General features: G+C 38.9%; 3 protein-coding genes across 4 annotated transcripts; 1 reads left to right on the top strand and 2 right to left on the bottom strand.

The window, feature by feature from the left end:
• Window positions 1–655: 655 nt before the first annotated feature.
• kcnt1a (potassium sodium-activated channel subfamily T member 1a) lies at window positions 656–28,367 on the bottom strand. 2 transcript variants are annotated; one of them, XM_079365295.1, is made up of 31 exons: window positions 28,089–28,367; window positions 26,000–26,164; window positions 18,003–18,082; window positions 17,537–17,660; window positions 16,396–16,443; window positions 15,981–16,029; window positions 15,737–15,796; window positions 15,362–15,436; window positions 14,885–14,968; window positions 14,333–14,427; window positions 13,777–13,957; window positions 13,527–13,691; window positions 13,205–13,341; window positions 10,169–10,232; window positions 9,890–9,998; window positions 9,177–9,285; window positions 8,181–8,330; window positions 6,833–7,062; window positions 6,507–6,723; window positions 5,683–5,788; window positions 5,373–5,545; window positions 3,710–3,781; window positions 3,407–3,541; window positions 3,096–3,207; window positions 2,840–2,941; window positions 2,506–2,589; window positions 2,280–2,408; window positions 1,622–1,910; window positions 1,470–1,532; window positions 1,276–1,360; window positions 656–1,017 (listed from the first exon to the last, which is right to left on the bottom strand). In XM_079365295.1, the coding sequence occupies exons 1-31, from the start codon at window positions 28,256–28,258 to the stop codon at window positions 900–902; spliced, it is 3,780 nt and encodes a 1,259-aa protein (XP_079221421.1). In that variant the 5' UTR covers window positions 28,259–28,367; the 3' UTR covers window positions 656–899. The 2 variants fall into 2 exon arrangements, with proteins under 2 accessions (XP_079221421.1, XP_079221420.1); XM_079365294.1 differs by having other exon boundaries at window positions 1,622–1,916.
• Window positions 28,368–32,432: 4,065 nt separating this feature from the next.
• psmd5 (proteasome 26S subunit, non-ATPase 5) lies at window positions 32,433–39,869 on the bottom strand. Its single transcript, XM_079364057.1, has 10 exons — window positions 39,661–39,869; window positions 38,857–39,001; window positions 38,658–38,771; window positions 38,433–38,561; window positions 35,615–35,724; window positions 35,355–35,497; window positions 35,007–35,198; window positions 34,672–34,781; window positions 34,420–34,560; window positions 32,433–34,287 (listed from the first exon to the last, which is right to left on the bottom strand). The coding sequence occupies exons 1-10, from the start codon at window positions 39,831–39,833 to the stop codon at window positions 34,030–34,032; spliced, it is 1,515 nt and encodes a 504-aa protein (XP_079220183.1). The 5' UTR covers window positions 39,834–39,869; the 3' UTR covers window positions 32,433–34,029.
• A 1,438-nt stretch (window positions 39,870–41,307) lies between these two features.
• b3galt9 (beta-1,3-galactosyltransferase 9) lies at window positions 41,308–42,815 on the top strand. The gene is made up of 2 exons (XM_079364979.1): window positions 41,308–41,324; window positions 41,427–42,815. Exons 1-2 carry the CDS (start codon window positions 41,319–41,321, stop codon window positions 42,507–42,509), a joined length of 1,089 nt encoding a protein of 362 aa, XP_079221105.1. The 5' UTR covers window positions 41,308–41,318; the 3' UTR covers window positions 42,510–42,815.
• The last annotated feature ends 13,197 nt before the right edge of the window (window positions 42,816–56,012 follow it).

Below are 56,012 nucleotides of genomic sequence, written 5' to 3' on the forward strand. Positions count from 1 at the left end.
ATACCCATCTCGACCAAATTACGGCATTTGTTAATAAAAAAGCAACTTTTTTGCTGAGCAGCTGCTTAACGTAAAACAATATTTTCTGACTTCTAATTTTGTAAATTATTATTAGTCCTTTACATCATACAATTGAGTAAAAGGCTTAACCTTTTTACAAGATTGACCCAGGCTATTGTGCAAAATGTAAAATGCAGAAAACATACAAGTAACAATCACACACTGATTAAATCTCTGCACTACTAGATACCTATTTCTATGATTCAGCTACAAAAAAACATTTTTGAAAGCTTTAAATTAAAGTCTTTTTACCCATATTTTATGCAAGTTACACATAGTGTTTAAAGGTTATGTAAAAAGGGAAGTATATCACCAAGAAGAATGTAAGCTTTGTATATTTGATTCCTGTTAAAAGTCAAGAAAAGGTGTTGAAATCCACGGCCAACAACTTCTGCGTCCTTAAATACCTGATCACGATTTTCATCTTGCACACTTCCAGAGGAATCCACCACTAAAATGAGCTAAACAAAACTTATAACCACTGAGAAATGGGTGAGCCTTAAATGACATTCACTACCTCAGGATGGCCCTGTGATCACATTTCTCATCTGTTCAGTGAATCAGATTACTTACTAAGGTAAAATTATTTCCCGTCTGAAAAAGCTTTCACAGACATATCGACTTTTCTTACTTACAACCTGAAGCAAGAAAAGGCCAATGATGATGCCAAAGGTCATCCACTAAACAGTAGGCACTCATAAATACAGCTGTAGACTGCAGTGCTGCAGTGAACACTGGAGCACAAATTGTCCTCTCTCAGACTGGACCTGTGTGGACACAATCAGCCCCCCTCCCCCCTGTGATTATAAAGGAGTATAGCAGTGAAGGTCAGGACAGTTTCAGAGCTGAGTGTCCTCTTTGGTGTCTACGCTGGACTCGTGCCTTTCTTTCAGACTGCTGTGGTGGACCGGAGGCACCTCGGGGACATGAGCCAGAGGGTCTGAACGTATCAGGTATCTGAGGAGAAAAGAGAAGGAGAAGATTAACGTGTGATTAAATCATGGGAACTCAGCATTCAGTCATTTTCCTGAACGGATCCCGACTCACTAACTTTTCACTGCAACATGTGCTGTCCTTTAACTGCAAACGTGTATAAATCTTATTTATTAGCAATCGCACACAGGAGACAGTCATGATGATTTACTGTAGGTTCATTGTTGGTTAAATTGCTGTGCTAAAATGCAACACTACAATCATTGAAGTAGTAGTACTTACACAATGTCATTTAGCTCTAGTCTGGTATCAGGAGAAGGGTTAATGAGGACGTAGGATAGAGTGTTCTGGTGGTCACTCTGCTCATCTGGAACAAAATCATCTTAATTAGCTCACACACATCTGCATAAACATCTCCCACATCTGCATGAACATGACATTTCTACTGACCACAGAAATGCAACTTGAGCACTTACCTTGCAGGTATCCCAGATTGACTCTATTCATGACATCACTGGCTGTCAGATTATTTAGGTCTTCTAAAAACAGAAACATTTCAAACTCCTTCGCAGTTAAAGATAGGCTGTAGACATTTGGCTTTCTTCATGAAAGAAAAGTCTATTCTTACCATATCCAGAAGTAGGGAGGCCCAGATGTCTCATACGGTTTCGGACCAGCTCAGAGAGCTCCTCCCTCTCAGAGCGTCGATACAGATTGAGACGCTGCTGAGCGATTCTCTGAGCGTGGTCCCTGCTCGAGTCCCGACTCACTCCCTGCCACCTCACACTTTTCTTACTCAGACGCCGCGCCCATTGCATGCTCTTCTTCCTCAGCAAGGGGTGATCCGATTGTTCATTGCTGCGAGACTCATCCCCCTTGTCCTTGGTGTCCTCGCAGTCATCTACGCTGACTGAAACCTGTGACTAGGTTGGAGAGAGAAGAAGTTACCTATTTGGTTCAGAAAGTATAGAAAAATAGAAGCAGCATGTTACAGGTGAGGTATTTTCTCCCTGAAGAAGGAGGTTGTAAAGTGATATTTCTGCTTTTCTTAATGTGAATAACCAAATGTTAGCGTCCCAGTTTGCTTAACTAAAACAAAGAACAATTTGCAACAACTACTTCTGCCTAACTAAAGAAACTACTGCTGTGCCGAAAGATACATGCAGCTACCATGACTGCCTACAGCAAATATTTATTACTCCATTCTGCATCAAACATGACCTTATTATTCTAATTTTCTGTGATAACGAATAAGAGATAAAATTACACTCGGTGCAAGATCTCACCTCTGAAGTTGAGAAAATGTGCGATTCTGTGCGATAGATTCCGATAGGAATTTCTGCACTCGAGGAGCAGAGTTTCTGGAAAAGTCTGCCATAAGTGCCAATCCACAGATCCTCCTCGGTTACTTTCATCTGCAACAACATATTCAAAGTCATCCCATTACTAGGATTAACTGGAGCACGCTGCTGTGACTGATCATATATTGATATTATTTCTTCCATCACTCACAGCACAGAGGAATCCTGATCCGGGAGTGGTGTCCAACCCCAGCAGCAGCCGTGCAATAAGGATCATGTAGTCCTTAACAAAAGACTGACCATGGAATCACAGGAAAAATATTTGCGATCACTTTGTTTCATTATACAAAAAATATATTTGACATAAAGAAACCGGGGTGACTGTTCTGTCGATGAACACAAGAGGGCACTTTTGCTTCGTCGAATGAATCCCACTTTGTTCCTTCAGGTGATTCTGTTTCTCTTTAGCTGTATGACAAATTCATTTTCCTTACCTGGTATTGAAAAGAGTCATCTGAGGTTTTAAGCTGTAGGTGTGTACCAACCTGATACAGCAGGGTGTCCAGCATGCTAATGCTGAAAACTCTGCCTGCTGCGAAAGGTAGGCGAAACATAAAGGCCAAGTTGGAGCCTTTATCTCGTTCCTTCTGTGGGGGAAGAGGCAGGTTAACAGCTTTTAAAGGTCTGTCACTTTTTTCCCCTGACAGGATAGAAAACAGATTGAAATGGCAAACTTTGTAACTAAATCTAAAAGTAATTTCCTCAATTCACTTGACTGTAAACCCTCTTGTTATGTCTTACCTTCTCCAGCTTTGAGAGGGCCAGTGAATAGCAGTCCTTTGCTCTGAACTGCATGAACCTCATGTTGGATGGATGAGTAAGCTCTGTGATGATACTGAGACTGGGAAACAACCTGGAGTGAGAAAAGCATTACATTAAACAGGGTGATTATGGAAGAGAAAGTACATCAAGAATAGTCAGGCATGAAATTCAACTTTTCACGTCTTCTTACAAAACTGCTTTAATGCCTCTAATGCACAACATAATTACAGCATGCATAAAGGGATGTTAAAACAAAAAACTGATTCATTTATGGTTATCATAATTCATACCTGAACATTGTCTGCACATTCACAATAGTTTTGGCATCAGCCATGTAGTCCTCCTCAGCACTCATTGTACTCTCTTTATCCACAACAACCAAATTATCAGCGTAGATAATGCCACACTGCAGCAGGCTGTCCAGACTGAAACACACAACACCAAATGAACCGAACAAAAGACACCAGCTCCCCTGGAACACCCCGAACATCCACTTCAATCTGAAGAGCAGTACAAACCTCTTCTGGTATATTTTAAAGTGAGAATAAATGTCACATTTATTAAGATTTTGATGAAGAGAATGCTGGTCTTACTTGTCGATGGCACCCGCCATGTAGTAGACCATAGGAAAACAGCAGATGGCCTCCAGAAAGTGATTATCTGGCCTACAGGAGACATAAAATATAAAGAGAAAATGTACATTTTGTTTTTTTTACACCAACAAAACACATTTGTATTATGGCAAGAGTAGGGATGAAATTATTTTCTTAAGTCATGGAGAGACTTAGAAAAAGAGTTCAAAGTTGTCAGATATAGCGTAGCGGTTATGATGCGTGCCCCATGTACAGAGGCTATAGGCCGTGTGTTTGAATCCTGCTTTGGCCCTTTGCTGCATGTCATCCCCTACTTTAAATAAACTTTTCGACAGCTCAGTAGATGAGTCAAAGTAATATCCACCTTGTGCCGTCAAACATTTCCCTTTTCCAACGTTTCTTTGTCGTTAATTTAACGAGTAACAAGTTCCTTTTTCGGTGGTTAAATTAACGTTGCAACATTCAAACTACGAGAAGGTCCTTACTTTATTTGAGCATAAAAACAGGTTTGAATTCACACAGCAAGTAAAGTACTCTCAGCTTTTCAAAGCTACGGTTGTGTTGATGTCAGTCTTCCTTTGGACAAGCAGCAGCTCTAGGTTTCTGCCTGTTGAGTGCCTTTACATAATATAACACAGAGACAGTAGAACTTATGTTTTTGAAAGACAGGCGGAGATGGCTTTAATCATAACTCAATGCTATATTAATCAAAAGTGATTTATTGATTGAAAACCATATATCTGATGTTCAGGTTATAAATTCTCTTTATCGACTGTTATGTCAGTTATCAATTAATTTTTCTACCTAAAAGTGTTTACAGTATCAGATACAGAAACTCTATATCTCTTTATTTATTTGAACGTATGCTCAAACATCATTGGTGATGTACAGTAAATGTAAATGTAATACTAAGCTTGATGTGTTTAAAGAATGAAGGACGAGTCCATCTGGTGCTGAGCACATTCAGAGAGATTCAGTTGCTTTATTACTGCTGTCCTCCACCCTCCCTGACAGAAAATTACTTTATGCATCTGCCCAGTCCTGCTGACTAGAGAGACCCAAGGCTGTCGTAAGTGCTTGAATTGCGTATCCAAGTGAGTGGGTGTTTGTATTTGTGCGTGTACAAGAGCGATAGGAAGGTAGAGAGAGCGAGAGAGAGAGAGAGAGAGAGAGAGAGAGAGAGAGAGAGAGAGAGAGGGCAGTAGAGGCGGGAGAGAGAGTTTATTGTTTTGAACAGTTTCTATGGGAGTCCTGTGAGCTCACATGTGGGGGCTGAAAAGGGACACATCAGGGTTGTCAATGAAAGCTTGCTCGGTTTTTTAGCGAAGAAATCATTTTCTTTATCTTTTTCCTCCCCTTGTAGCAATATATATCTTTCAGGTTCAAGGCAAACTAGGTTGCTATGGTAACCGTCTGGAGCTACCGAGTGAAGCTCTTTTTATTTTCTTTGTCGCTCAAAACACACCGTCACCGTGAGCAGTAACCTAACATCAGGACCGACAATGGATTTCCACCTCCGCAGCCTTGTCCTAAGTGCTCGGCTGACGTGAGCATTTAGCGTACTTTATGTTTCGCAGTGTGAAGTAGTGAAAGACTGAAGGGTGAAGGAATGAGAAAGGAACTACGTGTGTGTTTGTGTGTGTGCGTGTTACAGTGAACTCACGGGTTATCCAACAGCAAAACAATGGGGTTGAGTTCCTTCCGAGGTCTGTAATAAGCTCTGAGAGGCACAATGAAGTTATAGAGACCGTTCCCTGCAGTCTCAGCTGACACAATAATGAGCTTGTTCTTAAAACCATAAGCTTTAGCATCTTCAAAGCTGTTGTGCCGGCATCCCTGCAAAGTAATAAAAAAGCAGCAGACAGGTATTTAAGGTTTGTTTTTAAGGAAGTGAAGGACAGAGACAGGAGAGAAGGACTGATGGAAGCAGTAAGTATTTGAGTGACTAAGTTGGAGGAACGGCAACTGCCCACCTGGTCCAGGCGTAGGCAGCAAAACGGGGCTTTTTCAGCCAACAGATGGCACAGGGTGGGCGAGCTCCCAATGTACGGAGAGTTAAGGGGATAACCTTTCACATACCTGCCAAGAAAATTTAAAAAGCATGAGTGACACATCTCATGGAAGCATACTGTGGTCCAAAGATTTGTCAGGTTTATTTTTGTGATTTCTTTTTGTCAGTTGAAAACCAGTTGATAACAATTCGATAATAATTTTAAAAAATATGCAGACGCTGTGATAAATGTTTCCTCAGAAATTTGCCACTTATGCTGAATGAGCTGAAAGAAAAAAAGAATCTATTTCGACGTTATGCAAAACAAAACGACCACTTTCTACGTATTTGCCATGGTCAGCAATTCAAGCAAACATTCTGTCTTCTGAGGTAAAACTAGTCATATTTCCACTGAAATACACTTAAAAACTATAAAAGTTTAAGACCCCCTTCACTGTCCATACTTTTAAAAAGTTTCATTTCAACAGTAAATCTTATTGCATCAACTAATTATTTATTTTACTCTGAACTGAGGTTAGGTCAAACTTAAAGTAATAACAAAAAAGAAGGTAGAAAAGTTACTTCATAACTTTGTTGAATGAAACACAATGCCTAGCTCTACTTTAAAGATAGTCAGTAGCATTGTCCATTACATACTGTCACCACAATGTTTTACCACAACAGCTAGTAGTAGCAATACAGTAGCAGCTCCATAATTATCTTTTATTTTATTGCTTTAGATTCTATCTATGCCTCCACGTGTGTTGTGTACTTATTTATCTTTTAATCGAGAAACAGTGAGCCTACTCTGTGGATGAGTGTCCTTTCTCATCCGTGAACACCGAGTCATCTTCTGATTGGTCACTCAGGAGGTCACATGGAAGGATTAAGGAGGAGTCAGCTATCTCCTGCACTGGAGCGATACTCGGCCGTCGCCCTCCTGTCCCATTTACTGTGGGAGGGACTAGTTTACCAACTGAGGGGTCGGGCGGACTCGTATTCTGAAGATCAATGGCCACAGTGCCTGAAAATCAAGTTGAACTGAGTTTCAGATCACACATGAGGGAAAAAAAAAAAAAAGTCTACAAGTTTCACAATAAGATGAATTTTGTGATCTTGTTGTCCTCTCTTACCCATGCTAGCAAGGATGCTGTGTACAGGAAGCTGTGATGGTCCCGCAAAGAGCCCCCCCACTGTCTGGCCCTTCCTCTCCTCCTGGTTAAAGATGAAGGCGGAGTTCTCCTCCTTGGTGATGTTGATGTAATAGCAGGTGTCAGAGGCAGCCATGATGTGGCGAGGACCAGGATTCAGCAGAATGCACTTATTCTCTTCCCTCTTAATACCGATCAGACACACGCCGTACCTGCACCACAAACAAGTGCTGTTACAATTTAATGAAGGAGTTTTTATCCTACAACAGTAAATCTGTTTAAGCCCAGGATCAAATAGATAAGAAGATAAGGTTTAAAGACATGATAGGAATAATTAAGCAGTATATAGCCCTGTGTGGAGAGCCAAAAGTGCCATCATTTGACTCTCTATAATGCAGTGCTTCTCAAAGTATGAGGCGACATAACAGAGGATGCTGTCCCCACGCCTCTTAAAATCAAAACAATATCACATCTTCACTGCATGACCATGCGTCACAGATATAAATTACATTTTGGATTATGTTTAAATTATTTAGTGCATCAACAAACAGCTAGGCTCAACGATGTCGACTCAGCAGAGGCGGCTTGTTTAAAGCGACAGCTTTAGAAAATATACGTGGCTAGAAAGTAATTAAGACTCTCCAGTCAACCTGTTTATAAAAGTATTCAAATGAATGCAGACATCCTTGTGTGAACGATGAATGATATTAATAATGACAAAAATGGTCCATCATAAATATAAAAGAGTAGGAAAGACACAAATTGATGCACAAAAATAAATAAAAAAGCAGAGAGAGACTATTTCACTTATTAATGGCTTTCCTCCTCCAAAGGGGGACGTGACATAAAAAGATTTACTTAAAAACAAGTAAATCACCTTTTAAATCACCTTTTCCTGAAAGTAGTAAGTCCTTCCTTCTATTTTGCATTGACAGTGAGCTCAAAGGTTCAGTTACAAAGTACTGATTGAACAAAACAGAATGTCTGACATGACAAGCAGAATTTAGCCAGCATCTAAAAAGTATAAGATATTACTCCTTACTTCACACTTTTGGCTCTCTATACTAGGACAGTAAATCTCTTGCAGGCACATCTAAAGCTTTTGTATGCCCTCCAAGATAAAAAAAAAAAAAAAAAAAGAAAGGAAAGAACACCATAAAGGAAAAATGACACAAATTAGGGTTTTTGTGTTTGTTCTCTTTTTTCCAGACAAAAAGTTGAAAAAAAAAAACACCAGTGTGAAAATATGAAACAACTCCTGTAAAAGTTTTATTATATTTTTAACTTGTCAGCATCTGAAAGAGATGCTTTAGCTTACATGTCAACTCACTTCTTGTGAGCATGAAAGGAGGCGTATGTGAAGCTTTTGCCATTATACTCTCCAAAGAACTTGCTGTCACACACTCGGATGTGGTAGACCTCGTTGCCAGAGCAACATCCATACTGCCTCTGCCACTGCTCCGGAGACTGCTGTCCTTCTCTGCATTCATACAGGGAAAACACAAACATTTGACGCATTAGTTAACAAATGCTCGTTTCCATGCTGTCATGCTATTTGTGCTTATTATAAGAATTGATAAAGCATTCAATAGGCAACAAGAGATGTAACAACCCAGAGGCAGACGTTCATATACAGTAGGTGATCTCGGTAACATATAAAATATATATCATATTCACACTCTCCATACTGTAGCCAGTTAAAAAATATATACAGTGTATATACATTTTAATTATTATGGAGCTTCCTTTGAGGTAATTCTGTAGATTCTTCTTTTGCACCCAAAAATGCCCCCACTCACAATACAAACAAATCCCATCATAAACAAACCCCCTTAACAAAGTCGGAAAAACATAACAAACATTCATTCAAATGATTGTGGCCACAACGTTTGTATTCTTAAAGCTAAAATACAGACAGTTCCCTTTTGTAAAGAGCCGTCAGGAACACAGTCAGGGCATAATCCATTGATTTTCCCTTAATGTGGTTTCCCTGAGCTGTTGACTTGAGCTTTTAAAAGTGATCCGATCACATGCTGAGAGAACTCATTTCTCACCACTGAGCTATACACACTGTTTGACAGAGGGCACCTGCTAAACAAATCAAATCCATTTTGTTAGTTCTTTCTCTTCACTTCCTGCAGTTTCCCACAAAAACTAAAACTGTTGTCCTTGAGCTGGCGTGTTCACCTCCCTGTGACAGTTTCATAAAAAAGTTTGAATGCATAGAAGCGTTAATAAAATATGTGATGAAGTTTGAACTTTCAAAACACACCAAAGAGAAATCAATAAGCCTAAGGAGGCGCCATAGTTTTCAAAGAAGACTGACCGACCGCGGGAGGTGTGTACAAGAAGAGTGACCAGGGTGGAGGTGGCAGGACACACACAGTTGAGAGCCAACATGGCGTACTTGAACTCCTCCTCACACACAACGTGATCTGTAGAGGAGAGAATGAGCTGATCAAAACGCTGTTGAGCCTCTATATGATCAGTTCTTTATTCTGAAGGAAAACTAGTTCTGGGAGTCGATTAGCAGAGTTTAAGATCATTAAATTTAAATGTTATGTTATTATAGACTGGCTCGGTCTAGAACTCAAAGATACACTTAAAAACACCTCTATATTTAAAATCTAATATAAAGGAGCATCTTAGTTTAGCAGTGTGGTGTTAAGTGCCTTGGCTTCAATGTCTCTTTGAGACAGGTGCCTGCTTAAGGTGTCCCATCTTGTTTATCATCAAATTGCTAACTTTTTTCCCCCTGGCCTAAAAAACAGATTTAGCTAATATTTGACTGGAAAACCTAAACAAGAAGCGGAAAGATGCTGTGGGACCTTTTATAGCTACGGACATTTAAAGAGCTGAAGATGATAACATTTAGGATATATTTTCAGAATTGATTTCTCACATATAGGTAGTCATGATATCCAGCACTTATCTACATTAGATATTAGCTGCTTCACTAGACAGATATCAGAGGTGGAGCCAATGTTTTCATCTAAATCTCAGTGAGAAAATAGCCTTTTGAAAAACTGTTAGTCTCACCTGCAAATTTAACGTGGAACTTGTTCTCTGGTTTGAGGATCTGAACATAAAGTGGGCAATTGGGCGCGAAGTCCTTCACTGCCCAGGCTCTTAGGATGGTCTGATGGTCCTGAGGGGAAACAATGAAAAGTAAAGCATTTATTCACTATTTAATCTCATTTAATTACTTACTTATTGTCTGTATGAGTGACAGCATTAATGACTTCAGTTTTTTGTAAATAACAGAAGGACAACTTATAATCTCTGAAGAGTTATGTTCATTAACTGCTTCTTTCTTACCGCAGCCATGCGATCCACTTCATTACGACTGCTTAGAATGAAACAAGCTTCTGCGTCGTCCATTCTGCAGCAGTGAAACAAGTCAATAGATAGAATAGATAATATAATACAAACATCATTTGAAACAAAAGGACATTTTCAGAAGAAAAACAACTCAAACTGGTGTGCTGGTAGTGCAGTGGTAAGCGCTTGGGTCCCATGTATGTTTAGACCTCCAAGCGGGTGGTCTACAATAGGTTTGAATCCAACCTGTAACCCTTTACCACTTTCTCTCTCTCCTTGATTTCCGACTCTATCCAGTGTCTTATCTCCACAATAAAGGCATAAAAAGCCTGCCTGAAACACTTTTTTTTTTTACCATGTAAAAAAAAGCCAATCAATTGCACATAAAAAGGAGAATGTCATTTCATTGAATCTTTCCTTACACATTGCATGCATACAGACAATCACACATAGATAAACTTGGAAATGCTCTGCACTGTACGTATATGTGCTGTGAGTGTGGAAATGTTTTCGCATATGATTAACACAGCCCAGGAGGATGCAGGATGCAAAACAAGCGTGGGAGGACTTGATAAGGTACCAGATGCAGGATGCTAGCTCGACACACACCAACTCTAATTGCTCCATCACAAACTCACTGTGATGTATACAGTGAAGTGAACAAACTCGTTTCATGACAGTTATACTTTGATAATTCAGATTACGTTTACATTTGTTAAAACTGCTGGACAGGACTTGTCTGTGTTTTTGACATGCTTTTTTAAAATGTTGTAAGTCATTGTAAATAAAAAGGAGATGGATCATCTTAAGGCAGAATTTGTACTAAAATGCATTTTTCAATCTTTATATTTTGAGACCTAACACTTTTTAATATAATGTCAAATTAAAGCCAGACAGACTCTTATCCTATGTTTATAATGGATACTGTAAAGTTTCTGATGAGATTGATAGGGTTAACAGACTTGACAGAAAAAAACAAACGAAAAAAAATGTGTGTATGTGTGTACTTGTATTGTGTACCAATACAAGTAAAAGTTAGCTCATATACTGTAAATCCTGTTTAGCTTTCCTGCTTTGTCTTATCTCTGTGCTTTGAAACATGCATATTATGAAGGCTGCATTAATAAACTTGACAAACAGATTGACAGCAAGTTTGTCAGACCTATCATCACGGTTACATTTTTCCTCTTCGTCTCAGTGATAACACTGAGAATGAAACGGCTCGGAGGAAAGGGGTCCATTTACCAGTTGAGTTTCAAAAGAAGTGGTGGCTTGAATGATTAATAACAGAGGTATGTCACCATGAGGAAACACAATCACTCTGACAAGCCTCTTTATTGAGGGAGGAATGAGAGAATATCTGATGACATTAGGGAAAAGAAGGACAATAGAGATTCATATCCTACTGATTGTTTAAAGCAATTATTTATTCATGTAAAATATCAAATGTAAGAATCCATTATAGTCGATTTGATATGAGACAAAGCTCTGCAGCTTGTTGAGAAAGGGACATGTTACAAACTGAGATTGACGAATTCAAATTCATGAAGAACCTCTTAATATAACATCACACCCACCACCACATAAATCATCCAAATACTGGCGTAGCCAATCACGAGGATCTATGCTAATCATTTTCTAAGTAGTCCCACTGGTAATCAAAATATATCAAAATGAGCTGATTTTGTTTTACCTTTAAGTGCAGCAATTATAGCAATTACCGAAATCAGTGTATTTTAACAGCCGGATTTTGGGGATGAAAAGAGCTCATCAGCAACAAATCTGAAAGTTGGGGTATATTATAGTCTTTTTCAAGAAAGTTAAATCAGTCTCAGAGCTCCTCAAACAAATCCACTTTGATCTTGTGTTGTAGCATGCCTATAAACCCCTCTATTTCAGCTCTGCCAGTCTGTATCTGTGTCTGTAGCTTTAAATGTAATGTTCGATCACAGCCCAAGAAAAGCCCAAGTCACATCCCATTCCAGAGAGGGCTCAGACGGCAGAACAAAGTGGAGAGGGCAAAAGATTTTGCAACACAGCCCAAGTCAATCATTGGATTTCGGGGTGGCATATCAGAATCTGCACCTGACACCCAGCCCACTTAACATGAGCCTACCCATTGCATAACAGGACGAGTCAGACAAATACTTTTGGACTTTGAAGAATTTTAGCCAGATGTTTCCAAACATCCAACCTTGACGACGTAACGCTTTGTTTAGCCTACCATTATATTACTTCCTGAGAATTAAAGACTGATGGCTCACCTACTGTAGTGCAACAGAAGGCATAGATGTGCGCTCTCCTCTTAATTGACAGTATTGACGTCAGAGCACTCCCTTTATATTTTATGAACGATGTCTCCACATGCTGCGAACGACTCAATCAGGACATCTGTCCAGCTAGTTTATGATAAAGAAGCACATCGAGGAGACAAACCTTTCATTATCTTTCTAAAAAAAAACAAAAAAAACAACTTGAATTTCCCTCGGGATCAATAAAGTATCGATCTATCTATCTATCTAGATAGATAGATAGATAGATAGATAGATAGATAGATAGATAGATAGATAGATAGATAGATACTTTATTGATCCCGAGGGAAATTCAAGCAACTATCTATCTATCTATCGATCTATCTATCTATCTATCTATCTATCTATCTATCTATCTATCTATCTATCTATCTATCTATCTATCTATCTATCTATCTATCTATCTATCTATCTATCTATCTATCTATCTTATGCAAATACGTCTTTTAATGATGCTGATTATTTGAGTTCTCACAGTACAAAGGCCCTTTAGTCTGTGGAGCAGTTCTTAAAATTCACTCATAGATCAAACAAATGTAGGAAAACATCAGGTCTCATGATCAAACAGAGTTTTATTCTTCATCATCTCAGTCTGTCATGACCTGCTCGGTCACTCTCTACTGCCTGGTGATGGTATTTTTATTATAGCACCAACATTGGTCCAATCAGTGATCAGATATCAGAGGACAGTTATGAATATGTCATCATGTAAATCACTTACTTTGCTCTCAGCAGGTCCTGATCTTTGAGAACAGACCCTTGCAGATAGATGACCCTTTGAGACCACAGAGGGATCTGCAGCACTCTCCGCACCTGAAGATCCATTTCACTCGGGCACAGGATCACCACATAGTAATCCTTTAAGAATAAACACAGACAACTTTAGTAACTATGCACAAATAGCCCTAAAAAGAGTGGTTCATGGTACAAAAACTGGCAACAAATGTTCTTATGCGTCATCCTTTCCACATCCTTTCAAACACAAATGCTAGAATATTTTTGTGCTTTTGGGTAACAAATGCTTCCTTTGTGTTGCTTGATACCTGCAGTCTTGGATGGGCATAGAATTCATTGAGAAAATCCATGAGCAGGTCTATCTTTAGCGTGCTGACACACAGCACTACATGCTTCTCTGTCTGCGCTCTGTGGCGGCTGTAATTCCCTCCAGACTTCTGTCTCTCCATCCACAGGTAGATCAGCTCCTCAAACTGACAAACACAACAAGCTGAATGTGAATCAAACCCACGGAGGAACATTTACCAGCAACCCAAGATTACCGAAATAGCTTCCTACTTGCAGCGGAAGCACCACCAGAGCCACACAGATCATGATGACCACCAGCAGCTGGGATGGCCATATGCGGGGGGTGACGTCTCCGAAGCCTACGGTGGAGAAGGTGACGATGCAGAAGTAGAAGGAGTTGAAGAGGGAGAGGTTTTTACCTGCTCGCTCCAGGTGCTGGATTCCACATGTCCTGTTAAGAAAAGATAAGAGGGGACAGACATCGAAAGTGTACCGGTTGCACAGAAGAAGTTGTCCTTGTGCTCTGGCTTACCCACATCTCAAAGGTATATTAAGTTAAGGCCAAGACAAATCAATGTAAAACTGAAAATGCAAAAATCCCCCCATAACGAATGAAACACTTGTTATATTCACTCATATGCTTTTCTTCATGACTTTATGCTGCAACCCTTGAATTTCCCCTCCAGGGTTTAATAAAGGACTGTCTTATCTTATCTAAGGATAACAGAGAGAGACATCAATCATGGAATGCATTCATTTTAATATATGTGTCATTAATGTTGAAGGTAACCAAAATAGTGAACAAATCACTGATGGAGTGCCTCACCCAGTGAAGACCAGACAGAGCAGGGTGCAGATGAGAATGAGGACCTGGTTGAACATGGCCGAGTTTGTCCTCTGGATCGCTCTGTGGACGTCATTCTACCCAACAACAAAGAAAAAACAAAAAACGTTTTAACATTTAAACTGAGACTAAAACCACTCACATGATAACTTTATCTATGCGCTGCAAATGATATGGCATTATGGATTTTCCCTTGGATGGGTTCTGTCACAGCAGCACAGCTTGAACGGCATGAAATATAAAACAGCATGATAAACGTCAAGAGGATTTGCCCTGAATGGAAACCCTGCAGGGTGCACACACTCACAGCAGAAGCAAAGTAGGAAAAAAGAAGTGTTGTTGCAGCAGCGATGCAAATGACTGTGAGCATTAAGGTCTGTGTAAATCAGGGAAATGTGGTGGCTGTGACACAAACTAGTTGTCGGCTGACCAACCATAGTGGGACTCACAGCGCCTAGTCTGAACAAAGTCATTAAAATGTTGATTAAAAAAAGGTCATTAACAGAAACAATTAAGCTAATATGTTTGACTCACGATCATGTTCTCCAGAGCACACTTGGCTAACCAGCAGTTGAGAAACACAGGAATGAAAATGTTCCTTATTGAGGGCCAGAAGATCTATGAAAAAAGTTCAACATTGAAGTTAACCTTCCATGTCAACGTTTACATCAGAAACTGCACACACAAAATACTTTTAAAGAAATAACAAACTCACAGACAATTCCATCTTGTCTCTGGTCTTTATCTCTCTATAGACATGTATAAGGGACTATGTAAATAACGTATATAATTTCCTATCCTGTATTTTTGTGAGTTGTTGACGAAACCAAACGTTTAGTTTTTTCCTTCATTGTAATTGATTATGTCAAACATCAATAAAAAAAAATCTTCACAAAAAATAAATAATAAACCAGTACATAATATTCAACAACTCCTATGTTTTTGTTGGGTCCCAGTAGGAAATAGTTGGGATAGTGATTATTTCAGTTTTGTCATGTAGAAATGTTTTACCGTTATGATGAAGGGAACAGTGTTGATCATCTCCAGCAGAAAAGATACCTGGAACATCTGCTCCCAAATGTTTCCCTGAAATTAAAAACACTTTTTTAACAGTTCTACCTGTAAGCACACAAAAGACAGTGACTCAGTGCAGACATACACTTCTTAATTGTAGTCTGTCACTTCTATTGAGCACTTAATCCTTCACCTCCACCAGATCCTGTAATTACCGTCTCTCCTAATGTAGCCGTGACAAATGACTTTGGCTAATTATGCCACTTATGAACTGTCAATCTCACAGACTGCGAGTGGCCGATTGTACCTGACTGTTTCACACTAATCACACGGACGTGTTTGAAGTCTGCATATTTTTTTCTTGTGTCTTACCTTGTAGCTTAGATACATCAGTAGCATTGTCTCCAGGAAACTAATAATGGCCACAATCACCTGTGCAAACAAAACAAGAACTCATAAACTCAAAGTCATAAATTCAGAGTTTTATTATTCCTTTACTTGGCCAACCATTTCAGGTTCAGGACATCATTACTTGTTCACCTCAGACACACTTAAGTTTATAAAAGTTATAAAAGATCATTTTGTTTTTCTCTATTCATAATCAGCAGTGACTCACTTGAATGGCCCAGACAGGAAGCTTTCTATCCACCCAGAAGATCAACCCCCTGTTAGACAGAGCACATAACAGCAACTATTTTAGTAACAGCAAAAATACACGTATTTGCTCTCTTAACCCTCTACATCTGGGAAGAGATGCAATATGGACTGTTTTTAAACCCCCAACGACACATAATAAGACTTACATAAGGCCTGTTAGGTCCTACAGCTTTAAATGGGTTGACTTGAGTAAAAGGAAAGAGCTGTGACATGCTGTCCATTTAAACAAATAAAAACACTGAACCTGTGCAAGGTTATATTTATGACGTAAGAATTTCAACAAAGAGCTCAACTAGCACAAAGACAAATAAGACTGAATGATAGTGTTCATTTTGGCCCCCCTCTCAACTTAAATCCCATTTTCAGGTTCTTACCAGTTTATTTCTCTGTCCTGCACTGATCCGTTCCACTGGCTGTCAAAACTGCAAAAACAGTGACGATGATTAAGTGGAAACAAAATGTTTAATCAATAAGCTGTGAATGTATTTGTTCTGTGAAATGACACAAGAAAATCAGATTTGAACCCGAGCTGCATGCTTGGAGGACTACAGCGTCAGTACATGAGGCACACACACTAACCAATACTCTACTGACACCCCTCTGATGCACTTGATTGTTTCTATTAGATTTTGTATTTATTATATTGATTCTATGGACAACAATACTCAGAGAGTACCAAACAATACAATGACACTGAAAACAATTACTTTGTATAACCTTACAAATAAACTCTTCAGGACTTCTTATTAAAATAATAATATGAAAACAATATATACCAGTAGTATTGATAAACCTTAACCATGAGGATCTATATTTTTATTTCTATAATTGTAATTGAACTGTTAAAAATTGAATAAATATTATAAGCCGTATTAATAAATGCTGCATCCTTATTCATCTTAATGCTCGACAACCTGAATTTAAGTGGAAGGCCAAGTGTTGGCCGATTTAAAGATGTTTAGTTTATTGATGGAAGTGTTCTTTTTCAGAGCAAAAATAATGGTCACATAAGTATATGTGGTGATGTCACATGTAGTGCAAAATACACTTGACCATGCTCAGGTGGATGACACTCCCACAGCTAGGTGTTTGTTCTGCCCTCTGACCCTAACCCTTACCCTTTGTTCTGCCTTTTCACCGTGAACAATTTGGCATGGAGCAAAAAAAAAAAAAAAAGCCTGAACCACCAGAGCCCTTAAAGAGAGGCGTGGTTAGACACAGCTGACTTGCATTTAAAGCTAAAGACACAGATACAACCCATTCTGTGCAGGACTGCAAATACAGGATCAGAGTGGATTTAGAATAGGACACTTCACAGACATGTTTTGTGGACCTCTGGGAATGATTTAAACTTGTCATAAAAGAGTAAATGTTGGCAATGCATTGCCATTGTTTGTGTCCTGTCATGTTCTACCTTTAATCTTTTAATGTTTTTCTGGGGTATCAAGTGTTCTATGTGTGTTGACATCAAGCATCTTGATGTGACTTGACATTTCTCTCAAACTGTGAACAAACCATTTGCCATTGAGAGGGTTCTGCTGTCCTGCAATGTGGACGGGGTTGTCAGTCACCACCCTGATGATGTACAGCAGACAGGTGAGCAGCTTCAGGGAGAAGTTGAACACACGGATCCTAAGACCTAAAACCCAAAGAGCAACTCATTTTCGAAACAAATACAACAAACAGGATATTAGCTGCAAAGAAAATGTGAGATTTTTGACTCACAAGAAACATTACTGCCTTAAAACACTTTCATCTGTGTGGACTTTTAGGAAGGGTTAATGTTTCCATTAACCTACAGAAGCTGAGTAAGCAACAAATGTGGTTGTCCTGTGCTGTTGCTTAGTTTTCCAAAGATTCTTGGGATCTAATAATGCCTGAATAATGAGGGATACTGTCATTGTCTTTTCCTTTTAATCAACCATTTTAAATATAAAAAAGGGACAATTTTGTAATGAATCAAAAAATGATTTGAACTTACTTGATCTTTGGTTTTTGATGAAGAAAAGCTTCAGACGCTCCTTGAAGGTGTTTTCATTCACATAAAACTCAACCTGCACCCTAACAGGAAAAAAAAGCAATTAGAAATCAGAAAAATCAGATGGTGTTTTTTTTTTCTTTACTAAAATACCACAGTGTGATAACGGTTGTTAGTTTTGTTAATGATCTGCACAACAAAGGTTTAGTAATATAGACATATAGACAGGGTAACCAGAAACTGAATCCACTGTAACAACATGAAGGGAAATTTACATAATTAACATCAAGAGGGAAAGAATGATATAAAAATAATGTGGAAACTAAATTGATATTTAGTAATGGTGAACAAAAAAAGTTAATTGAAAAAGAAATGTCATCTTTCAAACAACTTGAAAAACATACCAAAAGTCTCACAGAGACTGAATACTATACACACCATATAATCAATGTTCTCTTTGAGATATCTTATTTGTTGATGTTGGTGTTTATCCCAATCTCTATCTTCTCCCTCTGTCTCGCTTTAGCCAAACAAAGTTTCAGCACGTGGATGTTCACCATGAGTCTGTTTCTGTTTGAGGTTTCTGCCACTTAGAGGACGTTTATCTATGCACTGCAACTTTACATGTTGCTTAGTGCGGTGCTCATAATACATGAATGTTGGGCCGCTATAAATAATCATATAAAGACTGAGGTCTGAACCTGCTCTTTGGTAAAATGTCTTGAGTTGTGTTATGACCCTGAGTCACATGTATGATTAATGATTTGTGAAATGTACAGCCCTGTCTCCTCCTCAGTCTGTGTGTCAGTGAGTGCTTCTGTCAGTGGGCGTGTCTGTGTGTCTTAGGTGATGCAGAGGCTGCTGCTGAATGTAGAGAGGGTTTAACGACGAGCCGGGTTTAAAAGCTGCTGCATCCTGCTCTCCCCTTCTCTTGCCACTACCAACCCAGCCAGCCACTCGACAACTTCTTTTGTGTACTTGAAGGAAACTGAGTCACTGTGATTCTGAAACGGTAAATAATTGCACAACACAGCGTGATAAGGAGAGTGAAGCCCTATTTTTGCTGAATACTTTTTCTCGTGTTTTTATTTGTAGGAGAATAGGTAGGAGTTGTGTCTTTTATTTCATTTCTTTTTGATAGGTAAGAGACCTTTTTGTTTATTGTTTTAGGGACCTTTGTTCTCTGCAAAATAAAGTGCTGTGTTCAAATTCGAAGTGACCGGGACTGCTGTTGTTCTTGGGCGTGGGAAGAGTGGGGGCACTTATTATTTTGTGTCTTGGTTCCCCTAGACTGGGGAAATAACAGTTATAAGTTGGTGCCATAAAATAAACATTTATTGATTGATTAAGGTTAATTGATTATATGTGATTGTTCATTGATTTAATACACAGTTAATAATAAGTGTAAATAATAATAACTGCATATAATACTGTATTTGTGTTTAATACTGTTTTCCATTATACTTTTTATTATTAAATTACAATTTTGCCAAAGAAAAGTAAACTTTAGTATGCAATTTTTTTTAGAATTTTTACGTTTTTAATGCTTGCTAACATTGACCAAATTTTTCCAAATTTAATTAGCAAACACATGTAAATGATAAATGAACCTGAGCTTGTATAGCGCTTTTCTCTAACTCAAAGCGCTTTTACACCTCAGGTTATGGTATGTTATGATACATTGTGCTCATTTTAAGACAAATTCAGGGAAAGTCAGACTGGAATAAGCAACAACTCCTCCAGCAGGTAGCTTACGTGGCAACACACAAAAAATCTGTAGACTAATAAAATATCATCCATAGAGTGCTGCCTTCAGAAGAGAGTACAAACAGAGAGGAATGAAAAATGAGCACAAAATGATTAGACGAATCTCAGGAAGGTTCAAAGTCGTGCTGTAGATTAATCCAAGGTTTGGGCTTGTGGCTGGAAGGTTCACAGTAGGAAGGAAAAAGCAGTGTGGGATGTGGCGACTCTGTGTTCAACAGCTATTTCAGCTCTGCTGGATCATAAAACAACACGACTGTGAGGAGAAACCCTTCAGAGGAATCCTGTGTGATGAGAGCCGAACAGCTGTTGCATGTGCCTGACAGCAAAGCAGAGATATGTCAAATATGAGGGTCCTACAGATTGTTCTGTCTGTCTCGGTGTCTAAACCCCTCCACACACCCACCCACCCACACACACACACACACACACACACACAGACACAGACACACAGACACAGACACACACACACACACACACACACACTTGTGATGCAGGTAATGAACCATAATCAGCTCCTGTTGAGCACACAATTACCAGCTGAGGTGGTCTGACATTAGTCATTCTGCCACTTTACATAGAGTTTCAGGCAATAAGACACTCAGCTCTAGGAGTAATCGGATCTTTTAAAAACTAATTGTGGCAGAGAAAGTTCTGAAAGTCAAAAAATTATGCAGCTCTGAACCAGCCTGGTTATATCAAATCTTTTTAACCCATGAGTGTTCGTTCACAACAGAAAGAAACCTGTTGATCTTAAAGCACTTCACACAAAGCCAGATTTTGAGTCATGGGTAAAATATTGTTGGAGCTGTATCTACAAAGCATCATTTAAAGTTTTTTCAACATGACAGTAAACCACAAATAATTTGAAGCATGTGGTCTGTTAAAATTTGCATTGTTAAGATAGTCATTTGCTGCAGCCATAATGTGAAACTCTTATCACAGCTAAAATAATGAATTGATTGAGTTGATAAGATAACGCACACAATACTATAAATCAATAAGATTGTTTGAAATTTAGAAGAGAAAAAAATCTGAGAATCCCACATTTGTTTTCTGTTTCTTTGTATCTCACTGTATACATTTTGTTGTGTTTTGTTGTGGGGGGGTTTTTCACTTTGGGATTGTAAAGGGGGAAAAAGCGACTGTATGATCTTGGGTAACTTTACATTTCTCCCCATTCTCTGACAATTCTACAGTGAATGAATTCATTAATGATTAAAAACAGGAATCCTAGCCCTCAGGACTTAGCCTTTATCTATAAAATTTAATTAAAATTATCTTTAGATTTTTAAATATATGTTGCAAAAAAATACGTAATTTCAATGCGTCAACTTGGACATCGTGATACATTGAACCAAACAATTAATGTTCGTCACAGCTCTACGTTGTATAACAGCAGAAAATAAATAATAAATAAATATTTGCCTTTAAGGACCGTGTTAATAAATAAACACGCAGGCATTCCTGAAGCCAACGAGTCAGCACATTTTTTGGGCGCGCGGATTAAATGTGTCAGGGCGAGCTCACGATGTCTGCTTCCCCCAGAGTTACCTGCAAATGTAAACTGTTACATAACTGCGATTAAGCTCAGGTGAGACACCGATAACTGTCACTTCTCACAGTAGGGTTTCCTCGTTATCACCGCATGCAGCTATCGCTGTGACATTATAGGACACACAGATGGCCCTACCTCTGCCCTGCGTCAACAACAAAAGGATCGGACCTCCACGTGCTCACGGACGGATTGACCCAGGTGGGAATGACGATCCTCGGATCCATTGACACCTGTGGCTGCGCCTTGCTCTCAGGCTTAATTCCTACAGGCTTCTTGACCAACGCGCGTCCCTGCAGCTCTTGAATGGCACAGCACTAGACTGTTTTTTTACTTCTTTTTTTTTTGAGTTAAAAAAAATTACACTTATTACGATGACATGCTTTAAAAAAAAAAAGCAACAACTTAGAAATGTTTGCCTTAGACATGACTTATTTTGAGAGATGAAGTGATTATTTGAATACATTTAGAAGTGTATTCAATCCCTTTCTCTCTTTCTCTCTCGTGCGCGGGCCTGTTGCCACAGCAACGTTGCTTCGTGTATAACCCCATAACACTACATCTACAGGCAAAGCTGTTAGCGTTCCCCCTGATACAGTGGAGGAGTGGTCAGATGGATCAGATGCAAATAAACACAGACTTTATTTGAGACATCCTCTGCATCACTGTAGAATTAACAGGCTCATAGAAATGCTTGAACGTTATAAAGGCACAATGATCTTAATCTAGGCTACATTGATGTCTATTTTTCAGGACATAAGCTGGACCTCGTGATAGAATACAGTTTCCCCCCTATTTTTGTCCTGAAAAATGAAAACAAACAACAATGTAGGAGGATCTGCACACTCTCTCTCTCTCTCATCCCCCTTCCCACCTTTTTGGTTGTCTCCTAATGTGAAAGTGTCTGAAGTAGTAATGTATACTGTAGATGACCTCCTCCATGAGTCAGAGAAAATACCGGAAGGGGGCACTCCACTTGACCCCCTTCAGCCCACGCTAGCACTGAAATGCCACTCAGTGTGGCTGTTCCAGAAACACAAGGAGGCTGGAGTGACGCAAAATCCCCTGCCTATATGACATGATATTTGATCAGAAATAGCTCATATTACAAAAGCATACATAGCAAACATTAACGACTATTTAGTCTACTAACTTTTGCAGCAAGGAAGAATATATTTTACTTTTCTGGATCAGAAACACTGTCCCTGCTAAAATGGCACAAGCCTAATGGAAATATTATGTGTTTTCTTCATTCCTTTGTTGATCAGTTCTATAAAGTGAGACGCTTATTAGTACATCCTGGCAATATATTGTCATGTTCAACATTACATAGATTTCCAAAGACCTCTTAGCTTTTTCTTTTCTAACCTTTATAGAACCTCAACTTTTGTTCATATACCTCGTTGATGCGTCCCCCCCTTGAAAATGAAATATTACATCTCAAGGGGTGTATGCTAAAAAAAAGAAATAGATAAAAAAGTAGTGGTTGAAAAAAAGGAAGAATAAAAGTATGGCCCATATTTCATTTGCTTGAGTTGTATAATTTTTTTCCTTCATTTTTGTGATTACTCTTGTGGATCTATGTCATGTGATGTCTGAGCTGGTTTGTTCCTTGTTCTGTTTGTCATTTTTAATATAATGTAAAACCTTTATCGCATTTATTGAAGAAAGGTAATAGTTTATAATTATAGCTTTTTATAATAATAATAATTAGTTAGTTCAGAAGTACTTATCTTGTGTTTTGATTAATTCTACATTTAAAGGTCAAATTATACATATTTGCAACAAGTTTAAATAAGTCTTAGAGGTCGCTACAACATGTCTGGCAAGTTTCTTGACAGAAATCCAATCTGATCCTGTATTTGGTCATGCCTATTACCCCCTTAATTTCAGCCCTTGTCAGAACAGGCTGTCTGTAGCAGGGGGTGGGGCTTTCTCGCTGGGTGCCCTTTGTGATGTCATAAAGGGGAAATCTTTTAACGGTCTGATTCAGTACACAATTTATGAAAACTTGAACAGGCTACTGATGGAGAAGATGGACTTTACTCAAAATTGGGGTGATTTTAAATAGACTAGGGACATATACATGTAAAAAACAAAATCATAGGTCTATATTGCATAATATGTGACCTATAAAGTTTTTTAAGTAAAAATCACACATAAAAAAATGAATACACATCTACAAAAGTGTATCAAAAATGAAAACAACCTTTAAAAAATAGTTTGGCTTGAATCATTGGGAAAATTGCAAACATAAGGTTAAAACAAGAACAGATTCTAGAAAGGGCCAAGGAGAATAAGCGACTTCAAGCTTGTGTATTTTCTTTTCTCATGCATGGCCACCTTTGAAAAAGAAACCTTTGCATGATGGATGTGACCAGTGACATTTAGGAGTGGACACAGGCGCTGAGAAAAGGCGTGAATCTAACCTCTTATAATCTAACCTACAACAGCCCTCTCCAACGACAACATTATCTAAGCAACACAGAGAAAGTGCTTTCTTTGCAAGGGAAAAAACAACCGAAAATGGTCATAGGTGTCTAAATAGGAGCTGCTGAACACGTAGTCAGCTTTATCAAGGAGGTTGTTGCAAGCTGGGGAAAGGTCACATTTGAGTGAAAGCATTGGCAGACTGTGTTGTTTTTCAGCGTCAAATAGATATGTCAAGTATTACAAACAGCAGCGCAGTCAAAAAGGTTTTCTGCTGCAGCTGTAATCACATCTAAAATTACATTTGATCATCACTCTCTTGAGGTCCATCTGGCAGAATCCTAGATTATAAAATTGAAGAAATATCAGTAGGAAATGCAGATATGAGGGGATAACTAACCACACTGGATCGTTGGATTCAACCTTTGCTTTAAAACAATTGCAAGTAAACATGTTTTCCTTTTTGAAGATATTTTTTGACTCTTTGTAATGGATTTCAAAAGCAAACATGACTTGAATTTTAAGCCTGCAGTGTTTCGACCTGCAGTATGAAAACAAACGAAGGAGTTCTTAGAGAACAGAAAAACTGCTGTTGGTCTTGTTTGAAGGAGAATAGTGCAAAGAGAAGAAACTGTTGATGGGGAAAGGTATAACAAAGGATCCGATTGTGAATCTCATTTTAATTTCCATCACTGAATTGGGCCAAAATGTGGTTGAGGGAAAACAAGTTTCAGTTGTTCATCAAACAGAACAACCTAGCCTTTTGTGTTACTCCTTCTTAGCGACGACAGTATTTTAATGACTTGTTTTTTCAGCACCATGGACAGTACCTACATTCTTCCATGTGTCCTGCTTCAAGTCATCTGTCAAAGTTAACAAAATCCTAAGAATTAAATCATGGCTAACACTTTTTTATAGCAGAATTCAAACTGTGTTGTTTGGCTTCTTTTGTGAATGCCTTCTAAGACTCCCTGCCAAATCTGAAGAGAACAAACAATGTAAACACTCCATGAAAAATAACAGCAAAGTAACTTTGAAAACAAAATCCTTTCCAGAAAGATCAGTCCAGTGAAATGCTATTAAAGTATTTGTCAGCAATATGTGCAGTTTGGCAGTCAGCATATGTAACAGGTGAAGAATAACAGATAATAAGTTATGCCATTCAACAAAATAATAATGTATGAAAAAGCACACACAATGCCAACAAGTGTCATTAAAAAAGAGAACAGCTATAGTTTAAATAAAACATATTGAATATATAGATCAAACAGACTTTAAAGATGTATCTTTACAGCTGTTATCTCACAACCTTTTCTTTTTCATGTGGCTTTAAATGCAATTCAGTAATTTTGAACTCACTGGTTCTTTATTTAGTTTGGCTCATTATTTGTATTATCTCATATTTCCTTACTTTTATAAATTGATTAAAATGTCTGCTCAATCACAATTATAAGAACCCAATGTGCTTACATATCCTGCTTCTGACCAAAAAAACAACCCAAAATCTAACATCACCATCTAACTTTAAGGAATGCTTAAGTGGTTGTAGTGAAACTTAAATGAATGCAAATTGTTATTCAACTGATGAATTTGATATTTCCAAAGAGGAGTTCTGGTTCTCCTGGAGTCCCTTATTAGGTTGAGAGAGCATGACAACTTGTTAGCAAGCAAACAAAGAAGCAAGCAATAAGTAACTTAAAACTGATGGATAAATGGTTACACAAGTTGGCTAAAATAAGACAAAGATAACAAAACAGCTAAATTAAATAGAAACAAAGACTATGTAATAATTTGTAATTGTTGAAAAGGTTGGCTAAAAGTATACTAAAATTTAGCTAATTTTACTGTTGGAAAACAGTAGTTAGCTAAGTAGCAAACTTATGGATAAATGGTTAAAGCAAGTGTGACTCTGACAGATCTATTATTTACAAGTTAGAAAGATATAATGGATAAAAGTCAAAACAGCTTATTTTAGTCAATTAACAGTAAAATAAGCACACAGTGCTTTGAGGTTTTTGTGGCATAAAGAACCATGACTAACAGTTTAATTAACTTTTTGAATACGATTACGTTTTGTAAAAGAATTAATTATATTCAGACTAACTGGTGTTAAAATCAATTTGACTTTTTATCCACCTTTGTCCCTCGACAAAATGATCTTTCTCTGACCATGTCCAACAGCACTGCTCTTGCTCTACCCGCCTCCTGAGAGTTAACATTTATTTCTTGGTGATAATGCCCTGCTGTCTACCTGTCATCATTCTGGAAGTTCTGGTCCCCGAGCAGCAGGTCTCTGAAGCGAAAGCGGGGCGGCAGAGGAAGAACTTCACTCTCCTGCTGCTCCATCTTGAGGGTCGAGATGTCTAAGATAACCCCACTGCTGCTGTTGTTGGTTGGGAGTGAAGCTTGAGAAGAGCTGAAGGAGGGAGAGGAGAAAAGTAAAGGAACAAAAAGGAAACTAAGAGAGGTGAAGAGGTGACGTGCAAAAAGTGAGGGGGGTTTAAAGAGCAGGCATTGTTTTGAGAAACAAGGAGAGGAAGGGAAACAAGGAATGGATGGGTGGTAGAGTGCAGAAGATGGACTATTACTGGAATGCAGAAAAGTCAAAGTTAGAAAATACAAAAAAGAAAAAAAAACAAGGTCACACACTATCAAAGTATTTTAACATTTTCCAGAAAATTCTTAATACTGAGCTTTGTTGTCTGCCATGTAATCAGTCTTCTTTGCTTGTTCTGTAATATGAGCTGATCAAACAGCATCCTGGAGTTACACAGACAATAGAGAGCATGACAAGCTAGCATGTGTTTATGTACAGCACAATGTAAAACAGCTGTATCACCACTATGCAGTTCAGGGCATATAACTGCAGTACGTTTACATTTGTGTTCCTTCAAAGTAGTAGTAATAAATCCTTCTCTTAAAGAAGCTAAAAACGTTCACCTTTGATATTTTTGCTTCTGATTTTAAGTACCGGTAGTTTAATATTCCTGCACTGAAACATTAAGTTAAGTAATTAATCTAAAAACATATTCATCATCAATAATTCTGAATTCATGAATCTCAGATTAATCTTCATCTGGACATCAAATAAAAATAAAAATAAAAAACAGGAAAGAAAGATCTGGTTGGCTTGAAGTCACAACATTAGGGCTGCAGATGTTGTGCCATCTCGTCCAGTCCTTCCCCCTCCTCTTTTACACACAGCTTGAGTGACATGCAAGGAGAAGTGAAGGACAGCTTGGTGAAACCATTAACCAGTAAAGTGTGTAAAGATACAGTAGTGTCATTTCAAATGGAGACCCCAGAGCGAGAGACATTGGCTGATATATTTGATTCAGACAACACCTTAATATTGTTTTTTTAACATTAACTCCCTGGATAAATCATGCGCCATAAAATATTACTCACTGCAATGAGACGTAACAGCTGTATTTAATGATTCTGAAGTTGATGAGCTTTGGTGTGAAATCTTAGTTAAAGATGGATACGTTCCTTCAGTGTCTTTAAAAATGATTACTTATATATTAATAAAGGGAAAATGAAGCAGTCTTGATGAGCCTTCAGTCTCTGTGTTCTTCAGTCTCAATACGCTGTCACTTTCTTTGCTATGGTCCTCCTTTACACTTGTCAAACTTACTGTATAATAGATGAAGGGAATATTGCTCATGCAGTTTCACAAAATCAATCCATTGAAGCAAACAGCTAAAAGGCAAAGTGCAGCATGAATATCTCCTAAAAAAGTTGTAAGAGGTAGGGTGCATCCCAATACACAGACAGGAAAACTAAACAGGTTTGTGATAGATGGTGTCATCTTCTAAACTTTGAATCTAGGCCTACATAAATTCAGATTTGGAGATGTCAAGATGTTTCTATTGAAAAGTCGCACAGTGTTCCAAAAAGGGCACAAAATCCAAAGTATATAACTCAACTACAACAATATTAGGGTGTTTGTGCAGTTTAAGCAATACAAAACATTCATGTAAAATCATACACAGATGTTAGACTGTAAGCTAAGACACAGGGTGAGCAGCTGAACACCTACAGTGCAGGGGGAGATCAACAAGCAGGATGATGGATGATGTCCCCGAGAAAACGCTTCTTGAAATCATCATTACGCACAACACCAAGAGCAACTTGATTTGACAATGTGCAAAAACTGCTCCCATTTCAAAATTGTATTAAATAAAGCATCATCTACAAGTCATTTTTGATAACAACTTTAAGAAATAGCTATGTGGAATAATGGTTAAATGCCAGAGGACGAACTTATTCCGTCTATATCTCAACAAATGATGCGTAAAGTTTTGTTTTTTACTTGTTTCCCGTCTTCTCTCTCTTACCGTGCCTTGTGGTTCACGTTAGCGGTCCCATCATCGTTCACGAATGTCTGGTTCACGTAACATTCACTGCACATTTTGGCCGGAGATCCGGCACTACCGTCGGACTGGAGAGCTGCAGTAGTTGGCGTTGAGTCCCCCGTGACAAAGTCTTCTTCCTGGGTTAATTGCATTGAAGGGAAATCTGCCAAAAGGGAGTGGACACAGACGGGAGAGAAAGACGCGCTCAGTGTGGAGAAAGCCCCCCTCACCTATTCAGGTGCATCCTGGAGGTGGAAGAGTTTTTTTCTCTCTCTCTCTCTCTCTCTCTCTCTCTCTTTCTCTCTCTCTCTCTCTCTCGCGCCCACGCAGATTAGAAGCTGCGAGCAAAGTGACCGCTATGATCAACTCTTTCAACAGAGCCACTGAAAGATGCTGATTGTGACATTTGCGTTTCAGTTAGTCTGCCAAAGTGGTCAGGTGGAATATTAAAGAAGATGTAAAGGAACAATCTGCAGCACTGAGTATATCAGTGATGAGTTTTCATTCCTGAGCTTGGTGCACAAGCAACTAATGACATAACTGTTGAATTACCACCTAACTCTTTATGTGCAGAGAGAAATCAGCCCCATCTAGCGGAGAATTGGCGTATTAGCAGTTCTATAAGGTGAAACTATAAGTCCTTCATGGGCACTGAGACTTTGGACTTTACTGTTTTCAACCTCTTTATAACAAAGAAACATGATTTATTTGTCTACATTTTTGCAAGCTGTTTCAACCATCTCAATTGATGTGATATTGTGCGTATGTGTTTATCACTAGTTTACACTGCATCACTTAAATGTTACTATTATTGCACGTCTACCAGGTGTAGTAGCTTTTTAGTTTTAGAAGTGGATCCACTACTTTCAGTTTGTGCAGATACTTTATGCCATCTATGCATTCATTTGATTATTAATGGTGTCTCCAGACTCTGATATGCCTGTCACTTGCTCAGTTTGAACTGTGTCTCCTCATCAAGCCACCAGCATTGACTATGTTTCTGACAACTAGGCCAGAAACAAGCCCTACAGTAGCCTCCTGGAGGTCAATTTGTTGGACTCTGGCAGTGCTCCTTCTGTTCTTCCTTGCACAAAGGAGCAGATACCGCTCCTCCTATAAGGTTAATGCCTTTCCACGGCCCTGTCCAGCTCTCCTCGTGTACCTGCTGGTCTCCAAGTATCTCCTCCATACTTTGAGACTGGGCCGGGAGAAGCAGAAAACCTTGTTGAATTTGGATATGCTTTCCTTGAGAATCTGCCTCACGCTTCCAGTGTTGACAAGGAAAAGGAGGGAGTAATTGTTTCTGGCCACAACATGCAAAAGCATTCCCTTTTTGGGGGGTTGCCTCTCCATTGCACCTGTATTCACTAGTTTTGCACCAAAGCAACTGAAACTGATTCACAATCTGTTGTGCTTCCTAAATAGACAAACTGTCATCCCTTAAATTTAATTGTATTGGGGTTACACTGCGATGTTTAAGGGTTACTTTAATTGTTTTTCAGCAGTGTACTGTATGTAGTTATGTAAGAAAATGATGGCACACACTTAATCAACACACTGACATTAAGAGAAAACCATTTAAGAAAAACAAATGGCTTCATGGCTGACAAGTTCTCACAGGACAGCCGGCTGGTACAAAATACAAAGTCTTAATGACGATAGTGTGATTCAACAAGCAAGTCAATTTTTTAAATCTTATAGTTTGCATCCTCTTGTGACTGATGATGTCAGTGTTTCTCAGGTTTGTAAAGGTAAAGTAACAGATTATTTTTTTCTTTAGGGAGATGAAACAAACTAAGAGTCCTCAGACATCAGGATACAGAGGACACTGAGATGAAGAGACCTCTGAGGGGAGAGGTTATACATGTGAAGTTATACCACAGAAGATGAAAGGAACAACCCGAGAGTGTATGATACAAAGCTACACCAATGGAAAAACTAAAAAGAAAAGGCTTAAACATGTCTAACATGGATTTTTGTCTATGTTGTAATTGTACAATCAGGAGAAAAAACACACATACTGCTAAATCATAAAACATTCCAGAAGGAAGAAAAAACGAACGACTGAAGTTGATTAGTTATCGACCACTTGAAGAAATGCCAGAAGAAAAAATGAAAAATAAAATGTTCAGATTTTGACAGTTTTGCCTCTGTTTATTTGATGACGCAAACTGGAGCTAGTACAGAGGAGACGTGGGTGAGGTGACATGATTCACCGGGGAGACGCTGACACGAGGTTGTTGTGGAGTTGAAGCTCATGATGGATGTTCAGGATTGAGTCAGTCGCTCTGACTCAAAGTGGGAAGTCTTTTTTTTTTAATGCTGGAGGAAAATCACATGTGTGAGATTATTCCATCGGGGTTTGAGGTGGAGTTTTGTCTACAGACTATAAAGGATGAAGATAAATGTGTTCTGAACAAGGCTTATGTCTTTAATACATGTAATGGCAGAAATATCTCAATAACCATTTTATGTGTTGCTTAAGATAAAAAAAGCATCACTTTGTCAAATTATTTTGTTTAGGACTAACAACAATACTTGTTGAGGAGATACTTGTACTAATACTTGAAATCATCCAACACATTTAAAAGTCCTGCTTAAAAATGTAACTACTTGTGGTGATCATGTGTTTGATGCCATAGTACAAATCCTTGGGAATTCCCTGCCCAGCTCGTTACGTCTTTGTGACGCTTTTGAGTCTTTTAAAAAGCTGCTAAAACATTTTACAATGGCTACCCAGTAAGTACTCATTTGCTCCTGTTTTTAATATATGTATGTTTGTTTTTTGTTTTATTGATGTGACCTTTGTCTGTGAAAAATACTGTACAATTTTTATTTTTTTTTTAAATTCTTTGCTTGCTTACAAGTGCCAAACAATAGCATCAATATGTTCTGTACCAAAACAGGACATTTTTATCATGCATTAATTTCATGCTTTTCTCTTGTAGTTGTGTGTGTGTGTGTGTGTGTGTGTGTGTGTGTGTGTGTGCGCGCGTGTGTGTGTGTGTGTGTGAACTAACAGAAAGTGGAAATGCTTGTGTAGAATTAAACGTGACAAAAAGAAAAGTATTGCAGTAAATATGACCAGTTTTATTCATGAATATTTTTTAGTTGTTTCTTTTTACAACATTAAATAATTGTGTATGTGCTGCCATATCTGAGTTTAACCTTAGCTGAATGCAAACTATGTCCTGTAGTAAAACACAGTTAATACCACATTGTCATTAATGCAGTATTTGCTTTAATAGTAAATTCCACATATTAAATCTGTAATGTGGCAGAAGTTGTACCTGTATCACAAATTTAAAGTTACAAATGTGTGCACAGCAGCAGCAATGTGACAGAGGACTATAGATCTTTCTATTTAACTCTGTTTAGTTATCAGTATTTTGCAAAGGGACTCAGCTTGTAAAAAGCTCCCATGAGCTTAATTACTATATTCAGTCAGACCTTAATCCTGCACTATGACAGTCCCCATCTGGTGTGTGGGTACCTTTGTACTCCCACACCAAGCTGACCCCTCCACTGCACATCTTTATACAATCTTAATTCTGAAAATGGCAAACAGCAACAACAAAAAAAGACCATATGAATTGGTTCAAAGCTTACAAAAGTAGCTGTGAGGCTTTTTCATCTGGTCAGAGTTTTGGGTTCACTGTCATTTCCAGACTTAACTTTTTAAGTCTGATCTGGCCTTTTCTATTTTTTTCATCTGTGTATACATCAGTTGGACTTAACTATTTCTGTATTCTTTCTATTATTGTTTTATGTCTTGTGTCCTGCCTGTCTGTATACTACTACTGGATGCCTTGAATTTCCCTCGGGATCAATGAAGTATCTATCTATCTATCTAGCTGTCTATCTTATATAATATTCATATTTAATCTGTGATTTTTTGAAATGTTCTGCTTTCACGTTTATTTTTTCTCCATATTTTGATGCTAAAAAAATAAACCGGACTTTGCGTACAACTTCAATTGGATAACGGGAAATTGTATACATTGTGTATTTAGAAAAGACTGTATCAACCCCCCACTCAGTTTGTCATTTAGTGTAAGACAGAAGAGATGTCGCCCTCTAGTGGAGATGATAATCTACAGCTACTGGTAACTTTGTACATTTAAGCATGTATGACAAACGTTTTAAAATCAATAATTAAAATTAATATCAATGACGAGTAACAGTGTCAAATCCAAAGTCTCCGTCAATAAGTTTGCATGTTCTTTTTTTTTTTTTTTTTTTTTTTAGAAAATTCAAGGTTTTGTTTTGGGATTTCTTTTTTGCGACAGCCTTTGTTGCAAAAAAAAGACAAATTAGCAAACAATATTTTTCATTCTACAACCTCTTTAATTACAAAAAAAAAATCTCAATTTTCATTTCTTTAGAAAATAAAAATACTTTTGACACAAACCAATGGAATAAATGTTTGAATATTAAGAGCAGGGATTTGATTCATGAAGTGACATTTTTGGTCCTTATGAGCCCACTTTCATGAAAAAAAAAAAAAAAGATTTCAGAGAACATTTCTACATTTTATTAATTGATGCTTAATATTTAGTAAAAGCCTTTTAACAAGACACATGTAAACATATCAGATGGTGTGATGATGGGAACTTTTTCAATAGTTATATGGCAGTTTTGACAGGACCCTTGATGTGTGTATGTTAAGCACCCATTAACCATGAATGTCATCTCATTACATAAGTGCTGCAAGAACTTGAACTGAGATCCAACTGTATAAGGGTGATTTGATATTAGCTTTCTATGAAGGATGCTTGACTCAGACATTAACATTGAAGCCTCAGATTTCAAAATATTTACTTTTTTTTCTTCAATTCTGGTAAGGCTCTCATCACCTACAGTTCCCACAATGCTTCTTACGGTAAATATGTCTTATTAAAATCGCAGGACTTATAAGACTGAACTCGAGTGCCTTTAATACATCTCTATTGTTACTGCTATCTTTAAATCGTTTGACTTTTTACCCCCCATTTAACACTTTCCTGAAACACTTGTCTTTTCTCTGCCAACTAAAAACTGTCAAGCAAAGTCTTCCATGTTTAAAAAAAGAAAATTCGCTACTGAACACATTCGTTATGACGCTTAATTCCTTTAGGTTGAATTGTGTTCTTTTCATTGTCAAAACTCCTACATTGGTTAGAGGATGTGGAGGCTTGTAATGCTCGATTTACTCATGAAAACTGAGTAAATATATTTATCACGAGTTTAAAATCCTGTCACAAACGTCTGACAATTGTATTCAGTGTGAGAAAAAACACTTAATGGAGGTCTGGAATAAACCCAATGAGGTCTCAGGAAAGTATAAAAGATGAAAAATGTATTTGTGTGTAAATAAACAAGTCCTTAAGCTATCCTTTTATGAACTCCATTTAGATTTACAGCAGAGATCCATTTATTTCTTCTTTTATTCTGATTTTGACCACTGACATTATTTAGCAGCCAAGATAACAAGGATGAGGTTGATAGAGAATCATATTATAAATGATGGATCTCTCTGGATCGAAGGCTGCCACATCTTTATTAAAGTATGACATGACTGAGTAGTAGACAGAGACACGAGTGATGGGTTGGGATTTAAATAGTTTAACAGACAGCGCTAATGTTTTTAAGTGAAACCAAGTGTGTACTGTTATCAACAGTACGAGATGCATCCTTATAAAAACAGAACAAAAACTCTTGTTCACATCACGTTATGTATGTATATGTTAACCCAAATGATTCAGGCCCTTATCTGTTACTTAAACATGAACCAGAAACCAAAGTGTGTGTGTGTGTGTGTGTGTGTGTGTGTGTGTGTGTGTGTGTGTGTGTGTGTGTGTGTGTGTGTGTGTGTGTGTGTGTGTGTGTGTGTGTGTGTGTGTGTGTGTGTGTGTGTGTGTGTGTGTGTGTGTGTGTATTGTCCTCATTCTGCTCCCTCTGTGCTGACCGAGGCCACAGCTGAAATGTAGTACGGCCCTTCTCTCAGATACGTCTTCAGCCGGATGTAATGCTGGCTGCCAAGAACCTCTGCTGCTGTCGACGAACACACGAGCGCCCCCACCAGTTCAAACTTTGCGTCTTTGGCCTCCTTCGTCTTACCCGCTGAACGATCCAACACAAATTCCATGAAGCTTGGAGAGCTGATCATTAATCTCTGACCCCACGGCTGAGTAGCAATGGCCTGGAAACAAGCACACAGATATCCACAAAATAAAAAAACTGAAGATGTAGCTTTTACTGAAGCATTAACCATATCAGATGGTTACAGTACTGCCGTTTCTTTACAGGTTACACAACAATTAGCAGCACTCACAGTGAATATCCGTAAAGCCCCACAATGCAGCTCTGGAAACGGCTGAGTGCTGATGTCGCGAATCATGTCAATGGGCTGGTTGGACAGAAGCTTGAACCAAGACTCTGTCAGTGCCAAAAGGTCTTCGTTCTGCTGCTCTGGCTGCAATAGAACATTCAGAATTTACAGACTAATTATGTGTATTCCCCAGTTGTTGGGATTGAAAGAAAAACATTTCACGTTTTAATTTTTTTCCAACGGTTACATAAATACCTGTAGAGTGAGGAGTTGTGATATGGCGTCCAAGCTGCGCACTCTGAGCTCCGTGGCTCCAGAGCTGGCAAGCTGGCTCATTCGTAACAACACAGATTTAAACTTTTCTCCTTAAGAAAGAAAAATCAGTGACAAAGATGCAAAGTTAGGAGCTTGATTTATAAGACATATACACATTCTTTAAGAGGGCCAGGATGTTTATTTGTCACATAAAGAAACAACACTTTTAGTTAAACTCTAAGTATTAAGAAACATTACCAAATACATTTTTTTTTAAAAACACCAATAAGTAAAAAAGGTTCTTACTGGGGGAGAGCTTGGAAAAATGAGCTCACCTGTTTTTTGAAGGACCTGCTTCCCCTCCACAGTCGATCCGAGTAAACCCAAAGTGTCCAGAGCAACACCGATCATCACAGGATCCGGATCCAGAGCCATCTCAAACACTTTGTTCTGGAAGACCGGGTACGTTTCACAAACCTGCTGAGGGCTGTCCATGATGGCCAGGTTCCCAAAGAACTTCACCAAACCTGCATAATTATCACGCGTGTCAGGGAATGAAAAATGCAGCGCTGAACGACACTCTAGTAAGGATGAACATCTGAAAAGGATGACTCACCTATCCACCTATTGAATTAAAAAAAACATATGTGTATCCTTTGAGCATGTTGTCTCGTGAGACTCACCAGGAAGGTAGAGGGAGGAGAAGGGGTCGGTGTCCGCTCCTCTGATCATATTGGAGATCTTGTCCATTATTCCCTGTTGGGCCAAATATTGGCGGCCATGCTGACTCTTGGCCAGAGTGGTCACCATCTCAATGGCTGTGGCTCTGGAGAAACAACAGAGCAAGCAAAAGAGAACATCATTTCAACGTTGAAACGACTGTAGCACCACAACATAGAATCTCTTAATGTTGTATTGTCCTCTTTCGGGTATGCTGCATCACCTGATCAATACATCGTCTCCTGTCAGCTCTGCAAGCAGCTGAGAGATGAAGCTACTGTTGGCGCAGTATCCGAGGGAAATGGGAGAGACAGACGAGATTTCCACCACCAACTGCAAGAAGCGAAAAAAGAACGAGGATGTATTTGGCTGGTTATGTATTTATGATTTACAGAAACATTGCATACATTTCATGAGATATGCCAAAAAAAAGGAAGAAAAAGCCTTGGAGTGGACACAATAGAGACATTTGAATGTAGCCTTGGACTTTTATTTCCATCCAAGACAACAGGTTAACTTGATCAACCCTGAGAGACGTTGTGCAACTTTCTTTCTCATGACTGTAAGTGTAAGGTAAAACATACCTCATTTAAACAGTTAAAGAGCATATTGCAGGTTAAAAATTTTTTTTAATTAATATTTTATATAGTCTGTTAATGGCTGTAAAATAAGTAGGTTATTTTTTTAATATGTTCTACAACACATAAGTGCTCTAATTTAGAGGAGAAAGTGGCTGTTTTAGCATAGCCGTTTAGAACGTGCTTTTTTTTCAACAACGCGTCATATGACGTAACATGAGGGAGTCCCGTTCTCTGACTCTGCTTTGATGGCTTTATGCGTCCGTGTATGAATGAATGAATGAAGCCTTTATTGCCCCTGGGGGAACTTGTCTTGCACCGAGAGCATCAAACACTTTACAAACAAACATTTAGAAGGCAGCACAAAAGAATTAAAGCACAAAAAAACAGGCTAAAACATGATTAAAGAGGTGTGATGATACGTGGTAGTGAGTGAGAACAGACAGGATGCCTCCCTGCTATAGTTTGTAACTTGAGCGGCGCACATTCAGGTGCACAGTGTAAGTGGCTGATTATTCATAGTGTGTTTTGGTGAATTATTCTCACAACCTCAGAAACGATCGAACAGACACGTTGAATATTTCGGTATCAGACACAAAAACGTTTCCTTATTAATGATTTAAATCTCTGGCTGTTTAACATAAAATATTATATACGCAGACAGAAAGCGTTTAATGATTTGATCTGCTGGAATCCTCTGTATATTCTCTAGTGTGAGCGTAATAGACACCGGACAGTCTGTTTTAATATATGTAGTCATACGATTTATTATAAATCCAACTCTGTTACAAGAGAGCGCGTGTGTGTGTGTGCGCGTGTGTGTGTGTGTGTGTGTGTGTTTGTGTGTGTGCGCAGTGGGGAAAGACGGAACGCGCAGTTTGGAAACGAAACGAAACACAACCTTTACTTCTGTCGGTCCTTTATCCCATTAAAACTTTAAACTTTTTGTAGTAGCCTAATATATGTGCACGCATTAAACTGTGGAGTGTGTGTGTGTGTGTGTGTGTGTGTGTGTGTGTGTGTTTGTGTGTGCGCAGTGGGAAAAGACGGAACGCGCGGTTTGGAAACAAACAGAAACACAAGCTTTACGTCGGTCCTCTATCCAATTAAAACTTTAAACTTTTTGTAGTAGCCTAATATATGTGCACGCATTAAACTGTGGAGTGTGTGCGCTGTTGTGCATGTTTGTGTGGATTACGTGCGCCGTGATCCTGCACCATACACTGTATTTTCTATAACAACGTGAGCACTGGGCTGCATGAGGAATAAACAATTAAGACATGGTGCTGCATTTGCACAGGCCGTGTAATCGGGTTCTATGTCTGTCTGTCTGTCTCTCTCTCTCTCTCTCTCTCTCGCTCTCTCTCTCGCGCGCGCACAGCGCGGCACCGTAATACGTTGTACAGATTTGCCGTTTTTACAAGCAGCTCCCATACAATGTAAAGGTGAATGATCGTCACTTGCACCTTCTACAAATAGTTTTTTAATTGATTGAATGTGATTACAAACTTTACATATGCTGATGTGAACACAGCACTCGCCCATATATGGCGAGCTGACAGAAACCTCACACCACAGCTTCACTTCTCTCCTGAGGCCGTTATTCCTTTAATCCTGCCTGTTTCTGCTCTCTATCACATTTAACAGGTTCAGAATAATAAGCCAGTGGACCATTATATGTAAAGGAATACATGTCTTCTTCCTCTTTATTGACGGGAGTGACACTCGGATCCATGATTTTCTATGTTAAACAGACGGGGATTCAGCGGGACTCCCTTATGTTACGTCACAGCCGAATGCGGAAGTAAAAAGCAAAGACGTGCGAACACGTACTAAAACGTCTCCAGGAGACCCTGTGGGTTATTAATTTCAGAATTTCTTTAAAAACAGTATTGTTAACGTATTTTCCTATGATTAGTTAAGTTTTGTCTTTAACCTGCAATATGCTCTTTAAGTACACTTATTACAAGCTTGCCTGCAATGGATTACAACCGCTAAATATTTGACTCTAGGTTTTACTGAGTAGTAGACAGAGACACGAGTGCTGGGTTGTGATTTAAATAGCTTAACAGACAGTTTAAATTCGAAAGGTTTGTTTATTCCACCTGTCAGTGCTGGCAGAGACTTGTTCAATATGTCTCTCTATAGAAATATAAAATTTGTGTACATTTCAAATAAGTCTGGTAGAACAAAGGTCCGATCGGAAATAAATCAGACATGTATTTGATTTGTGAACAAACTGCAGTAACACCTAAGCAGGGAAAAAAAAACTGTTTACAGCATTTCTTCTGCAGACTGAAAGCAGTCTAAACGCCCACAAGCTGGCATGACGCCATGTAAGGATTAGTCATCCTTTTCACTGATTCCATCCAGACAAAATGTCACACAAGAAATACACACAAGTGTTGATGTATTTGAGTCTTCAGCCACAATGCAAGTCAAGCGAATCACAGTTTAAATTACCTCATATATTCTGTATCTGATGATGTCACTTTTGGCCATCACCTCCTTCATAACTTTCAGCAGGTCGCTCTGGAACAATTTGTCCAACCCGAGCTTGGAGTGGCTCATTTTGGACAACGACTGGATGGCCTTAAACAAACAAACACACACACACACTAAAGAAACTTACAACTGCAAACAGTGTGGACAAACATAATGCAGAACATTTAAAGCGTCAGTCATTACCTGTTTTGCCACAGCCATCTTTTCCTCCCCAATGCAGCTGATCACGGCTCCAAGAATGTCATGGTTGTTGAGGACTTCAGCTGCAGCGTCGGGGTGCTCCACGATTCTCCCAATCTGACAGAGAAAATCATGTCATGTCAATATCAGCGGCATGAGATTATTGTGTGTGTGTGTGTGTGTGTGTGTGAAACCAGCTGACCTGTGATAAGGCAAGTATCTTGACAGTTTCATTAGGATGGCTCAGACCCCCCTGCAGCTCCACTCTGTAGTTCTGAGCCAGAGTCAATGGGCCGAGGGCCATCAAGATGCGTTCAAGAATGTCCACACACAGCTCGACCTGCTCCCTGTTAACAAAGATACCAGTCATTACTTTAAAATCACCTTTTTGTTCTATATGATTTACTTCATGATTTGGTCTGTATAGACTAAAAGAAAAAAGAAAGACAATTCACACCATCATGTTGAATTTGTAAAAAAAAAAAAAATCTCATATCGTCAGACCACAAACGCAAAGCAACATTTGTGATGTATACTGTAATACTCCAGTGCACAGAACATGAAATTTGGCATTGCATATCTAAGCTCAAGTTCTTTTTCTCTCCTAGTTTAGGGGTTTGCACATCCATACTGGACTAGACCAGAAAGCTGAATCAATGTCCTTGTGCACATCTGCAGCGTGCAGCCATTAAGCTGGAGAATTGTGTGGATAAGAGATAATAGTTTCGGGAGTTTACATGGCATTAACATATCCAAAACACCATAATAATGAACGCTGGCGGTTTTAATTCCACTTTAAAATGCAAACATTTAGTAGAAACACTGTGTCTCAGTCCGCTTCTGCACAGCACTGTGTCGTCTCTCAGCTAGATTTCTGGCTCACCCTTTTGGGTGAAAAGCCATATTTATGTTCCTAGTAACAGCTACTGATATTCACCAAAATACTGACACAAGACTGACTCAGCAGGTTGTAATACAGGGGAAACAATCATTGTGCCAAACCGACCTGTTGTTTGAGTTTAATAGGGAGAATATCACACTGAAACGCTGTCCGCTCACTGAGTCCCTCAAAGCGCTGATAGGTATCGATATTAAAGCTGTTTTTAAACTTTGAAGCTCCTCAATTGGATCTTCAACACAGGAGATTTCCTCCAGCAGACTCTCAACGGTGGCAGCCATGACTCTCAATGTTTTGGGGAAAACTACTGCCTACTTCTTCTTCTTCTCCTTGTTTTCTGCCTAATGACTCGTTATTGAGCATTACCGCCACCTGCTGGCCCGAGTGGGACACTGCGAGTATTATTTTAACATGGAGAAACTCATATTGCACGGTTTCCTAAAACCCATTAACCACTTCTTTACATTTTACAATAAAGTTGTCTCATGGAGTACACAAACTCTAACCACAAATGCAATATTAAAGTTTATTTAATGTTTAAACAAAATGTAGACTAGGTTCAGCTGTGCTTTCAGTCTTTGCTCGAGTAAGAACAGGCATATAGTTCAATGGGAATAAAAAAAGAAAAACTGTTGAAAATATGGTAGGCATATAGCCTATATGTAAAATTCCTACAAGAAATTGTACAACTTTTGTTAATTAAAAAAAAACTGGCATCCCATCTGTTTTCATTTGAGAAGTCACATCTTACAACAGTAAGATTGATGGTTTAGTCCTTTAAATATTGCTTGATTACCTACAGTATGTGACTGTAACCTAAAATTAAATTAATCTCAATATAGGGGAACAGTAAATACATTTGGATTTAAAGTCTCTTCCTGATCTCTGATTCACCTTACTTCACAGACTAAAAGTCTGAAACTTGGCTGACTTCCATTGTGGCTGTACAGCTTTCCATCTCTCCTCATCAGGCCACAGCTCAGATAATAGGAGCTGTATACATTTGGCATGTAAGAATTCTCAGCAGCACTTCGACAAGCATACCTTTGTATCCATCTGGGTTTAGGCAAAGTGCACCAAGCTGCTTCTGAAATGTCTCTGCTTATTTCATGCATGCTATTTAAACACACTATTATACATGAAGTTTTAAGTTTGTGTTTAAGTGAAACTGACATACGTAAACATGCTGGAGGACATTTCTAAATAACTGTAGCAGCAAGGTAAAAGGTTAAACACTGGAGGTCAGTAGAAACAACATTTTCAGACAGTGTTAAAGGACTCTTAAACCGTGTGACAGAGCTACAAATCTGAACCTCCAGGCGAGAGTCACTGAAAGCTAGTTGTTTCTGGCTGTAAAGAGTATTTGCATTAAAAAAAACAATGAAAACCAAAACATAATACATTATTCATTCATAGATTGTTCGGAAGATTAGTGAACATCATTTTAAGAAGTTTTAAGAAGCTGACTTTTTCTAGGAAAAACTGTATGAGTAAAAAACTACCATTAAAAGTATTACATTTGTATTTCTTCAGGTGTAAACAAACTTTTCCTTCTCAATATCATTAACTTTGTATGCATGATGCAGGACACACTCCCCTTGATGAAGCATGTGACAGGGTTGGGGTGCAGAGTTACATGCTGCTACTAGAGTTTCATGAAAGTGGAAACCTTGTCTGTCAGCACACATTGTTGTAGGAGAGATTTCAGAGGCATCACAAGCAGCTGATAAATGCCAAGAAACGACAAGGCTGTTAAGGCAGGTGTCATGCAGGTACTGTACATTGTCGATTCTTACCAACTCGTACAATTTTGCCCATGTTCTATTTGCTACATTTATTGTGATTCATGCTCTTTTTTTCATCTCATGCTCCAGTTCTCTCTGTGCAAGCTGCGTACCCACCAGTGGTGTTTCCTCCTCTTCAACGTGCTCCTCTTCCACGCTTTGTTGTTTGGCGCAGACTTCGTCGAGGAGTACCTCCTGCAGCCCACACCGGGGGTCTACACTGACGGCATAGTTGTTGATGTAAGAGAAAAAGCAAGGAAATTAGACCTGAGCAATGTCAAAGGGAACATATCCCGGGCCTACCCCATTGCTAACCCTGATGTCTGTAGGAACTCTGATCTCTTCCTCCTCGTTTTCGTCTTCAGTTCAACAGCTAACAGCACACAAAGAGACGCAGTCAGAAGGACATGGGCCAATCAAACAGTGGTCCAAGGCCTACCTGCACAGATTCTCTTCTTCTTAGGATCAACTCAGACGGCTGCTGCACAAAACACCCTCCTGACAGAATCTGAACGCTATGGAGACATGGTGCAAGGTCATGCTGTTTCTGACTCGTCCCACCGTGGCCCAACAGAAAAAACGGTTCTTGCTCTCCGTTGGGTGATTGCTTTCTGTCCCATGGCGCGCTTTGTTCTACTTACTAAGGACTCTGTCTTCGTCAATCTCCCTGCAATTGGAGGATACCTTCTCGGATTGCATAGACACCCTGAAGATCTCTACCTTGGTAGGGTGCTCCAGAGAGAGTCTCCTGACAGAGACCCCAACAGTCCAAGCTATCTTCCCCCAGCTTTGTACCCTGACAAATACCTGCCTGAATACTGTGATGACACAGCTTATGTTCTATCCCAAGATGTGGTCCGAAAAGTGTACGTGGCGTCCACAGCAGTCCGTGCGCCTGTACCAACTGATGTTTTTGTGGGTCTTTGTGCTCAGAAAGCTGGAGTAGCACCAACCCACAGTGCCAGGTTCTCTGGAGGGAAACATATCCGATACAATGCGTGCTGCTACCGCTACCTGTTCAGCTCAGCAGGGATGGGAAGCCAAGAACTAGATAGAGTTTGGGCAGACCTGAGACAGAAAGGTGGGAGATGCTCACTTTTAAAGACCTACTATGGTCTTGTGACCTGCAAGGCCCTGACATACCTGGATAAACTGTCCCTTTTCAACTCCTAAGGCCAAGTTGAATGGCGTGGCTAATGATGGAGGATGTGTAATTAGTTCATGTATGAGTGAGAGTAGATAGAGACTGACAGAAACTATTGAAACACATTTGTTGTTAATTTGGTTTATAAGAAAACATGTATTAAATTCTAAGTTCAGAAGCATTCAAGGACATTTATTAAGACTGTTGTAGAAATAGTATATATTTTTGGTATATCAGTTTGGAAAGAGTGGCCTATTTGGTTTGCCGTGCTGTTGACTCGGTTGAAAGACTTTGGACAATCCTCATTGTAACTTATTGTTGAGGATTTAGTTTTGTGAAAAGGCTATCCTACTCTGTTTCAAATATGTAATTTATGTGTGCTTATGTGAATTTGCAATTAAGATTGTCGTATAGCTTTGTTGTTTATGATTTTGTTCTTCCAAAGTTGATCTTTTTGTCCTTTATTTAAAAATAAATCTACCTGATAATCAGTGTTAATAAAATGCTAATACAACAAAGAATGGAGGCCCAATAAGGGGAAGTTTTTTTTTCTTTATTAAACATTTCTAATAAGAGTACAAATGTATAAAACAAAAACAGTATATTGTAACATTAACATATCACATTTTTTACAGGATTGTCAAGAGAAACAGTAGTCAAATCAATCCTCAGCACGTCATCTTAGAATATAGAAATGAAATGACAGTGTCTTAAAATACAGTGTCTTATAGTAAAGTTAGATGACTTGAGGTGCTACAGTAAGTTTGGAACCTGGCACACTTTTATGTTTTAAGCCCACAGATGCAATAAGTGGGTTTTGTATTTCTGTAGGCATTTGGGTTTTTTTTACTAGTAATGTAGGGATTTCATTGTGCTTGCATTGTCCTTTTAATTTCTCGCATTTCCGACTGCTAAAATTATTTCCTCAACTTCAGTAAGTTATAAAAGACCTAAGACAGGTGAGTCAGGGAGACAATGAAATACGCCCGTGGCGTCAAAGCCCACACAGTTCTGAGTGGGGGTGTAATCAAGCAAAGATAATTGAGAACAGCTGTTTGGGTGACGTTTGACGAGAATCTTTTTTTAAACAGAACAAAACAGCGGTAAGGTACAGCATTAATTCTGACATCTAGATCCTACTTTAAGACATTTTGAGTTTAAGCTTGTCTCTGAGAAATATGTCCCAAGTAATAAGTTGGTATATTGTAAAAGAAAGTATTCAATCTTTTATAATCCAGGAAACCCCTATGTCCAATGTGTATGTAAACTTCAATTATAGATTGTGATTCATTATTGACATATCTACCTGTTTTCAAGAAATTGTTTTATTTCCCATCCCAGTTCCAGAGCAAGATCTTGTTCACTGAACATGCCACACAAAGAGGGACATCCAGTGCCAACATGAGGTATAGCAGCTCCAAACAATCTTCCTACAAAGTAGTTTGTGATTAGCCTGCAAGGAAAGTTTACCAAAATGCTTGGCAGTCTCTTTGAACATGTGATAGGATGGACGGTATTTTCAATTCTTCTTCTAAAAAAACTGGTATTTAGGACTGTAATCAATAAATCCCACTAGAATTTGGTGCAAACCGGCATTATTCAGTTAACAGGCAGCAGTTAATAGAATTACAGCAATTGTTTCCAGACTTTTCATTTATGGCAATAAACTGTGGTGTTATTTATGATGGGTTTAGCTTAACCTAAATGTGTGAGCATAGTAAACCACAGGACAGACAGTCTGTCTCACTTCCATGTCAGATTCTAAACAATTTCCTTGAAATGATTCTCATCGTACTTCTTCTCTCCCTACATTCCACAAAAGTGGGTGGTTGAGCCTTTGTCCCAACATCACAAGCTGTTTGAACAAAATGTTTGGGTGCTCCACAGATCTCACTCTTCTGTTTTATGGCCAGTGTTTCACACAGCAACTCTCGACTCCACCTTGGCCAGGTTCCACTGTGTTTGCAAAGATCTCCTTGGCTTCCTGTCTCACCACATTAGACTGACGTGTCCAAAGAATAACAACTCAGCATGTCTACAATCACTCTGGCTGCTGACCAATCATAGCAGCAATTTGACTGGCATACCATCAGTCTAAACCCAGATCGCTCTCCAGGATGAATCTGTATTAATTAGCATCAACACCTTACATCCCTGGACTCAGCCCACATGATACCCACCCTACATCTCAGTTCTCTTAAATTCTGGCTGTTTCTGAAACCACCTACTCCAACCCACTAATGTTTAAAAAATCAATAAAATAAAGGCATATCACTCCTAAACTACAAATTGCTTTTAGTCTAAAATTGCATATGAATGAAGGGGAAGCAGCTACTTTTGCTTTGTCTAAGGCAACCATGGTTGGTGTCCAGGCTAGATGGTCCAACACTGACACCCCCCCAATTTCCAGGTTGGTTTTTCCACTTAGTCTTTAATGGATTTAACAGACAAGATACAGCATGCTGATTCGTAAGCTTCAGTTGAGACATATTTCTAACTGACTGACGATTGCTGTTCCACCTTGCTTCATGTGTTTTCATCTTGTGATGAGCTAAACCTCTTGCCTTCTGCTTAACATTAAAATGTCAAAATGTTTCAATCATGGCATACTAGCCTAAGCATAATTTCAAGAATGTTAAACTGTTCCGTTTGGGTACCGTAAAAGTTAGATCCAACTTGTGGCATAATGTCCACACTTACAGAAGGAACATATTTTTCTTAAGGCCAAAACCACGAGCTGGTTTGTTTTCTTGCTACTGTGGAACTGAAAAATTTGCTAAAAGTGTTTGTGAGTGAAGTTATTCTTTATTCAAAATCATCAACAGAAGCTAAAATACTGGCTCAAAATCTCTGTTGAGGTCTGGAAGGGTTTTCCAGGAGAAAGTGGAAACAGGGTCTGCAGGGCGGGAAAGCCTTCAGACCAACCAAACCACATGTGTACTTTGAATGCATGCACGCGCACACACACACACACACACACACACACACACACACACACACACACTCATACAGTTTCACAGCCTGCTGAGATTGTTAATGTGAGGTCGAGGGGTCGGTAAACTGAATGTGGGTGGTGCAGTGATCTAATGAATGCTTACCCTCAGAGAGATGCACCTCTGCAGAGGAGGATTCATCAAACACTGGTTTATTTAGAATATGTACACTGACGGGACAAGTCCGGGGTTCCAGAGTCACAGCCACTGATTTGAGGGGAGGGTCATAGGCTCTCAACTGATGAAAGAAATAATTGTCTGGGATTTAGGTTTTGCATGTTTGTGCACATGTATCATTCGTGGGAACATACAGGGTGCGTTTTTATACGCATGCACACAATCCTTACAGATCTGCGTGAGTTTTCTGCACAAATCAGAGGCTCAGTGTTCATGTGGTCCTGCAGCCCACGTACATTTACGTAGAAGCACTAACCTCAGGGATAAACCCTCTTTTTTTGACGACATCTGTGGTTTCTTCTACTTTCCCTTTTTGTAAACTCTGAATCTCTTCCTTGAGGTTTTGGTAACATTGCCAAGCCAAGGTTTTCCTGCCTCTTGTACAGTGCAGTTTCAGTTATTGTATTGTATAGTTTGTTGTGTAATTACATAAAGACTTTGATACCAAAATATATTCCATCTTTAATATACATCCATCAAGCATACATATTTTATTATAATACTCAATGTAACAAGTAGGGAAGGCACACAGGTACAGCCTAAGACTTGTCACTGTATTTAACGTTTTTTTCATTTTTATTTTTTTTTATTTTATTCTTATTTTAAGAAAATCATTCCAACCAAAATAAATGTGTTATCTAGCCAATGATGCCATGTCAATGGGGAAATAAAACATGTTATGGGTCGAATTGCAAAAGAATAACATTTGAAGTATTTTTGCTTTTCCTGGACTTGCAGAAATGTTACAAAACCTCGATGTCTTCAGTGTCTACAATCTTGGCAGGTTACATGTGGTTGGATCCTGTTTTCACCAGTGCAAAAGTCTGGCTTTAGTGGGCAGCTCATTCAAAACGATTTAACTTTTGGTGATAACCAATGGAACGAGCAGTTTTCCTCCCAAGGAGCTGGGCCTGTCAGATTATTGATGCTCTGCTGGGAAGTTTTAAAGAGATCCTCAGTCACTGTCACAATCAGGTGGAGGCTCATCTGTTACAGAGTGTGTAAGGTCACGTGACCAGAGAGTTGTGAACTGGAAATGTTGATGAGCTTTGTGGAGGCTATGTGGTATCTTCGACTATACTATACTAGCTGTTATTTTTATAAGCATTGACTACTACTCAACATTGTAATTGGTATGAGAAAATATTAAAGCCATACTCTATATATGAGGGAACAAGTGAGGGAGCTAGAGGGATCGTACAGTATGTTTGTAAAGGTTTTACAGGAAAGCTTAACTTGTAATAATAGTCATTGTAAAACTGTCTCCCAATAAAACCATCTCACCTATCAACACTTCCCATTTCATGCAGCTGGCATGGTTAGCAAAAATACTTGATGCAAAGAGATTACATGACAATATAAACTGTACAAACATTTAAACGTATACATTTCAAGAAACAAGTTTCCCAAATTACGAAACTATGAACAATCGGAGCATCTTAGCTTTAGTTAATGGAGATTCATCACTTCACTTACTTTCTTACTCCCATTAAATACATGGGCATCCTATAAACAGACTGTACGGTTATTGTTGTCCAAACCAAGGAACAACTTCATGCTACATTCATACTCAAACTTCAGATGTAACCAGAAAAGGGTTTCACCATCAGTTTAGCTGATGGGACAGGTTTGGATCTTTAAAACCCTATGACACTCAACTCAAAACGCCCGTGGCCTGAAGATTTACCTCAAGTGTCTTTGGTTTCTTTTTAGAAACATCAGTCGCCTGAAGGAAAAAGGGGAATCTCAAGCTAAGGTCAGTAAAGTAATCTTCTCTATTTCTTCTGGCCCCAGATCAGTGGTCCCATTGTCCTCCCTCAGAATGTGATCTTAATCTGCCCTGAATAGAGTTTTGTTTCTGCGAGGACTTTCAACCAGCCAGTCGTGATACACACTACAGTAAGCTGCTTTTCCACTGCGAGAGGTTTCATAGCACTGAGATTTGCGACTTCTATGGGTCGTCAGGTTTTACTGGTATCATCCGTCTGTGCATTATCATAGGGCATCTCATTATACTTTTTATTGGTCTTCCTGCCAGAACTACATGTTGTGTTTGTAATTTTCTTTTACTGGGATTCCTTTCCAGTGTTTAGTGGATGCTAACCGTTTAAGGAAACAATGTCCATTGTCTCTTATTGTGAAGAGAAGCAACTTTTTTGTAATGATAGCTGTGACTTGGTGTGTACTCGACTATACAGGCTCTATTCTGGTACCAAATTATTCTGTCTGTTGGATAAGTTGCCAGCAAACTGGTTTGGCCTTATTGTGTATTGCTAAGTTATGCTAACCCTCTATTTTGTCTCATTTTTCTTTTGCTTTTAATAGTGGAAGTTTCATCTTCACTATCAATTATGTCTTTCCCACAGTCTCTTGCATACTTGTAACTACACAGACAGATATGCAACAACACAAGTGAAACAGGGACTGAAAAGAAAGATTGTACAGACCAGTTTGCAATCACCAGTGTTGTGCTGGCACTATGAGCAGAGTATGTTTCTTGAGGCTCAGATACCTGTTATTTGAGGGCCTGGTATTGTGTTGTAGACTGGCCCACCTCAGGTTGGTCAACTGCTATATAAAGACTGCTGGGTGTGTATCTCTACTGTTGATTTAAAGGGTTGTCACTCATCTCATCTGGCTTTCATCTTACAACCCAGCTGGGAGTTAAGACATTTTCTAAAACCTATTTTACGCATGAGGATGATTTGACTTGTTCTTGGGAGTCTAGTACTGTAAGGCCTGTGAGAAATAATTGGTAAAGGTTTTTTCAGGTTTGAGAGATGATGCCATCATCAGGCCAACATCATCATCACTAATGATATCAGGTTAATCATGGGTTTTAATGCAGACTATTTGCAAAAGTAATACAATCTCTGGGCACTACCTTTAAAAGATGTGAGCAGTCGGGATTAAATTAAATTGTCAAGATTTATGATGTTCAACAAAATGTTCCTTTAGTTCCTGGACCTTTGGTTTAAAAGTCACAATTCAGGCCTTTGCATGCTCTGATGTCACTGTAATTTCAATGTAATGTAAAACTTTCTCAGGTTTGACCCCACGTTACTTTACATACAGAAGTTCAATGTGTAATGGCAAAATATATCTTTATAATCCTTTGCACAACTTTATAACTAATTACACATAGTCATTAGTTGCATATATACTGTATAACATATAACATATGTTATACAGTGCAATATCATTTTCACATGTATTATGTATAACATACAGTTTATCTATATATACGTATATATTGAATGAACTTGGTTCATTAGAAATGTTTTTAATGGCCCTCCTCCATATTTTTCTGAAAGATTAGTATCAAGAAGAACTGACTGTAACTTTATGGAGTGTTAAAGGCAGGTTTTACCAGTGTAGGCTGTGTGTGAGTACGCAGTGCTGTGTGGTGCCATATTTTGCTTGAGGGGTGCCACTTCGTTTGATGCATGTTTGCAGTTTACGTTGGACATACAGTGCAGACGCATCAGACTCACCCACACACATTCCTGTGAACCCTGGGATGGCTTGAATATAGTATTTTAATGGCGGGAAGTGCTCCACCCTTTTAAGTAGAATGTTCTATATTTTTATACAAGTAATATCCATGCATATATAAATGTGTTGGATACTCTATGTCCTCATTTAAGTAACTGAGCCTCAGTTTTGTGGCACATGCATGTCAGTCCTGTGACTGTTTGTTGATGATTGTGCTGCTTCTGAACATCTAAGACTCTAAGTACCATGTTTGTCCCCTGAAGGCTGTTATCTTGCTCATGGTAGCATGTAAACTGCAACATTTTATAGGGATCAATAAAAAAAAAGGAGTTGTTACCTGCACTTCAAATGCTGAAAGATTTAACAAAACGTAGTTTTTCATTATAACTCTTTAGTTAGAGGAAGCTAAACGTTTTGAATCATGAACTTAAGTCTAGCCAAAGACAGCTGTGAGATTAAGCAGAGACTGTGGATTAACTTAAACTCATAGATCAACGTCTGATTGATACCTTTCAGGTTCTTCCACGACCCCAAATTATTATAAACAATATTATTGTGAGCCTTGAAATGACCACACATAAACATGTGAAAATGATATTGCACAGTATTGTTATACAGTTACCTGAATCCCTTATGCAGGTGTAAAAGATACATAGTGACCACATGCACCATGACAGAAAATGCATTTTACTTTAGTTCACAAAAACAATCTATATGCTAGTGTTAGTGGGTCACACTGACCGGTGTTCTTTACAACTAGGCACAATTGCAATTTGTCCAGGAGTTGAATTCTGTGCATCTGACCAAGAGTGATGCTGTTGTTCACTGCATAGGTACGGCCTACACATCCTAACATACAGTATGTGTTCTTAAAGTGAGTTGTAGCCTGTGAAAAACAGAGCATTCATTTAATCAAGCACATGGGCAATATGTTTTTTTCATCATGCAGACTATAACTAATCATGAGAAAGATGGAGCCCCTCGTACAGACGGTGCTTTCGATGTTTATGCATCAGAACGTAAACAGGTGAGAAAGTCAACAGGCCAGGCTTAGGGTAGAGGAAGGAGTTAAAAAGCTCATCTTTCATCTCTAGTTAAATGAAGCCTTTTGATGGATGTTTCTGTGAAACGAGGCTCAGTGAGCGCTTAGTGAGTGCCCTTCATAAGACCGAGCGCCAGCGCTACACAGGCCTGCTGTTCTAGTGGGCGGCAAACGTGGGGAATTCTCAAAAGTCCATCTGTCTCTTTCTGACCTGTTTGGATTTCAACAGGAAGTTCAGCTAGCAAATATAGGTGTGACTGTACTATGATATTAATGAGTTTTGTAGAAAGGTCCCATTGAAAATAGGCTCAGAAAAAAAGAGAAAAAAACAGGGCCCCACCAGGGTTTCAGTTGAGCGTGCATCCTGCCTGCTTCTGAGAAAGGGAAGGAGTGAATCGACTTTTATAAATTGCATACTTACCTTCTATTTCAGTAGCTGAAACCAGAAACAGCACGGGACAAATGTCAAACTTGCAATTTTTTTAATGGCTGAAATAACATTTTCTCCCGGAAGCAGAAACCTGGAATCTAGAGGAAAAGCGCACATAAACTCAGAGCAGAAGATATAGGAAATAGACATAGACAAACACAAGTGCCCAGAGGCATTTTTACTGACTCCAGCTTTAGACAAGCCTATCATTAGGGTTTGGTTTACTGAAACAAGTGTGGCGGTTCAAGCCAGGAGGCCCCATACGAGACAAGGCTGCAGAGGACTTGAGTCCCTGTGGGGAAATGACAGTGGCCTCAGCATGGCTGCTGGCACCACAAATATACAGCTGGGGATGGCTAAGCACTGGGTCCTGGAACATATATATAAAGTTAATTATTGTATATGCTCAAAGAAAAATATAGTAGGCCGTTGCTAGCTACTAATTTTCTCTGTCTCTGGACTATTAGACTTTCTGTAACAAGCTATCTCTATGTCCAAGTGGATTAAGAGATGGGATTGATGTAGTCTCTTGTTTTTAATTTATTACACAATTTACTCTCTATAGGTTTACAGTCATGTGCGTTTGGTTTATTGTTTTTTCAGCAGTCCCTTTGTTTTATTCAACTGTGAGGTATTTACAATCACATCAAACCTTTATGAATGGATCGAGTCATTCTGCAGCATGCATTGTGCACATTCAACCACAAGAGGTAGTGTTAGTCCTCCTTGGGATGAATCCCTCTCAAGCGCGACATCAACATAATGCAGTCTGGTCTGTTTAAGGCTTGTGAAATGCACACTTTTTTGAAATGCATTCAAAATAAAAAATGAGATTTTAGTTTGACCTAAAAACTAATCCAGTGAAGATTCAAAGGCGTTCAAGGCAGGTTATATTTTTTGCAACTTTGCGGATCAAATTGCGAATGGTGTGTCGGACAAAAAGACAAATCTTTTCCTTTCTTCACTTCTACCTCTCCATAAGGCTTTGTGCTTTTTAAGATGTGGTGTATGCAGCAGCTGGCTGCAGTCACTATAAGTTCTCAGAGCCTTCATTTACCTGCATACAGGAAATAAGAGAGACAGAAAGACAAGGTTTTGCTAAAATTAAAAAGAACGAAAAGGGAAGAAAAAACATTCACAAGTGTGGTGTTAATGAAAGTGGAGAGGTATGAAATGAAAGAATGGATTTTGGTTTAATTGGAGAGGACGTGAGTGAAAGATTAGAGGGGACCAAGATAATGATGCGGGGAGCTATAGCTGCACGAGTCGAATGAAAGTGACAAAGAGCAAATGAGAGGCAGCACTGTGCCCTTCTTCTCCTCCTTTAGACCTTAGAGCAACTAACCATGAATCCAGCTTTTGTGATGTAACAGTGTATTGACCCTTGGAGGGGCCCTGGACCAAAAGAGGGTGTTTACCCGAACACGCAAGGAGCTCTAAGCGTTTCACAGCCTCCTGTTCTGCGAGAGGGCCGACGCTCGTTGACTGCAACTGGAAATGGAGGGGCCAGTCTCTCTGGCTCCCTCCCTCCCACAGAAATAACAGAGCCACATAGAGACTGTATTCAATGCAAGTAGAAGTCACTAAGGCTACACTCAGTCACATGTGCCAGAGCCGCAGAGCAACATGGTTGCATGTATGGTGGCAGTCCAGTTACACACAAAGGAAGCCACGGCCACAGAGAGGTTGTTTTATTTGTAGAACAATCATTCTCTCTGTCATTAGCATGGAAGGCTTTTTTCCAGAAAGGCCAGTTCACTATTTAACTAGATAGTCATTGTGATCCATCATCATCACAATGAATTTTGCATGGGGAGCTGATGTCATGTCTTGAAATATCCCGGAGGTAAGAACGTTCTGCTTTGGTTCACGAGGTTTATCTTTCCAGACAGTCCAACCTGTGGCTCTATTCCTGAATTGTATTCCCCACTCTCTCATCTCGATCTTCTACCCAATCCACCGTCCTGTCAAATAAAAAGGATCAAAGCCAAAGAGAAATAAATAAAACAAGAGTGCTTAACTCACGTTTTACCAGTCTCCTCAACTCTCTCGCAGTGATGGAATATCCTGTGGGAGAGTTTACTAAGGCTTCTGTGTTGTCAGCTGTTATTCAAATAAGTCATCAAAGCTATCTGGTCAAAACATCTTGTGCCATTGTTTACAATGCAACTGGCAGTTTAAAAAAAAATTAGTAGTAGTATATATAGTAGTATAGATGCCATTACTTTGTCTTCATGTTATCTGCACTTATATGCAGATGTTTTTTTTTAGAGCTCATACAAATCCAAATTGCAGCCTCATCCATTGATGTTTGCTGTGCAGTCTACAAGGGGGGCATAACATGAGGGCCAATCACAGTCTGAAAGTTGACCCCTTCAGGAAATGGCTCTTTCAACAGCTGCCACTACCACTTCCTGTCCTCCTCACAGCTTACAGCTTGTATCGGCGTATAATAATAGCACCTAAAAAATTACCCATTGGCCACGCTGTTAGGTGTGACACTTGGCTCTGTTTACATGACTTGCAACTCACTAGTGTTTTCGCTAGAGTGCAATGTCAGATTTACGCAAACTCGCCATTCACTATATTGTTGAACAAAAGAGGCAAAGTGGAGTAAAAATGTACATGATGGCTAAGTTGGCCTAGTGCCAAAGGGGCTAAAAGAGGACACTAACTGGAGCAGAGTTGGATGATGACACAGCTCTTTGACAGCCCATTACTCCTGCTGCTGTCTAGGAGCCTCTTCTAAAAGCTTTCCACACTGTGAGCATGGTGATGCAAAGGTTCTGTGTTTGTGTGACACACTGACAACAGGTGGATGAGAGGAGTACTGGCACTAGTTTTATTTTCATTCAAAGGACTGCTTACATGTTTGAAATGTGGGTTGTATGACTGCGTTGGCAGGAGATAGCTTCAGTACACAACTCCAGCTTCTAGAAAATGTTTTTATGATTTAATTCCTTAGTTAGCTTGTGTTTGTTGATAATGCACGTGTGTGAGTTGTGCATAATGATACAACTGAATTAAACACGGATCAACAAAAACTTCCATCGCTGGGAGTTTTTGAGGGAAACTTCACTGACAATAGTCAATGCTCTTTTTCTCTCTGCTACTTTTCGTATACGCAAAAATGTGACTCACAGAAACGCTTTGAAGTGTCGGTCGCTGTTGTAATTTGGTAAACCATGGAAAAAGGAACTCTGACAAAACAGCTATACTATGCTCCTGTCAGACTGAAAAAACAACAACTTTTCCAAGGTTCAACCTTTATTGCAGTAAGATGTATGCCAGAGTGCATAAACAGAATAGAAAGGTAGCTTGAACTGAACTCAAAATTCAGGAAAACTACAATTTATGAGAACTTTGGGACCAAAAAAATGGGGCAACATCCAAAAAAGGCTTAGAAACTCTGTACTACGCTCTTCATTAGACCATATAAAACAAAATAAACTCATAAATAAAAAAGCAAGCATCTAATCTTGGATGGGAAATACACCAAGACACGTGAATACAGTTCAACATCATATAAACCAGTTCAATTCACAGTCATCCTAGCTTTTCTGGTAGCAAACATAAATCTTCTAATGTGTCATTCACTGGATGAGAAAGTGGAAACCAGCTTTTAACTCACAAAGAAGACAATGTGAGGCAAGACTTTGGAAATGTGCAATAAAAGCAGTCACAGTTACAGTGATGTTATGGAACAAGCCCATGAGAGGCTATCATTCATACTGTGCTGTAATTATTTCCTAAATATTTTGATGATGTATTTCTCGCCTTGGAACTTGCATCTGTTTAAAGACTGTTTAAAAAAACATGATCGTTTCCAGATTCTAACACTTATTGAGTTGTTAAATCACTCAACAGGAGGGAATAATGCAGATTTAATTTAATGACTGCAGGCATACACAAAGTCATGTTTTGAGCTGCAACATCAATGATCTGACTGCTGACATTAGTTATTGGGATATCAGGCTTTGGATGATGAAGTTTTGTGAATTAGGAATCTTGGAATGAAACAATAACTTTAAACAACCATCTACAAATGAGTGCAACTGTGGTGCCTTTAACCAACTGAACTACAGTATTTTGTAATTCTCCAACCCAAATTTGTTCGGTTCTTCTCACAGATGTCTTTGTGGGCACATCATGCAGAGCCTAGCCTCTACACCCAGCACTTTTTCCTGCGTTCTCACAGATTCTCTACATCCTAAATGTCAGATCCTGCTGTATCATTATCATTTATACACTCTCATATGAACTTGAGTCTCAGACATTCGCCTGGGAACATTAAAACTCTTTTACTTTAACTATAAAGGTTGAAGGTTGGAGGAATGTTGGCTTTTAAAAGAAGAAAAATAGAAACAAACGTTTTTGCTGTCGGGAAGAGTTTAACAATACTGAGGTGTGTGTGTTGCATGAACATTTCACTCAGAACAAAAATGCTGACCTGCTGCAGAAACTACAGAAAAAAGCCCAATTCAATTGGATGTTCTTTTCACTGGAAAATTGAATGTATTTTTAAAAAAAAATTCTGAGTTCATCCTTTGAGCTTCGCTGTAAGTCTACATAATTCTACAGTATGACTTTAAGAATGGAGCAGAAAGTGTAGTTGTCAGATTAGAAACTATAAGAATGAAGGGGTTAGAGCAGCAATGGGTGCTTATTTATCCGGCAGAAATAAGCAACCAGTCTGATGGAAACATTACATTCCCCTCATCCTCCAGTCACCCCATATACTGTCTGATGGTTTAGGTCTTTCATACCTAAATACACTGCAGGTAAGTATTGTCATTACTAGTATTTATTTTAGCTAAGGATCATTGGTAATGTGTGTTGGGTTAAACAATCGGTTAGAGTAGTAGACAGTCTGGCACTAGGAGGAGAGGAGTTTGAAGGGTCTCTGTTAGTCTAACAGAAGAGGAGGCCATTTCTACAAAACCTAGTAGAAATCAGTGCCAAATGATACTGTATGCTTTTGTCCCAATTCATTTGTATCATGATTCTTGGTTGCTGGTTAATGTGATTTCTTGGTATTGATTAATTCAATTTCCTTTTTTATTTTAAATCAAAGCAAAAGTCTGATCATACTAGGAATATAGGGACATCATAAGTATCATTTCCAAAAACAATGTACAGTTAGTATTTGTTTTTTTTATTGTCAGTTTGACTAATTATCTACAGATACTTAGCCTACAGCATCAAGGTGATCTGCGTCACTGGTTACTCTGTCTACCTGGGCTTTGACTTCCACCCTCTCCAGTTTATACTTGTTGTCCTGGAGCAGCAACATTCAGCACCTTGCTGAACTGTATTGGCTGACTTTGTTAAATAGTAGCTTCCAGAGCAGCTGAATAAACACTCTGAATGCTCTGATAAAGATGCTAGGGGCAGC

This window comes from Symphodus melops (assembly GCF_947650265.1).
Source record: "Symphodus melops genome assembly, chromosome: 16".
Lineage (NCBI taxonomy): Eukaryota > Metazoa > Chordata > Actinopteri > Labriformes > Labridae > Symphodus > Symphodus melops.

Coding starts and splice junctions, on each gene's coding strand:
- kcnt1a (XM_079365294.1), bottom strand. CDS start 28,258: ATGCAATTAACCCAGGAAGAAGACTTTGTCACGGGGGACTCAACGCCA. Junction 26,165..28,088: donor AACGTGAACCACAAGGCACG/GTAAGAGAGAGA, acceptor TCCCTCCTTCAG/CTCTTCTCAAGCTTCACTCC. Junction 9,999..10,168: donor AAGTGGATCGCATGGCTGCG/GTAAGAAAGAAG, acceptor GTTTCCCCTCAG/GACCATCAGACCATCCTAAG.
- psmd5 (XM_079364057.1), bottom strand. CDS start 39,833: ATGGCTGCCACCGTTGAGAGTCTGCTGGAGGAAATCTCCTGTGTTGAA. Junction 38,562..38,657: donor AGATGGCTGTGGCAAAACAG/GTAATGACTGAC, acceptor TGTTTGTTTAAG/GCCATCCAGTCGTTGTCCAA. Junction 34,561..34,671: donor CACAACTCCTCACTCTACAG/GTATTTATGTAA, acceptor GTTCTATTGCAG/CCAGAGCAGCAGAACGAAGA.